Source organism: Mauremys mutica, chromosome 23, assembly GCF_020497125.1.
Source record: "Mauremys mutica isolate MM-2020 ecotype Southern chromosome 23, ASM2049712v1, whole genome shotgun sequence".
Taxonomy (NCBI): Eukaryota; Metazoa; Chordata; order Testudines; family Geoemydidae; genus Mauremys; species Mauremys mutica.
Genome location: NC_059094.1, coordinates 9,763,281 through 9,824,228, shown reverse-complemented (window position 1 = coordinate 9,824,228; position 60,948 = coordinate 9,763,281). Strand labels below are relative to the sequence as shown.

At 48.5% G+C, this 60,948-nt stretch overlaps 3 protein-coding genes, 1 long non-coding RNA gene and 3 other non-coding genes across 9 annotated transcripts; all 7 read right to left on the bottom strand.

Moving 5' to 3' along the window:
• Positions 1 to 435: 435 nt before the first annotated feature.
• On the bottom strand, positions 436 to 7,658 carry LOC123355485 (ras-related protein Rab-39B-like). The gene is made up of 3 exons (XM_044998010.1): positions 7,603 to 7,658; positions 5,248 to 5,742; positions 436 to 2,348 (listed from the first exon to the last, which is right to left on the bottom strand). Exons 2-3 carry the CDS (start codon positions 5,460 to 5,462, stop codon positions 1,916 to 1,918), a joined length of 648 nt encoding a protein of 215 aa, XP_044853945.1. The 5' UTR covers positions 5,463 to 5,742; positions 7,603 to 7,658; the 3' UTR covers positions 436 to 1,915.
• A 1,229-nt stretch (positions 7,659 to 8,887) lies between these two features.
• RAB42 (RAB42, member RAS oncogene family) lies at positions 8,888 to 15,247 on the bottom strand. Of its 2 annotated transcripts, XM_044997483.1 has the most exons (3): positions 15,171 to 15,247; positions 13,256 to 13,628; positions 8,888 to 10,783 (listed from the first exon to the last, which is right to left on the bottom strand). In XM_044997483.1, exons 2-3 carry the CDS (start codon positions 13,501 to 13,503, stop codon positions 10,360 to 10,362), a joined length of 672 nt encoding a protein of 223 aa, XP_044853418.1. In that variant the 5' UTR covers positions 13,504 to 13,628; positions 15,171 to 15,247; the 3' UTR covers positions 8,888 to 10,359. The 2 variants fall into 2 exon arrangements, with proteins under 2 accessions (XP_044853418.1, XP_044853417.1); XM_044997482.1 differs by lacking the exon at positions 15,171 to 15,247 and having other exon boundaries at positions 13,256 to 14,589.
• A 5,421-nt stretch (positions 15,248 to 20,668) lies between these two features.
• LOC123355222 lies at positions 20,669 to 25,349 on the bottom strand. The gene is made up of 6 exons (XR_006575018.1): positions 25,260 to 25,349; positions 24,003 to 24,100; positions 23,265 to 23,312; positions 22,499 to 22,594; positions 21,902 to 22,037; positions 20,669 to 21,042 (listed from the first exon to the last, which is right to left on the bottom strand). It is a non-coding gene; the product is annotated as an uncharacterized LOC123355222 (long non-coding RNA).
• On the bottom strand, positions 21,157 to 21,229 carry LOC123355614. The gene has a single exon (XR_006575162.1). It is a non-coding gene; the product is annotated as a small nucleolar RNA SNORD99 (small nucleolar RNA).
• On the bottom strand, positions 22,732 to 22,864 carry LOC123355608. The gene has a single exon (XR_006575156.1). It is a non-coding gene; the product is annotated as a small nucleolar RNA SNORA44 (small nucleolar RNA).
• Positions 23,718 to 23,861, bottom strand: LOC123355606. The gene has a single exon (XR_006575155.1). It is a non-coding gene; the product is annotated as a small nucleolar RNA SNORA16B/SNORA16A family (small nucleolar RNA).
• A 4,816-nt stretch (positions 25,350 to 30,165) lies between the features above and the next one.
• Positions 30,166 to 46,896, bottom strand: LOC123355561 (tRNA selenocysteine 1 associated protein 1). Of its 2 annotated transcripts, none has more exons than XM_044998172.1 (9): positions 46,741 to 46,896; positions 44,663 to 44,760; positions 43,458 to 43,557; positions 42,246 to 42,301; positions 40,504 to 40,635; positions 38,295 to 38,414; positions 36,097 to 36,259; positions 35,494 to 35,527; positions 30,166 to 31,036 (listed from the first exon to the last, which is right to left on the bottom strand). In XM_044998172.1, the coding sequence occupies exons 1-9, from the start codon at positions 46,765 to 46,767 to the stop codon at positions 30,900 to 30,902; spliced, it is 867 nt and encodes a 288-aa protein (XP_044854107.1). In that variant the 5' UTR covers positions 46,768 to 46,896; the 3' UTR covers positions 30,166 to 30,899. The 2 variants fall into 2 exon arrangements, with proteins under 2 accessions (XP_044854107.1, XP_044854108.1); XM_044998173.1 differs by having other exon boundaries at positions 30,237 to 31,036; positions 42,246 to 42,298.
• Between the last annotated feature and the right edge of the window lie 14,052 nt (positions 46,897 to 60,948).

The window sequence follows — 60,948 nt, the reverse complement described above, 5'->3', positions numbered from 1 at the left end:
TGAAAGCTGCCTCCAAAGGCTTTGAAATATATACATGGTCCTAAAATGAGCTTTCCAAACTAAAGGCCGCACCACAGATAAAATCCAGACTTCTTATCTGGTTGGCCCACTTGTTACCTGGGGTTCTTTGAACCCAAAGCTCTTGGTAACGTTTACTCTGTGCGAGGTGGTGTCAGGAAATAAATCAGCGGAGAGACAGCTGTCCGACCGATAGATGGCTGGCACAAACAGGACAACACGAGTGCTTTCACTTAAAGCTAAACTTTACTTAGTCTCAAGCACTTACACACGTCCCCAACAGGTTAGTAAAACACCCCCAACCCTCAATAATTACCGAAGTTGAGTGTGGCTTTCGAGTGGCACCGTGACAGGCTTCCGCTGGCCAAATTTCCGTCTGCCGGTGGGGACCCCAAGGTGCCTCCAGAGGATGCGTTCCTGAAGAGCCCCTTCTGAGAAGTCCAGCTACCTCAAACCTGTTCCCTTTATTTATACATTAATAATACAATGGCATATCCAGTAAAGAGGGGATTTTGCAAGAATGCTGCTGAGACTGGTTAACTTCATAAGTTCAGTGCTAGTGCCTGAACAATTACTGACAGCATAGGCAGTGTCCAGAGTGTCCTAAATTGCCATTCTGATACCTGATATGGTCCTTCCAAAATGGGGATTCACACTCGTAAGTGTGAATGTCGTCCATTCTCTGCGCCCAGCTAATACTTTCCGCTGAGACTGCCATTGTAGGGGCCAGTTGTAGAGACGGTTCTTTATGATGTGGTTTAAAACAGAGGATCCCAAACTTCATTGGTTCACGTGCCACTTTCTTAAAAAATTGCTGTGAAGTGAATGGATGGAACATCAAGTTTGGGTACCACAGTCTGGTCTGGAAACTGGTTGGAGACCTGCCCAATTCATTGCTTATAGTGGTCACCTAAAAAGCCAACAGATCCTAGTTTAAAAAAAAAATGCTATCAGCGTGGTCTAGATTCTAACCAGTAACCTGGAGGTGAAAGTTACCCTGTTCTGTCTTGAAGGCATTTCAGTATCCTGCGTAGTCACAAGAACACAGCCTGTGGAAATAGCCAGTCCTGTTGGCCTAGAACCAGATTGCTAAATCTAAGTGTTAGGCCTGAGAGGGAAGCTGCTTTGCCCAAATAGTGACTGTTTTCATATTAGAAACTTCCAGCCTTGTTCCTAGGCCGTATCCTTTCAAGCGAAGGGGAAGTCCAGTGACATAAGAGGGACGTGGTGGCAGGACAACCTGCAGCAAAACACCACTTACTGTTAACTTGAGGGTTTTAACACGAGGAGCCGCATTGATGAGAATGGGAGAAGGTGAGGGTGCTTCATAGGCTGTTGCTGGGTGGCTCTGCAGACTCCGAGCTGAACATCGGTGCTGGGAAGTGCTTCACACCAGGATGGCTGGAAGAATGTTTAGTCTGTAGAAAATGCAGCATCCATGGAGATTCTAAATCCTCCGAATCTGCAGGCACCCCCTGAGTCTAGTGTCGCTGTTTATGCCACTTGGGGGACACTTGCCATTTTCATTGGCATGTTTATTGTTCTAACCGTTTAATGCTAAAGGCAACCAGAAATATTAATAAAATGTATTTAACTTTGCATCCAAGTGTAAATTCCAGTCTTTTCCAGTGCCTAGACCACTGGATTCCTATTTGGAATCTCCTCCAAGCACAAAGGGTGCTGTGTAATCCTGCAGCCTTTGAACATGAGTGGATGGAAACATTACCGGTTCCAATTCCGTTTGTTGCCTTCGATGGGAGAGGTTAACGGGAACTACTAGCCTGTTAGAAGAGGCTATTGTGACTGTCCTTGCATATAGTACTGCCCGGCAGCCAAGTCTCATACGGGAAGGTGGGTGATGATAGCTCACTCTGGTTTCTTAGTCTACGATGTCTGGCTAGCACGAGCACTTCTTCTGCTTCTCTTGTTTTCCCAGGTTCTGTACTTTGGGCTCCTCTGTGGGTGGAAGTCTGCTTTTCACCCCATCCCAATCCTTGTTTGGGCTCAGCATCCCAGCCTTCACAGCTTCATAGATCTCCAAGGTCAGCAGCTGGAAGGCATCGTCCACGTTGCTGTTGCTTTTAGCAGATGTCTCTATGTACTTTGCCCCCAGTGAAGAAGCCAGCTTCTCGGCCTCCTTTCGCTCAACCTGGCGCTGCGGCACCAGGTCACTCTTGTGCCCAACCAGCACAAAGACCACGTGAAAAGGTTTCACTGTCTCTGTCACCTCCCGATGCCACTCCTTGATGCTCTCAAAGGATGCTTGGTTGGTCAGGTCAAACATCAGCACTGCCCCTGCGGAGTTGCGGTAGTAAGAGCGAGTCACTGACCTAAGACACGAGGAGGGAACGGCATGAGACTCTGCATTCTCTTATTGCTTTCCTAAGATCTTTATGGCACAGAGGCAGCACAGGCTGCCTTGTGGAACTGCTTGGAAAATGTTTTTCTGCAGAAAATTTCAGCTTTTTGGTGGAATATCGAAAACCAAAACTTCAATTCAGAATGGCACTGTACTGCCTCATGGGAGTTGTAGTTCAGGTGCCTTATTCTGACTAGACTACATCTCCCATGATGTACCACTTTTCTCTATGGTAGTGAGAAGTGATGCATCCCATAAGAATCCCTGGTCATGGTGCATCATGGGAGAGGTAGTCTGTGTAGAGAGCCCACCCAGAGAGGAGAATGGAAGTCCTGTGAGATGGCTGAGTGCCATTTTGAATGAAAATACTTTGAGTTTGGGACAATCTTTTTTTTTTTTACTAAAAGTTCTGAGGAAAGCTACTTCTCGTGTCAAAACAAACAAAAAAAACCCCAAACAAAACCCTGCCTTCCATGGAAAACTTTTTTGGTTTTTTGTCAAAATGGTTTTGATGGAATTTTTTTAACTAGCCCTAATGCCTAAATATATCATCTGTCTATGGTACATGTTCAACCAGATTCGTGTGACAGGTGTGACTCTTAGCTGAGCCAGTTGCTTGGTTGATGATCCTATCAGGTTATGCTCCCATATCAGTGCATGTTAGGAAAATCCAGGCAGCTATCCCTTTGGACTTTGGCAGAGGGCAGAATGTCCTGAGGACCTCCTGCCCAGTAGCAGATAGAGCAATGGATACTGGGATGCCCTGTCCGCCTGAGAGCTGGTTACTCCAAGCCAGTCTCCTACAGTCACTGTGCTAGCGTATGCTGCTGGTGGCAGAGAATTAACCATGTGGGGTGTGAACAAAGCATGTTTACAACCAGTCTGGGTTCTGCCTAGAACAGGTCTTTGGGAAACTCTCCCGCTGTTGCCCAGCCATCTGTGCGGCCTCACCTGCCGTGGCAACAGCGCAGGCATTTTCACCTTTGTGTTTGCCTGCCTGCTCTGAACACAGAGGTATTAAACAGCTGAGCCCTGTCTGTGCTAATGGTCCCACTCTTGGGAAATTCCTGGAAACCTGCTGCCCGTGTCACTAACTGGTTACAAACTGGCCAAACCTCCAGCGTAAATGAGACTTCCGAAGCCCCTTGTCTCCCACGTCTCAGGGCTGGCCCAGGTGCTTCAGGTGTGCCCAGCCAGTTCCTTTCAATGGGCGTGTGGCTGGTTAATAATTAGCCCCGTTAGCTTAGGAAGCAGAAAACTCTGTACCTGATCGCCTGGGGTGCCGGATTAAAGGGCTTTGGGTCTGGACTGGATAGCTGGTCTCAGTCCAGTCCCTAGGGACATGGGTCTCCTTTCGCTTACACTGGTGTAAATCAGAAGGATCAGTGGAGTTACACTGATGTCAAGCCAGAGCAAGAGCAAGGAGAATCAGGCTTTGGAGCCTGTATCCCCCCTGGCCTGGCAGTCTCAGCCACAGAGCTGGAATTCCCCTCTCACCCGGAGGTGGTTGCTAACCCCTTGCCTGCCTTCCTTCCTTCCTCAGAACCTGGGGTGCATCCTGCTCCCATTGAAGCCAATGGAGGGGGGAAGGGAAGGGCTCAAATAGTAACGTTCAGACCCCGCCCCAGCATGGATCCCACAGGTCCTGCCCTTGGGCACGGGGGGCTGAGTCGGTGCCCACCGTGGTGTTAGCTGGAAAGTTCTTTGCACCCAGTGTGTGACTCCCCCTGACAGTGCCCCAGCCCGGGCGCCAAGCCCCATTGTATAGCAGTGGTTCTCAGTACTATTCCTCTGATGATAATTAAAGGCTGGATCCCCGCTCCCTCCCACTCTGCACCTCTCTTCTGAGCAATGGAGCGGAGCCAGTGTTTGCTGGGAAACCCCACGAGTCTCCCCTGCCATACCCTAGCAGGACAATGATACATGCACCAAGAATTGGGGAGGAAGGGAGTCCCTAAAGTGAGGCCTTTAAACTCCCCCAAAATGTTCCAGAGAGCCCCACGCAGCAGTACCTGGGCATAGCTGCAGGCACTTTACATGCGGTGTTGGATCCAGCCCAGGGGAAATGAGCTTGGGGGTGGGGGCGGGGGTGGAGCTTTCTGTCCCTTTCCCAGGGGTTAGGATGCCCCATGGACTAAACCGCTCTCCTGCACGGCACCAGCTGTCCCCTTTGCTGCCTGTCTCAGCAGAGAGGCCATGGAGAGTCGGAGAGACTATCTAGGATCCCTCCAAGTTGCACTAGAGCAGTGGTCCCCAAACTTTTCAGGGTTGTGCCCCCTCTTGCCCCTGTCAGTGTGCCCCCCAGCAGGAGCCGGGCTGGGAACAGGGCTGCGGCTCCCTGGGTGGGGCGGGGATGGACATGGACAGGGATAAGGAGGCCGAGGCTGGGGCCACAGCTGGGAGCATGTCTGGGGCTGGGGCCAGGAATGGAGTTGCGGTCAGGGGCCGAGGCTGGGGGCAGGGCCTGAGCAGAGCTGGGGGCAGAGTGGGGGCGGGGTGGTGCTCCCTCCCCACCCCCCATGAGGGGCTGGCCCGGGCCCCACTGCACCCCCCTGAATGTTCCTCTGCACCCCTCCCAATTTGGGGACCACTGGGCTAGAGAGACAACAGCAAGGGGCAGCATGGGAGAAGTTAACCGAGCCATGGCCCATGCTTTTCCCCCTCCAAGGCCTTTGGTCTCCAGGCCTATTAACCAAGCCCCTTTCCTCAGCATTGTTGACGCAAGAAAACAGCCTGCGTTCGAGCCTGGAGTTTCCTGCACCTGTATTAATCCCCATGGCAGCTTTCAAGCTCCCTTCCTTGGCTCTGGCTCTGGCTCTGTCCTGTCCACACGCTTACACGTACGTCTAATCCTCCCCTGGCAAACCCACCTGAATCGCTCCTGTCCAGCCGTGTCCCAGAACTGCAGCTTGATCCGGAGCCCGGGCTCCAGCTCCACAAACTGGACGTAGAAATCCACCCCCACCGTCTGGTTGATGGAGTCGAGGAAGGCGCCCTCGGTGTAACGCTTCAGCAGGGACGACTTCCCCACCGTCGAGTCCCCCAGCATGATGATGCGGAACTGGTAGTGCCAGAGCGAATCCATCCGGAGTATCCCAGCGGGACAAGGCAGCCTGCGAGCCGCAAGGAGCCTGGAGCCGAGCGTCTGCGGACCGGAGAGTGAACTCCCACGGCGTTGCCGGTTGGGACTTGCTGGAAGTGGAGCGAGATGGTTCCAGCTGAGAGCTGCTCTAGCTCATGTCCAGGCAGGCAGCTGCCACCCCTCCCGCTGAGTGTGCAGTGTTTATAGAAGGGGAAGGCAGAGAGAATATATTGCTCCTACGTTTGGCCGTCAGGACTATCTCTCCGCTCAGTAACACTGGGTCCTGTGTGTCAGGGGAAAGGAACGAGCAAAACAGATGCAAAACGCTGTGATGAGGAAGCATCTCCTTGGCATTAGCTTAGATTAAGAAGATAAGATTATGTGTAGGGGCCTTGTAACTAGTGAGGTCTGGGCAGCAGGTGACTTTGGGTTCTACTCCAGGCCCTGGCACTTTCTGTCTCTGGGCAAGTCACTGCACCTTGGTTTTCCCTCCTGTGAAATACAGATGATGGTACTGACCTCACGGGGCAGTGGGAGGCTCAGAGCTTGTCTACCGTCCTGGGGAGCTATTCCAGAATAGCCGTTCCTGATTAACGCTGTGTGTGGACACGGCTGCCCAGAGAGGGGTGCAAAAGGGGCAGTTCGTCCCAGATCTCCCATCTGAGAGGGCCTCCAAGCCCATGGAGTACGAGTGGGCAGCACTGTGACCGGGTGCAACGGGGTGTCAGTGCCACTTCAGCTTGGCCCAGCCACTGGGGTGCTGAGTAACGCTGTGCCCCTGTGCCCCAGGTCCTACACTCCATGACGGAGTGGTGGCTGGGCCAAACCTGGGCAGTGCTGTGGTTCTGTGTGTCAGATCACAACACCCAGAAGAGGGAGCTGGGCCTTGCCCCATGGGACAGGCACTGTCTCTGTGGGGTGAGCGCAGGGCGGATTCGCTGGCTAATCACCACCACCCTGGCCCCCTGGGGAAAGGTGGGAGACCTCTGTGTCAGATATTGCCCTGGGCCCCCCAAAACCTACCCATGTCCCTGTGTGTAGACACACTTATTCCAGAATAACAGTGTCCACACACAGGATTAATCAGGAATAGTTAATCTGGTTTAAATCCACATCTTACTTTATTCCAGATTATAGACAAGCCCTTAGTCCAAATTTAAAGGTTTTGAGCTCTTTGGCTGGAAGGCCCTAGAGATGGACTATGATTTAGTATGCTATTATAGAGAAGATTTAAAAGACTTTCACATTCACTTAATAGGATTCACTTTTAAAGGCAGTTCCTTCCCCGCCCAGCTGCAGCCAACCTGGGCATGAGCCGAGCCCCTGGGGTAAGCAGAGATCTGTTGTCAGAGCCACTGGTTTCCCTTGGGAGAATGTTTAAGCAACAAGACAGGACAGGGCATGTATTGCGTTGGGTTCATTCATGCCTTGTGCACTCTGACGCCAAAGACCAAGCGTTGATACTGCAACTGGGCGTGAAGTAATGCAAGACATGCTTGGTGCCTGGGTGGCTGCTTGGGCCTGCATAATACTTGTATTTGAATCAATACAACCAGCTCCAGCTTCACTCGCCTCTGAGCCCGGGTTCACCCCAAAGCTTTGAAAACGTCAGTCCAGGCTGCAGTGACAGGCTCTTCCTTACTGCCTCACTGGTGTCAAGCAGATGTCACCCACACCTACGCCATGTGGTGGCGCTATTCCCTCTCCTGCCAGTGGTGTCTGGCCCACACATGTACAGGTTGATGCCAGTAGCAGCTCCTGGGTTAAGATGCAGCATCCATAGGTTCAATTCCTGCAGCTGCCAACCCACCAAGCAGCAGGATGTTCTACAAACCGAATCAAAGATGGTCTGTTGGTTAAACTCCCGTTACACCACGTCCTGCTGTTAGCTGACAGGGTGAGGAGGAAGCACCACTTTCCCCCATGTGGCGCCACAGAAGTCCCACCCCAAAGGGGGTGGGATTTGGGAAAGGGCCCCTCCCAGGCTTGTGAGGAGAGCACTGTGAGAACTTGAAGAGACGAGATCAGGTAAATCCTGCCCAGTTTGGCCTGGTCTACACTGGGGGGCGTGGTCGATGTAAGATACACAGCTTCAGCTATGGGAATAGCGTAGCTGAAGTTGACATATCTTATTCCGACTTACCTCCCGGCGCGGGATCAACGGCTGCGGCTCCCCCGTCGACTCCGCTACCGCCGCTCACGCCGGTGGAATTCCGGAGTCGACGGGAGTGCGTTCGGGGATCAATTTATCACGTCTAGACAAGACATGATATATCGATCCCTGATAAATCGATCGCTGCTCGCCAATCCAGCGTGTAGTCTGGACGTACCCTTTGATTCTAGAGTTTCGTAGCGTGTAAGGCCAGCAGGGGCCACTCTGACTATCCAGTCTGATCACCTGTATAACACAGACCCTAGGACTCCCCTGAATTAACAGTGTCTGACAGTCCCCACACAATTACCTCCCTATCTCCAGTGGCACATTAACCAGCCAAACTCATGTGATCACTGCAGAACTGAAACACCAATGGGCCCAGATACCGCAGTGGTGGCTTTATAAGAAATGTGATAGCTAGACTAGGTACAATAGAAAAAAAGAGCTGACAGATTAGCTCAGTGGTTCTCAACCAGGGGTCTGTGTATCCCTGGGCGTATACGGAGCTCTTGCAGGGGGTACATCAACTCCTCTAACTAGTTGCCTAGTTTTACAACATGCTAGTGAAGTCAGTACAAACTAAAATTTCATAGAATGACTTGTTTATACAACTCTATATACTATACACTGAAATGTAAGTACAATGTTTATATTCCAATTGATTTAGTTTATAATTATAATGGTAACGTGAGAAAGTCAGCAATTTTTCAGTAATAGTGAGGCTGTGACACTTTTGTATTTTTATGTTTGATTTTGTAAACAAGTCGTTTTTAAGTGAGGTGAAACTTGGGGGTACGCCGGACAAATCGGACTCCTGAAAGGGGTACAGCAGTCTAGACAAGCTGAGAGCCACTGGATTATTTTATCCCAGGAAAGAACTGTTAATTTAAACTGAAAGTTTAAAACTCTTTTAAGGGGGATAAAGTGCAGCCTAGTGAGTAGGGAAGGTGGCCTAGGCATCAGGACTCCTGGCTTTGCCACTCTTCTGAGCAAGTCACTTGACTTTATTGTGCCTCAGTTTGCCCACCTATAAAATGAACATAATATTTCCACCCTTCACAGGATGGGGTGAGGCCTCATTACTTAAAAACTGTTGACGGTTTTAAGATCCTCAGGTAAAATGGAGCCACAGAACATGCAGAGCATCAGCAGAAGGCCTTTTGCTGCATAAGCTGGCACAGTTTTCTCCCTTCCTAACCCCCAATCTTGAAGGAAGCACCAAATCATACAAAGGAAATGATTTATTTGTAATGAAGAATCCATACGAGCTGGAGACATGTGAGTACCAGGGTTGCACTAGTCCATATGTAGCACAGCTTCACACCCACAAACAATAACAGACACCTGCAAATACACTGGCCTTAAATCCTGGTGCTACATAGTCAGCGGAAGTATTCCCATGGGCCAGGATTTTAGGGAGTTTAATGCCAGCTTGATTTTCGACAGATGCAGTATGCCTGGCTAGAGAGGAACAGAACTGGGATTTTTCTAACTAGATGCAAGATGGTACCGTAATGTCACTCTTGTTTAGATCCAGGCTATGCCATTGAAATCTATGGCATTGTAGAGGGATACGGGAGGGGTGAATCTGTCCCTGGGAGTTTACCCTAGCAGTTTTTAAGTGTTCAAATGCAGTCAAGCCATAAGACTGAGCATAGGAGCATGATCACCAAGGGTGTGTGGCCAACTGGATAGGACACCTGTGGGACAATCAGGAGACATAGTTTCTATTCCCAGCTCTGCCTATGAGCTTGGACCAGTCACGTCCCTGCTCTGTGCCTCAGTTTCCCCTCTTACCCCTTTATCTATTTAAATTGCAAGCCCCTTTGGGCAGGGACCATCTCTTATTATATGTTGGTATAGCACATGGTAGAATGGGGCCCTGATCTTGGTGGAATACTAATAATGTACTTTTAAGGCCTCCTCAGTCTAAACCAAATAGCATAGGGTTATTCTAGAAACAGAGCAATTTATTCCACAATTAATGAATTAATTAAAAGACTGTCTAAGCATGAGACTGCCCCTTTACAAAGGGGTGACTCTCACCCCCCTGCACTGAGCACTCCAACTGAATTCCACCCTCTGGAAACATCTAATCGGCTTCCTCATATCCTGAGAATTCTTCCACTCACCACGTTCCTTAGGCACCCAAATTCAGGCCATGATGGTTTCTTTGTAAAGCTGAAGTCTCTGGGATGTTTCAATAAAGCAGGGAGTTTTGGATTCGATCCCTGATAATGCTGTACCACTCTGGGGACCCTACTAAGGATCAAGGCCCCATTGACTGGCTCAATTGTTCGATGTATTTGATGCATTCACATGTATGTTTTAAGAGCTGCACTCCTAGATACCTAAAGATTTTCTTAGTCCTAAAGTTCAGTTTAAAAAAAAATTAAAAAGTTTTAGAGCCAGTGCTGCAGTGTATTAAAAGGGATTTCCCCTGCTAAGAACCAAAGGAAAGCCTCTAGCAGCTAGTCAGTGTTGCATCACTGGTCCTGGATTCCCTGTTCTCCACCTAAAGGGGGCAGTAGTGCACTTTTTACTATTCCGATTAATTCATCTACTATGGGTGAAAGCAAGTCCCAGAGGTTTTTATTTTCCTAGAGACAAACTGAACTCCCGTCCCCCTGAACCTCCAACCGTACATCTCAGGCCCATCCCTAATTTATTTCTGAATCAGCTCATCCAGTCCCTCCCTCCACCAACTCGATCCCCTACGCCAGGTCCTAGTCCCTAACTTCTGGGTTAACACTGGCATTTTTCTTGCGGTTTTCGCCTCTTCTTCTGGGGGTTGCAGGTTCTCTTGTGAATCACCTTCACCCCATCCCAGCCTTCCTGCAGATCGATCTCCTTGTTCTTCAGAGCCTCATAGATGGTGTTGGTCAAGGTCTCGAAGGCCAAGTCTACATTGGTGTTGCTTTTGGCAGATGTTTCAATGAAACCGATGCCCAGGGAGGCTGCCAGCCCCTCTGCCTCTTCGGTGGAGACTTTGCAGTCTGATTTCAAGTCACTTTTGTGGCCAATCAGGAGGAAGATGACCTTCTCCATAATCTGGATGCTGGCCACTTCATGGTACCACTCAATGATGTGCTCGAAGGACCTACGGTTGGTCATGTCGAACACCAGCAGCACTCCCACGGCGTTCCGATAGAAAGACCTGGTGATGCATCTGGGAACACAAATGTAACAACTCAGTGAGCCCTTAACTTTGCTTCTCACCTGCAAATTCCATCCAGGAACTAGGGCTGGTCACTTTGGGCCTTGTGTCACCTTGAACCCCACACACAGCTGAGGCCCTGCCCTTCTTTGCTGACTGATGACATAAACATTAGGTTTGAGAGAGGTTCCCCAGCCCCACCCCATTTATCTTTTATATTAGAAATTCAGCTCTTGCCTCTTTTTTATTTTTCTGGAAGACTCTATGGACAACTAGAGACCAAACTGTGGCCCCAGGCCCGCATCTCAGAGATATTTGGGTACCTAATTCCCATTTATTTCAATAGGAGTTAGGCACCTAAATACCTTTAAGGATCTGGGCCCCAGAGATGGCAAAGAAATAAAACCTGATGAATTAATCAGGGAAGTGATTTTTAGTCAAATGTCTTGAAACTCTTTTTATTGTTAACATCTATTTGACTCAAATGCATTGCACACACTGAAGAGAAAAACACTTTTTGTTAAAGATTAAATGCCCTTGTCCCTTGAGTAAGGGCTGAGAAACCTCCCAATCCACCTTTCTGGTGCTCCACAGACCCCTTCAGCAGAACCAGGGAAGACAAACCGGGAGGGTCCTGACACTTCTAATGTAAAACACAAGCAGGAAAGAAATGTTTCAGGCTTTCTTCAGACATCATACAAAGGCAAATAAGGGCAGATCCCCACTATTTATCCATCTTTAAGGACCTATGTTAAGAGTTTTTTTCTGGGAGCAGCCTATCAAAGACTGGCCTTATGGCTTGGCTTCTCTCCTATGATACAGCAAAGCGGCCAAGAAGCCAACATCACTGGCTATGTGGGTGAGGAGTCTCCTTGCACAAGAGGAATCCCTGGGTTGTGCAAGACTGATGTAGTAGCTCTGTATCGCTGCCCCGCCCAGTCCTCAGCATGGCCAGGAAAAGGAAGCCATGGTTGCAGTGCCTGTGGTCCCTGGCTGGTGTAATTTAGAGCAGCCCCGAAACATCTCTAAATTGTGCCAAGAGCCGAATCACCCCCTGACTGGCTCCTGGATCAGGGAACTGCAGAGCTGGCATAAAACCACCTTTGCACCCCACACTTGGACCCAAGTCAAGCGCAGCTCATGTAGACCTGAGGCTGGGCTAGGGAGGAAGGCTCTAGATGTTAAAACCACACCCCTCACTGTGTTATGGGAGCGCTTGAATAGTGAGGGCCTCTGGCCCAGGGGAGTTAGGCACCTAAATAGGCCCCTATCCTAGGCCCTCCGCTAGTTGTTTTGTGCTGCATTGGTGTGCCCCATGGAGCGTGTGTGCCATGGGGTGGGGTGTGCCTGGAGTTCAGTGCTAGTTGCTCATTCACTCCTTAGAGCCAATGTCCCCCCATGACCAGAAACCGCAGCGCATAGTAAGTACCGTTATAACCGATATACACTGCAGCTGTAGCTCCCCAAAGGAGAGCTGATTTCAGTGGGACTGTTTGCAGCGGTAAGAGCTGTTCGCCTGCGTAGATCTGCCAGGCCCGGCCCATAACTAGTTATGCCACCTTCAGCCGCGCTGATCTCAAACGCCCCCCTCTCCCCCCCCCCCCGCAACAAACAAGCCTTTCAGCTGATTGGATCCTTTTTCACACACAGAGGAATTGTTTCTCCAGCATGCAGGAATCACTGAACAAAACCATCCACTCCCCCCACAGATCACAACAATAGCAAACCCTGCCTTCTAGACTCCAAGATTCCCCTGTGCTGTAAACTTCATCCACTCTCCTTCCCGCTGCTCTTTCTGCATAAGAAAGCCAGGTTCCCAGTAAAAAATGAGTGGGGGGTTACTGGCAGCCAAATAATTGCTGGAACTGACCCTAAGTATAAAAAAAACCCAAGTTCTCCTATTGCAATGCAAGCATCTCTCACCCGGGCCTCTCAGTGCAAACACACAAGCGTGACTGGGTGACTTCATCATGCGCATGATCATGCTACAGCATGACATTGACAAAGCTGTAAAGAAAAGAAAACTGGAAACAAAACCCTTTTTAAAAACAAAACCACCACCCTTGCTCAGGCCGTTGGGTGCAGGAAAGAGAAAGCACCAGATCAGGGATGATGTGTGTGTGTTGGGGGTGACGGAAACCGGTTCGGAGCTGGTGAGCTGGGTCCCCAGTTATGGGTACGTGTGTCCAGTCTGGGGGGCAGGCAGGCAGGGGAAGCGGAGGGTTCTCGGTGTGACTCTCACTCTCTGAAGGGATCTGGTCTCTGCGGACTGGATCTCTGTGGTAGATGGGTAGGGGCCATCTCAGGGATTTCTAAGGTTCTTATCTCAGGGCCAATGCCAAGACAATTATAACCCTGGGTGGGTGTGCGTGAGTGACTGGAGGGTGGGATGTGACTCTGGGTGGGAGTGTCTGAGCCCGCAGGGTAAGTGCACTGGGTGCGTGGTGTGAAATGGGGCGAGCTGGGTCTCTGGTCCCTCCTCACCTGAATCTCTCCTGGCCGGCCGTGTCCCAAAGCTGAAGCTTCACCTTGATGCCTGGAGGCAGCTCCATCATCTTGCTGTAGAATTCCACGCCCACGGTGGGGCAGGGAGCCGGGATGAAGGACCCTTCGGCATAGCGCCTCAGCAGGGAGGACTTGCCCACGGTGGAATCCCCCAGGAGGATGATCCGGAACTGGTAGTGCCAGTTGCCATTCAGGTGAGAGACCGGAGGAGGTGGCACCGGCTCCATTCCAAGGAGGGGCAGAGGGACTGGGGCTTGGGGGGACTGGAGCAGCCTTTGAATTAAGATACAGATTCCCCAGAGGAAGCCTTGGGTGAATTGGCCTGGAGGAGGTTACAAACCCAGATTCTGGCCTGGAATGACAGGAGAGAGAGAGAGACAAAGGAGAGAGAATTTAACCAGAGGTCTCCACCCTCATCCCATTTACCTCCTCCCACCCCACCCTAGTGGAGTCCCCTCTGGGAGCAAAGTTCTGCTATGGGGAGAGAGACACTCCCGCATTCCCTTTCCCAGCCTCAGTCCCTATCATCTACCCCCACCCCCAGCCAATAAACAGAAAACTCCTCTGTATCAGATTACCGGCAAGCTCCCAGGGGAGATGCAATTCTAGGAATGTAGCAGTTGCCAGACCAGATCAGACCTGGGGTCCATCTAACCCAGTGTCCTGTCTCTGACAGTGTCCAGCACCCAAAAGTAGGTGCAAGAAACTCCACAGTGGACAGTTATACCCACAGGAGAAGCTTCTTCCTGACCACAGACAGGTACTGGTTGGTTTGTGCCGTGAGACATGAGGGTTTATATCCCTCTGCAATGCTTTGTCCAGCCTAATCACAGAATCTCAGGGTTGGAAGGGATCTCAGGAGGTATCTAGTCCAACCCCCTGCTCAAAGCAGGACCAATCCCCTAATGTCGCCTTGGACACTCTAGATAGACGTGTGTTCTTACTGGGGTCTTTCTTTACTTCTTGGGCTAGTCGGTTCCACAGTGTCTCAATTATCCAAATGAACTGAAAGAACACTCCTTGATCTGCATTTGAATAGAGACCCATTCACTCTCATTCACAGGCACTGACAGTCCATGTGGCGACCACAGCAATTACTTATAGGGGAAAGTAATGTTAGGGAAGAGCTTGGTTTCCTGGTATTCAGTAATGGAAGAACCACGACCATGTGCCTCGCCAGCTCTCCACAGACGGCCAGCAAGGGCCCCCCCGGAGCCCCGTTTGAGAGCTCATTGTCCGGCAGGAAGCCCAGCAGTGGAATGTTAATGGTCAGGTGGGATTGGTAGTGAGGTTTGCATTACTCTGTACTGACTCCCGGCTGTGTCTTCACTAGGTTTCCCCCCCCCCCCGGCCCCCTGAACATTTCCCCGGTTGCTGTCACCAGTGCAACGCCACTGCTAGCAGCAATGGGGGAAACTGAAGTGTAGCCAGGGAGCTGCTCAGAGCTAGTCCACATGGGATGGTGATTAACATTCATAGATTCCAAGGCCAGAAGGGACCATTGGAATCACCTAGTCAGACAACGTGTCAGACACAGGCCAGCCGCCCCAAGCACAATCCCACCCGAGCACCGGGGTCTGTATTCGAGCCGCACCTGTGCTGCTGTTTTTAGGTGCTAGCTTGGGAAATCAAACCATAAATACTCTTCCTGGAAAGTTGCAATGTACCACTTATTGCAGAGACTCCAGAAATCTAACACACCTCAGCCAAATGCAGAGTGACACAGCAGGCTGCCCCCTAAGGCAGCCAGGCACAACTCACCCCACCTCGCTCCAGGCTGCTTTGGATGCAGATCCCATGCTACCCTCAGAGCCCCCTCACCTGCAAGCAGGAGCAGAAAGGCCCTTCGACTTTAAAGTGACAGCTTGTCATTTCAGCACAGTTCTCAACACACCACATGACATCCTGGATCCGTTCAAGTCAAAGGGACCTCGAGGCATCAACAGGTTCAGCCTCTGGCTTCATTCTCCATCGGGATTGAAATCAGTTTGGCCTCCAGTCCACGCAAGCAAGCTCGAGCCCTGGAGGATCTCCCCATTAATGTGACAGCTCGGCCCTGTCTATCCAGGCAGCTCCATTGTTTGCCCCCAGGACCAGAAGGGACAGAGAGACTCATTAAGAGGGAATTTTCCTAGTGCACGCAGGGTCCTTGACTTAATTAGGAAAGAGATTATCTGTGAAGAAAATCCAAACACATGGAGCAAAGCAAAGAATGAATCAAATGAACTGATTCAATTGTCTCCAGATAAAAGAGTTCTGAAGACTCTGCAAACAATAGCAGCTTGCTCATTGCCAGGGGCGGGGGGAAGGCATGGAGGCCTCCTTTGTTATCAGCAAACAATCTGTCCCCTCCACCCGATGGGTCTGGGTAATGAAACATCTTCCTGCGCTAAATGACTGGTTCAGAGTCAGGAAAGGAAAAAAGTGAGACAGTGGAGCAAGGATGTGAACTAATTGAAATGTACGCACTTTGCCTCTGCTCTCCACAGTGGCCGGGTTTTCAAAAGTGGGAGGTCAATGCTTAAATAACTTTGCAGATCTGAGCCGGCTCTCTTTTGAAAGACTGGCCTCTGACTGGGTGGGTGCTGAGCATTTTTGAATATCTAATCTAATCTTATCTATCTATCCCCATACACCCATCTATCTAATCTATCTATCTATCTATCTATCCCCATACACTCATCATCTAATCTATCTATCTAATTTTAGGGTTTTATCCTGCTGATCATCCCCCTAGAATCTGAGTCTTCCACATTAAAAAAAAATAGTAATAGTGCCGTTACTAGTCTCTTGCGCTGCACCCTGCTTGAGGCAAGGTTGGATTTTGGAGGGGCCCTGGCAGAAGGTGATGGGGGACAGCAAGGGGCTGGGAATAGAAGGGGTTGTTTTGGTGGAAAGGTTTTCTCAAAGAGGAAGGTTTTGCACCAGTTCCTAATGGTCAGATGCTGGGGGCGCCTGATACCCTCTGGAAGTTCGTTCCATAGCCGGAGCTGCTCACCTGAGAATTCCTTGTCCCCATCTCTCACATGTTTCATCATCTGGCCCCTTGTTTTGTTTGAAGGGAAGATGAGGAGAGGAGATATTTCACCAGCTGCAAAACTTAGGGCCGTTGAGGGCAGCCCAACCTGATACCAGTCATGTCGCTCTCTTGCATGTTGTTGGCTATGAAACTTCCAGCCTGACTCAGGGGCTTGGCTCAGGGGAGCTTTGACTTTGAGCTCGGAGGGGATCCACACATGCTAGACTCCAAGGTGACCAAACAAATTTAGTGAATTCCTAAGGCACTAGAAGAGTCATTGCTTCAAATCCCCCTCAGACCCATAGCAAGTAAGGCCACATCTGCACTTAAAACTGTTGCCGCTATAGCAATGCTGGTTGGGATGTGATTTTTTTTAATAACATTTTTATACCAGTAAAAGCCCCAGCGAGGACACAGTTATATTGACAAAATGGCCCTTTTGCTGGCATCAGAGAGTCACCGGGCGATGCTCTGATCTACTCCCTACGAAGCCAGGCAGGACTCTGGGGGAGCCTCCTCTCTGGGAGCAGATTGTCTCCTGGGCAAGAAGCTTACGCAGCTTCGACCTTCCTGGGTCTGACCTCGGAGCAGTCAGCCTCCCCTTCCACACCGTGCGCTTCCTGCAGCGAAGCCGCACAGGCGGGGCTCCTGGGGAAGCCAGAGGGTCCTGCACCCCAACTCCGCAGTCAGACGTGACTCTCAACCAGCCCGTGAAACAGAAGGTTTATTAGTTGACAGGAACACAGTGTAGAACAGAGCTTGCTATTACAGACATCAGTGACTTTCAGCCAAGTCCACCTTGGGAATCCTAGGCCAGATGCCCTGGATTCCCCCTCTTCCAGTCCCCACCACACAGACTGCCAGCCTCCAGCTACCTGACCTCTGACACCCCCCCTTCATGCTCCTCCTCCTTCTCAGCAAAAGGTGTCACCTGGTCGCATCCCCCGTCCTGGGACTCAGGTTACATAGGTGCAAACAGCTGGGCAGCCTCACTGGCCCTGAGGGCCTCAGCAAAATCACACCCCCAATTCCCACCACCTAAGTATTCGTGCAGTCCACAGGGAAACGAAAGTACACACAGTATTAGTACGGGACAGTAAGACTCACTTGCAACATAGCAAGATGAATAAACCCCACTTGGTCACAGCGGGTATAGCTTATTTTGTTCAGGGAACAGATATATAAGCTGTGCTGGCAAAAGCACTGCTTTGTGATACATGCTGCATCTCCCCTCTGTGGCAAACCATTTCTAGTGCAGACCAGGCCTAAGGCTGAAGTGGATGCATTTGCCACTGACGTTTGTAGGAGTGGCACCCAACTTACTCCAGGGCTGTCCTGGGTGCTAGAAGTTGCTTCTGTCTGGTGTGAGCTGTGGGATCTCCAGCACGTTCCTCTTGAACAAGTGTTCCAGGCTCACAAACATCTCCGATGCGGCTAACCAGCCGCCCCCGCAGGCAGTGGCAATGGAGAGGCAGCTATGTACTAAGTGAGCCATGGAGACTACGCTCCCCCTCTCACAGTGGGGGGAAATCTGCCCTGCCAGGGAGAGGAGGTTGGCCAATGAAGACTCCTGTGACTGTGGGGCTTGTTTCTGATCCTTAGCCCGTTCACGTCTCCGGGCGGAGTTCCTCTGGGCGGCGTCCACTGGCTCCCTTGACGCCTTCGAGGAGCAGTGGGCGCTGTCCGGGGTTCTCTGCTCGGTGTCCCCGTCAGGCTCCCGTCTTATGACCCTTTGACCGCACTCCTGTCCCTGTTCTTTTATTAGTTGTGCCCTGAAATTAGTGGGTTTCTGAGGTCCTGTAGATCCTCCCCTTAGGCTGGGGGGGATCCTTTAGCATTGGGCGGGCTTCTGTCCGCTCGGTTCCCAGAAACCCAATAGGTACTGCTGTAGCTTATCTGCAGCTAAGGGATTTCAGTCTACAGGGCTGGCACGCCCCCCCCCATCAGTCCAGCAAGTTAGATGGGGGGCATCCCCTTGGACTAGGGGGCTTTTTTTCCTAGTCCCTTGTCTGTTCACATACCCACCCTCTGAGCAGCATCCACTGACTCCAGGCTCCTACTCAGATCACTGGGCACTGTCTGGGGTTCTCTGCTCAGTGTCACCCTCTGGATCCTTTATGTGACCCTATGACCTGCACCCCCATCCCTATTGTTCATAATCAGTTTAGTTCTGGGCTCTTCTGTGGCCCCTCCCTCAGCTGAGTGGGTGGCCTTCTGTAGCCACCCCCCACCACCCCAACAGGCTGGCCCCAGCATGGACAGGAAGAAACTCATGTTAAATGCACTCAGTCCCCCAGGTTTAACTGCAGCAAGGGACAGGGTACAAAGGAGGGGAACAGACAGGGTTACTTTCCTGTATGTCGGTTTGCAGCTCTCCCGCTTCTGCGCCTTGGGAGCGAGGAAGGATGGAGCTGGGGAGGAGCACTTCATGAAGCATCTGTAATAGACGCTGTTCTGTCACCACACCTGCTTCCTGTCACCTGCTAGCATCAGGAGGTCTTTTATTACAAGGGTCTTTGCAACTAGGGAAGGCTGAGCAAAGGGCTGACAATGCTGGACACAGGCAGCTCCTTCAAGCACAGCATGGGGTGAGAGGTTTCCTGGGGCAGCAGTTCTCATGCAACAGATCATCCTTTCCTTTCCTCACACTCCAACTGAGGCTCTCAAAGCACTTTGCAGACATCAATAAGTCAACACACCTGCCTAGGAAATAAAGTTAATTCCTAAATAATAATGTTAAATCTTTATCCATTTTGTAGAGATGGGAGCAGGGGCCACCCAATGAGACATGGCAGAAATGGGAAGTGAATGCACGTCTCCTCTTGGAGGCCCATTCCCCCTCTTTAGCCACAACCCGATCTGTCCCCATTTGATATTTCTAGGCCGAGAAATTTTTGCAGCAAATAGGTGCCTGAATCTAGGCTTCCAAATCCATATTTAGGCATCTAAATGGCTTCACTCTGAGTACCAGTCAGCAAAGGGAGACAAACGTGGTCTCCATGGTGTGTTCAGGGGAGGGAGAACAGCAGCTCCCACACCCATGCTTATGGGGCTGAGGGGAATACAGCCCACCCCCATCCTCCTCACTTCCTTGGGTGGGAAATGCTGATTCCACCCACCCTTTTAGGGTGGAAACTGCCTCAGCAGTATTTTCAGGGAAGAAACAACCACAGCCCCAGGCTTCCTGCAAGGGGCATGTGGCCCCATCTCCAGAATTGTAACAAGGGGAGGGGAGGAAAGGAAAATGTGCCTCCTTATGCTTTAGGGGAAGTGTGTGAAATCCTTCCCACCCCCAGTTTAGGTGTTGAGGGGAAAATGCAGCCCACACCCTAACTAACAGGCTTGGGAAAGGTGGTAAGTGGCCCCCACCCATTTCAGGCTTTTACAGAGTACACAACTGGGGTGGGTTTGTAGCTGGGATGAAAATCTGTGGTGGTTGGGGGGGAGATTACCTGCTGATGGACAAAATTTCCCATCTCACTATCATCTTATCCTAGGGTTTTATTCTGCTGCCCATCACCAGGGCATCTGAGCATGTAAAATCAATAGCAAGAGCGAAGTCCCTATTAACCTGCAGCACCCTGTGTGACAACTGGTGGTTGCCTTCTTCCCCATTCTCATTTCAACGTACCTGCTACGGAAGGGTCACTAGTCTGCAATGACAAGTCATCACATAGGCCTTGTCTACACTACAGCTGCTACAATGGCCGTTACAGCGCTGCAGCTGTAACTGTCCTGTGCTTTCAGTTCTGCCACTGCTCTAAGTCTCCATCCCTGTCTTACATGGATTTTCAATTCATTTTCTCCAGTGACGTTTGGATGGAAACCCACTCACCAGTCACCACCACGGCCACCTACAAGGTCAGGAAAACCTTAACGCAGCTATTTTGACTGTCTACCGCTCAGAGTATTCTTGTTCATCTGGGAACATGTAGCTCTTACACAAGGCCTAGCTTACATAGAGCTTTTCTTCATTATATCTCAACATGCTTTAAAAAAAATAAATTGTAGCTTGGGAAACTGAGGCACAGAAGCACAGTGATTTTCCCAGCTCATGGTTTCTCAATCTGTGGGTCGGCACCCAAAATTGGGTCACTCAAATGTTTCATAGCTCAGTGGTTTGAGCATTGGCCTGCTAAATCCAGGGTTGTGAGTTCAATCCTTGAGGGGGCCACTTAGGGATCTGGGGCAAAAATCAGTACTTGGTCCTGCTAGTGAAGGAAGGAGGCTGGACTCAATGACCCTTTGGGGTCCCTTCCAGTTCTACGAGGTATCTCCATATATTATAGCAGCAGAGAACAGAAAAATCAGACCATAGGTGAGTCAATTTAATTACCAACTAAAAGTATGAACAGAAAAGTCTGAGGCAAAAGTTTCTTTGCTGCATTTATTATTTCCTGATGTTTTATTTCCAGATTCCCTACACAGGTGAGTTTTTACTAAGAACACAAGCTCTGGAAAGGACAGTCCTTGTGTTGTGTACTTATACAGATGCAGTTGAACCTGTAAACAATTTCCCATGATGTGAGAGTAGCGCTAGGCGATTTTCATACGCACGAGAAGGGATGGGCCCTGCCCTGCAGAGCTTGCAGCCTAAGGACAGACAGACGGAGGTAAGAAAACTCCTCTTCCCTATGCAGGACAATGTTCTCTGTAGGAAGCAGAAACACTGCTTTTAAGAGGGTCTGAAAGTTGAAGGGGACAGTCCAGTCCCAGCTCAAGTTTCTCAGCTCTGTTCCACTTGCATCTGGAAATAAAATAAAAACAAAAAGGGATGAAGCTTGTAGCCTGACTCCCTGCTAGACCCAACTCACCAGGTAGCAATTTTAAACAGAGCCCACCTGTTCTGTTAATGATGGGTGCCTGGCCTCAGCCCCATATCCGCAGGATTCATCCAACAGTCACCATTTAAAAAGGAGTCATCATTGACCAGGCAGAGTTAAGCAGAGGTCTGTCTGTGGCTGTACATTGAAAGGCTAACTGGAAGTGCTGGTGCAGTTTCTGCAGAAACCAAGCTAGTCACAGGGTGACATTTCTAGCTCTTATGGTTGCAGAGAAAAAACCCACCTCCCCCAGTGCCAGAGCCTTCTCTATACAATTTAAGTATATCTGGTAAAAAGGCTCTTCCGGATCATCGTAAAGCAGCCACCAGTGCTCTGAGTAGAGCAGTCCTACTCCCTGAGATATAGGGCCAGATCCTCAGCTGGTGGAAACTTAAGTTTTACCTGAATGTCAATAGTGCTAAGCTGATTTACATCAACTGAGGATTTGTCCTACGGCTCCCAGGACTACTACCTGGAATCTGTCTACAGATGCAGTTAATTTCAGAAGTCCTTGTACTGTTCAGATGGTGACCGTTAAGGCCATTTAAGATGCCACAAGCCCCAGGAACATCAGCCGCAGGAGGCAAGTTAACAATCCAGGTTTTTGAAGCTGTTGCCATTTCATATATGAGGTGTGCGCGTCATGTTTTAATACCAGTTCAGAGTCAAATCAGATGTAGAACAGATTCCATTGAGTTAGTCACTCTGGAGTGTTGGTCAGGGATGGCAAACGTGAGAATTACTAGCTCAGTGGCTCTTTAGCTCAGTTATTTGGAAGCTTACTTTGCCCATCCATGGGTCTTTCCCGAGTTCCAGCCCCTTGGGAGACACCATCATGTTCCGCTAGGTGGCAAAACTGACTGGCCAGTCCATTAGTTCCCCTTGGCAGCATCAGCCTCTTCCACTTAGCAAGAGATTCCTGCAAAAGGCAAAAATGGAACTGGAATTAGATCAGAAGTGCACAAGCCTTTATGTACAGAAGAATGCACCAAATCAGCACGAATGCAGCCAAAACACCAGCACCTCCGAAATTCAAAGAGGGGAGGGGAGAAGCATGATCTAATGATCCCTTCTGGCCTTAATTTATTAGTGCATTCCAAAAGAAAGTTGCATTGAGCAGTCTAAGATATTTACCTATAGCCCTCCCCCCCCACATAAATTATACAGATTTACATTTCACCCAGGGCGTTGCAGATACTTTGCTGTGTTCCAAGCCAGCCCCTCTCAGTGCAGGACTGTTCTGGCAGAGAGAATGAGACCAACTTGCATTTTACTTTGCCTCCTTTTTTGACCATGAGATCGGTGTTCAGATCTGATGGGAAAGGGATCTGGAGGTGAAGGAAGCTGCACTTCTGCACTGGATGGAGTTGTCAATCTCACCTTGCACAACAGCTGCTGTGTGCCCACTTCATTCCATCCAGCAGGCGAGAGATCTCAGCAACTGTCCGGGTTCTGAAGGGCGCCTGCAGACCGGCCCTAGGAAACAGATTTGCACCACCATCCTTACAGCCAGTGAAGAACAGGGCTGCATGCCACAGAACTAGGAACTCATGCAACTAATGGCCTCTAAACAGAAGCACTCCATCAAAGAAGCCAATGCCCCACAAGTGAAAGCTTATAGGAGAGGCGAGTGACAGCCATCGGCACACAGGGCTTAGCTGCCAAAGTCTCTCCTCCTTGTTCTTGCATGTAGTTGGAGATCCTGTGGCTATTTCACTGAGCCACAGCTCTTGGTTTTACATGCACTGCAAATGCTCAGCACTGATGAGGCTCATTACAGCTGCTGGAGGGTATGGGGAGATTAGAGGATAGGTAACGTGGGAAAGGCAGTGGACAAAGCACTAGACTGAGATTCAGAAGACTTGGGTTCTATTCCCACCACGGGCCAAGCTTGGGCAAGTTCCTGCCACTGTTTGTGACAGTTTCCATATCTGTAAAACGGGGATAACACCAACTTTTATCCTGAAGGTGAGAGACAGAGAAATGGTCACCAGAACATGAGCTAGTTGCAAACCACAGCAAGTGGTTTCCATCCCACTTAGCATTTTGCCTTCAATCCACCCCCAACCTGGCTGCTCTGCAACAGATGGTTGCTCCTACTCAGCCAATAACCAGCACCATAAGCAGAGCAACATCTTGCACTCACCTGCCGGACTCCGCCGCAGTCTCCAGGACAGAGGCACCAGCTCCTCACCTGAAGAGGGAGAAAAAAGCAAACAACCCATTAGCCCAGCACAATCTGTGTCTTATGGACACTAAGTGCGACTGGAACAGGAAATAGCCTCTTAAGAGGAAGCAAAGCAAAGCATGGTTATGGGATATCCCTCTCTGCTCCCCTTTCAGAAAGCACACCTGATAACCACATGGCATTCAACAGCCATTTCTCTTCCAGAGGATGGGGCCCAACCATTTCAGGCTGAATCTAGGAACAAGTTTTATGATTGCCACAGGCTTCTAGAACCGCCCCCTTCCCAACAACAGGGAAGCCTGAAAATAAACAGTCCTCAAGACAGTCCTACAAGTCTGTATGTAGACAGAGGCCCTTCTCCCATCCCTAGACACCTCCGGGTCTGGCAAAGCCTGTGCAGACACTCCTAGCACATGTATTTTCCTGAAATGTTGCTGGACAGTTACCATGGAACGAACTGAACAGCGACCGTCAAGGAAAACAAGTCACTTTTGGCTCCTTTTTGACCACGTCAGCTACACAAGAGAGACAGACGCAGCTTCGATAGGGCCGTGGGAATGTCCGAGGGCTTCCGGGGGGAGGGCAAACAGAGCCTGGCCAATTATTGTTGGCCTCCTTAACCACCCTGCTCAGCTTACCTGCTGACCCAAGAGACACACCCTCCCCCCCCAGCAGGGTGTACAGCAAGACACTTACCCTGTGGGGAAACCGAGTGAACAATGCCAGGCTCATGTCTGAATGGTTCCAGCATCTCAAGGCTCTGTCCCAGCCCAGGCACAGATACCAGGTGAGATCTGGAAGAAAGGAATGGCAGGATCAGCGAGGATAAAAACTGATCTCTAGTAAATAATCCATATAATCATTCACCATTTTCTAACATACAAAAAATGTAAATTAATGATAATTTAGTATTAAGCTACATAATTGCTTCAATACAGGTGTATAGTTACTCTCCTAGGTAGCAAAAAGATGTACCAAATCTAGTGTAAAGGCTCCATTTAGTTTTAGATCAACCCCATGAGCCTGTGCCTCTTTTTAGAAATGTTAACTGAAGTACAAATGGAAAAGATTATTAAAATCAGTGATTTAAATTGAGGCTTTAATGGGGGCAAGGGGAATCGCTTCTCCATTTTAATGGGCCCTCCTCTTCTCTCCCTCCCACTAGTCTTTCCTGAAAGGCTAAAATGCAGACCTGTCTCCATATAAGCCTGTCTAAACACGGATTTTAATCCACTTCCCTATGCCAGCTTCCCCCACTCTCTACACTTAAGTCCAGCATGGGGCCTTCATATCAGTAATGCAGCATTTAACTCCTCCTGGGTTTACCACCAAGCATCAGAGCATTAGCCAAAGCTGATTGGGCCGAATTCTGCGGACATCACATTAAAGCCAGTTGAATCACAGCAGTGTAAAGCCACCGAGTGCAGAAATTCGGCCCTGTATCATTGCTGTGCACAAAACTCACCCACCTAGTGAAACACCTTTACTCACTACCACCCCCTTTTCCACTCCGCCAAACACATTTATTGCTAAACAGCCCTTGCAGTTTTCCCAGCTGCAGAGCCCTGCAAACCCCCGGGGGTCTCCGCTTTCTATCCGCGGGCAGGTTGAGGAAATCGTGGCGCAGACCCTCCACCGCCCGTGTCCCTGCCCCCCAGGCCAGGGCAGGTGGAGGGGTCCAGGGGGGCGCCTCGGAACCGCAGCCTGGCCAAGGCGAGCAGAGCCCTGCAAACCCACAGGCCGTTTCTGCGCTTCCCGCCCCAGGCGGGGGGAATCCGGCCCGGAGCCGCCGGGAGCCCCATCCCGCGGGACCCTCTGTATTTCCAACCCCCAGAAAATATTACCGCCCAACCCGCCCCCCGGACAGCTGAGGCGCTCCAGGTCAGCGGGCAGGGGGCAGCGCCCCCGGGGGAGAGAGGATGGCGACGGATTGCAAACGCCCCCGGGCCTTACCCGAGCGAGCTGCCTCCAGCCCGTACTCAGCCGGGGACCGCCGAGGGAAAGAGCGAAACGCTTCCGAGACGCGGCTTTTAAGGGTCGGCCCTGCCAGCGGCGATGTTCTGATTGGCTCCTCCGCGGGGCCTCCCAAAGGCTTCTGGGAGCTGTAGTTCAACTCGCTCGCCCCTCCCCCCCCTCCCGTATCCATACAGTCTTTAGCCTGTAACTAGCCCAGGGACAAGGAGGTTGCAAAGTCAGGCGCTGAAAAGTTAGGCAGCTCTGGAGCGGAGGCTGCCTGTGTCATCTGAATTCCCACCCCCACCCCCCCTTGTGCATATGCAGTAGGATACAGACAGGGCTGACCCCAGAGGGAGGGGAAGCCAGTACAAATTACGGGGCCCGGCCATCTGGAAGGGGCCCCGGCATCGGGCTTCCCCGGCCCTGTTAGTCGGTCCGCCCATGCTGGGGGGCCTGAAAATTTTTTTTCACAGGGGCCCAAACCCGCTCTTGGCAGCCCTGGATACAGACTTTAATTATACCATCACCTGCGATTTCTTCCACAGGACTCCTGCCTCCTTCAGGTTTTACCGTGGGGTTCTGCGTCCTTGAAAAAGTCTGGGGGTGATGCAGTAGCCCACCGCCCTCTCCTCCAAAATGTGCGTGTATGGGGGAGGGGTGTGTGCCTCTCATCTGCCCACTAGACATTTTCCATAGATACCCCTCTTCCAAAAGCACAAGAAAGTGAGGTTTTCCCCAACCCCTGCCTTCTGAAACAACTGGGTGAGATTTCCAGTCTACCACCCTCTGGCAACTTTGGGGAGAAGCCTTCTCTCCCCCCACACAAAAAAAAAACATGGGAACTGAATTCCACCCCAAAAGTGTTCCACCCCTCCTTCCCCCAGGATACCTTGACTGTTGCCATTTCCCTGGATACAGGGACTGAACTGACACTCATAACTTGAACTCTGTCTGAAAAGTTGGTGAACAGAGTTGTTTTCAAAATGTTAAAGGGGAAAAAAGACCACGTTCCATGTTGTCCAAAAGAGAGAGATTGGTCCCGTCACAGCCTAAAGAGCACAGGTATTTGGAATTCCAAAGGGGGGCAAAGAAATCCCTCACAAATCATGCCATTTACATTGTGCCTGAATTGAAGGTCACTGTGGTTATTGAATTAGATCTCCTGATTGGAGTAAGAGCCTCTACTGATATTAATACCATCCTATGGTCAAGAAGTCAAGTGGTATGCTAGAAGAGCCTGCAATCCCACCAGTTTGCCAGCTGGTAACAGAGGCCTCAGCTGCATACTTCTAATGCCTGCAACTTCTCCATGTGTGTATGGGGTGCTGGGGGAGAGACATAACATGTTAACACCGGTGAAATAAACATTCAATATGATATTAGCTGTGTAAGCTGCAATTGGTTTAATCCTGGGTATAGTATGAGCCACTTGCTACGAGACAAGGAGTATGAGCTTGTCCTGCAAACAGAGAGAGTACCATGCAGAATGTTCTTAGATAAAACGACGCCATTTGCACCTTTCCCACAGAAGCATCTTGTCACTTCTGAAGAATGTAATGCTTTGCGGGCAGGCAGAAAAGATGAAAGCAGCACCCTGATTGGTTTTACAGAGCAATGTATAAACTACAGAATGCAGTGTGTTTTCACGTGAGCTGCCATTGATTTCTTGCTTTGAGTGAGATGAACAAAAATTAGAATTTAGTTTACTCCAGGCAGGCAGTCTGGTGTGTCTCGGGCTATACCGAATGCTAATAAATCTGGGCTTTTTCTGTAGACGTCTGAAAAAATTGTCCGTGTTATTAAGACAACATTTCATTTGGGTTCCAACTGACCAGTGGACACCAGGCCACTGGAAGTTTCGCAACACTGCATTAAAGGCCCCTCTGTGCTCCGATGCGGAGCTGGAGAAGACAGAAGAGAAAATAAACGAGGACTAAGAGAAAAGATGCTGCAGATGAAGGATGAATGACTCTCCAGAAGGCTGGGGTGGAAAATTCAACATCTCCGCCCACAAAAAAATGCTGGGGAAGATTGCCCTGAGACTACCACCACTGCCCCACTCCACTTCCAAAAAAAGTCTGTCTGGGGTTCAAGATTGCCCTCTCCCATCCCAAAAGGCAGGGGTGCAAGGATTGCCCACTTTTCCACCTCCCCCTGAGGCTATGGTGGGGAACCTCTCTCTGCTCCCTATTCCTTTACCAAGACCTGGGACACCCCCACCCCCAGGACATGGCAGAGAATAAACTTTTTTCTCTTTGCCCTTCCCCCTTCCCCGAGGCAGTGAATCTGTCCATTTGTCCAGTGCCCAGGGACAGTGGTTCTCAACCTTTCCAGGTTCTTGGACCCCTTTCAGGAGTCTGATTTCAGCCCTGCTGCCCGGGGCTGAAGCTGAAGCATGTAGCTTAGCTGTGTGGGGCCCCAGGCAACTGTCCTGCTTGCCACCCCCTAACGCCAACCCTGCACTTGCAGCCCCCTAAAACCTGTCCCATGACCCCTTTCAGGGCGGCAAACCCCTGGCTGAGAAACACTGATATAGTATGTAGAGCAGTATTAATAAGTCATTGTATGAAATTTTACTTTGTTCTGACTTCGCCAGTGCTTTTTACATAACCTGTTGTAAAACTAGGCAAATATCTAGATAAGTTGACATACCCCCTGGAAGACCTTTGGGTACCTCCGGTTGAGAACCACTGCCCAGGGACACCCGCACACCCACCCAAACGTTGCAGTGGGGAATTGCCTCTCCTTCCTCCCCATTAGGGTGTGATCAGCCACTTACACTGGAGGAGGGAAGCGAAGGGAGGGATTGCTATCACCCTCTCTTCTCTATCCTCATTTCAGAGAGTTCCCTACCAGTAAATAACCTCAGCACAGCCCCTAGGCTCACCGCAGTTCCTCTTCTAGAGCAAAGGGTGAGCTATATCAGGCTCTATACAAATCAACTAACAGGTTTCTCGAGGAATTCTTGCTGGTTTCTGTACCTACCACTTCCTCCAAAACATTTTCAGGCTTCCATACGTGTTCCCAGAATTGCTCCGCATCTAGATAGCTGTCCCCTCCCATCACTAGACATCTCAGGTAACCATGCAGCTGGCCAATGGAACAAACTAGACAGGGACAGTAAAGAAAAAATAAGTCATCTTGGCTTCTTTTCAGCTATGCCAGCTCTAGGAGTGCTGTGGATTTGATAGGGGCGTGGTCAGTTAAAAATGATTACAGTGGGTGAAAGATACTACACTGCACGCACCTGCCCTTCCTTCTCTACACAAAGGGTTTTTAAAGGGGTTCCCATGTCATTTCCCTTTATTCTCCATTCTCCAGCAAGCCCCCCGCCCTTGTGACAGGGTACAGTAGGAGGACAAGATATTAGATCTGGCTTAGCCATCCATTAGGAAATATTAGCTAGGATAGCAGCACTGATCAGCCTTATAACTGTCGCATGTATTGATGTTAGTAAAACAGGTACATTTCAGGCGCAGCCTCAGGTCACCTGCAGCAAACAGATTAAACCAGGAGGGCTAAACTATGAAATCATACCCTGGAACATTTTTTTTCCTTCGTGGTAGGGCAGGAGAGAATAAGGTATTCAGAACATTATTATTGCAGCTTGTTATATGAACACTCAGTCAAAAGCATTAAGCAACAGGCTAGTACAGATCTCTGTGTCACTGCTAAAATTCCATTCTACTGAAGTGAAACCTCAGAAACAAAGGGAGACAGTCTGCCATATAACACTGCTGGTCAGTTACATCAGCAGAAAAATGCACTCAGCTTCCTCTCACCTGTCCAACTGTACTAACCACAAAAAGGTGTCTTCACAGAACATTCAGATCCTTAAGCCCAATACAATCACAGCTCAAGACAATGTTAACATTCAACTGGGCAAGTAAAGATGGCGGTGGGAGATCTACGTATAGACATAGACATGCAAAGAATGTAGAGGTCCTACATTTCCCTTACTGTCACTCATTTAAAACGACACTGAACACATAAGTCGCAGTTGCCTCATGAAACATCACATCATGTTTACTATTTCCATTGCACTTGATAAAAAACAGACTGATCTGTATACTAATTACAGAAAGAGCCTTGTCACAGCAGCAGGTTCGTTGAGGTCAGACTAGATGATCATAATGGTCCCTTCTGACCTTAAGTCTATGAATCTATAAGTACACCTCTACCCCGATATAACAAGACCCGATATAACATGAATTCAGATATAACGTGGTAAAGCAGCACTCCGGGGGGGCAAGGCTGCGCACTCTGGTGGATCAATCAAGTTCGATATAACACGGTTTCACCTATAACGTGGCAAGATTTTTTGGCTCCCGAGGACAGCGTTATATCGGGGTAGCCGTGTACATAGCTTTTGCTGCAAATTTCTGCATCAGCAGGGATAGAAGGGTAATTAAATGCTTCTTAGTCACAATTTTAGTTACCAAATGCTTTCTTGGGAGATGTTTATTGCAGGTAGTTTGTCTGCTCCTATTTCGGGAAGACTATATGGCACTGAAGCCTGAAAAGGGCTTTTAATATACTAGTATGTACATAAGTGCCTTTTTTTCCTGTCACACCTAATACAACACAGCATTAGCTTAAGTACATTGCTACCCCATCCAGCATACACAACAGCAATTAGAAAACTGTCTTTCATGTGAGTTGCCCCTTGGAAGTTACACAATATATTTAGTTACATTGCTCTGACCCGTTTCTCATTCATTATTTTAAATTTTACTTTTAAAACATTCACCCAGACAGGACAGGAAAAGTAAAGTCTAGAATCTTAATGGTCCGTCAAGGCCTGTCCACATCAATGGACTTGTAGATAGAACCACGTTTAAATGGGATTGCTGTTAGCAACATTATAAATTGTTCCTCTGACCACGGGGGGAGAAATTCCTCATACATACATCAAGACCTAGGCAAGCAAAACTGTGCTAATGGCTAGGTAGAGAGCATGAGCCTACGATAGTTTCATACTACTACTCATCCTCTCCACCTCCCAAAAAACCCTCCCTGTCCAGAGTGCTCAAGGTCACCGTGCCAGAAGCCTGGTAGCGCTACATTGGTGTATAGAAAACGCATAGCAAAAGACTCTGTCGCCATGTTTTTCCCTGTGATCTACAGCCACCTTACCCATTCCATGTTGAGGCGTTGAGATGTTTGAGTGGTGATTGACGGTGATTTTTTAAAGAACATATTTACTGAAAGTAGTTTCGTGTGAGTTTAAGACAGTTAAATGAGTAGCAAAACAGAGAGAAGAGCAGGAACCAAAATGCAAAGGATAATTTTACTTAAAAGACCAATTTTTTTTTTATTGTACATTGGAGAAGAGTCTTTCCCCTGTGCCATCTTGTTTAAAGTTTATAAATTACAATTCTCCAAGAAGTATTAAGAGTTCATTTCGAGACCAAAGGAATAAAACTGTTGCAGTTCTAATTTTCACCATGAATAAAAGCTACCACGATGCTCCTCCAATACTCATTGTGTACAGGAAATGCCACAGTCCCCCTGTACTTTGAGTCAGAGACCTGGGTGGAAGAGGGGCCATCCCTTCACTACTGTAGGTTCCAGGTGCAGCGTAGGAGTCTGGTGCCCGCTGGCTTGTCGTGTAGAGACAATGCCTCTGCAATGAGGCTATAACATGGCTGGAATCTCTGAAGAGACAGTGTCCAAAGGCTGCCAGTGAGAGTCCATCAAGGCATCATAGAGTTCTTCACTCTGTTCCATAAACTGTTTGTTTGCTTCTGTCACGTCCATCTGAGGCATTGGATCTAAAAGAGGAAAGAAACAAGGCATCAATAGGTCACATACAAATTGTGCTTACAAATAACTAACATGAATTGTATTGAAACAAATGCAGAGGTTCACTATACATTCCTGGCACTTGCAAGAGAACTTTCAACCTGAGCATCTGAAAATGTTTCACAGTCATAGACTTTAATGACAGAAGGAACCATCATGATCATTTATTCTGACCTCCTGCACATCACAGACCACAGAACCTCACCCACCCACTCCTGTAATAGACCCGTAACTTCTGGCTGAGTTACTGAAGTCCTCAAATCTTGATTTAAAGATAAAATTACAGAGAATCCACCATTTACTCTACTGCAAACCAGAAAGTGACCCATGCCCCATGCTGCTGCTGAAGGCAAAAAAACCCCTAGGGTCTCTGTCAATCTGACCACGGGAAAATTCCTTCCTGACCCAAAATATGATGATCAGTTAGACCCTGAGCATGTGGGTGAGACCCACCAGCCAGAAACCTGCAAAAGAATTCTCTGAACCCTCCCATCTAGTGTCCCATCTCTGGCCACTGGAGGTATTTGCTAATAGCTGTTGTGGATGGACCATATTCCATTGCAGGTAACCTCATTATACCATCCCCTCCATAAACAGGTCTTGAAACAAGTCAGTTTTTTGTCCCCCACTACTTTCCTTTGAAGGCTGTTCCAGAACTTCACTCTTCTGATGGTTAGAAGCGTTAGTCTACTTTCAAGCCTACACTTGCTGATGGCCAGTTTATATCCATTTGTTCTTGTGCCAACACTGACCCTAAACTTGAATAACCTGTCTCCCTCCCTGCTGTTTATCTCGCTCATGTATTTAGAGAGAACAACCATATCTCCCCTCAGCCTTTGCTTTGTTAGGCTGAACAAGCCAAATCCTCAAATCTCCTCTTGTAAGGTAGGTTTATCCATTCCTCTGACCAGCCAAGTAGCCCTTCTCTGCACATGTTCCAGTATGAATTCATGAGACACCAGAATTGCACACAGCATTCCAGAAGAGGTCTCACAGGGGCCTTGTATAATGGTAATAACACTTCCCTGTCTCTACTGGAAATACCTCACCTGATGCATCCTAGGATTGCAGTAGCCTTTTTTCATGGCTGCATCACATTGGTGGCTCATAGTCACCCTGTGATCAGCTAATACACCTAAGTCTTTCTCTGAGGAACTCCACTAGTAACCTCCCTGCAGTCTGAAAGTTCACCTTTCAGCATGACGCATTGTAGTCTCCCCTTTAACCAGTTCCTTACTCATCACCTTTTGATTCTTGGATTAATCCCCATCTTCTCCAATTTAACTAATAATTTACCATGTGGAATTGTATCAAATTCTTTACTGAAATCCAGATAGAATAGATCTATTGCATTTCCTTTGTCTAGAAAACCAGTTATCCTCTCAAAGAAAGAGATCTGGCTGGTCTGGCACAATCTACCTTTTGTTAAACCATGTGGTATTTTTTCCATTTACCACATACCTCTATGTCCTCAACTACTCTCTCTTGCTAAATTTGTTCTAAGACCTTGCATAAAACTGCAGTCAAACTAATGGGCCTGTAGTTTCTGGATCACTTCCCCCCACCCCCTTTCTTAAATATAGATACCATATTTGCAACTCTCCAGTCACAGGGCATGACACCCAAGTTTAGAGTCATTAAAAATCCTTGCTATTGGGCCTGCAATTTAATGTGCCAGTTCCTTTTATGATTATTGGATGGAGATTATCCAGGTCCCCCAGTTTGGTCCCATTAAGCTGTTTGAATTTAGCTTCCACCTCAGATTTCTACTTCCATATCCTCATTCCCATTAGTCACCCTGCCACTGTTCCCAAGCTCCTCATTAATCTTATTAAAAACTGAGCCAAAGTATTCATTTAGGTGTTGGGCCAGACCTAGATTATCTTTAACCTCTCCCCCAGCTGCAGTGTTCCCACTTCTCTCCTTGTTTTCTTTTTTATTTATATGACTAACGGACCTTTTACTATTGGTTTTAATTTCCTTTGCAAGGTCCAGCTCCGACTGGCTTTTGGCAGTTCTCACTTTTTCCACTACACTGTCTGACCTCCAAGAGGTAGCGTTCCTTGCTGATCCATCCCCTTCTTCCATTCCTTGTAGGCTTTCTGCTTTCTCTTAATAACCTGCTTGAGATGCTTGTTCAGTCAGTTTAGTCAGCAACCCCTCCCTACAAATTTTTCCCCTTGCTTGGGATGCAGGCTCTAGATAGTTTCTGCAACTTTGACAAAGTAATTCCAAGCCTCTTCCACATTGAGATTCTTGGAGTTCTTCAGTCCAGTTCACTTCCCTAATTCATTCCTTTAAGTTTGTCCTTTTGAAATCAAGAACCCTAGTTGCAGACTTATTTTTGTTTATCCTTCCATTTAGATTAAACTGAATTGTTTCATGATAAAGGCTCCGATTTAATCATGGGTATTTTTAGTAAAAGTCATGGCCAAGTCACGGGAAAGAAACAAAAAACCACAGCCCGTGACCTGTCCATGATTTATACCATACATTCTCCTGATTGAATCTTGGGGGGGAGGGGAGGGACATTGCAGGAGGAGGGGAGCCTGTGGCACCAGCAGCCGGGGGCCCGGAAAGAGTGTGTGTGTCCTGGGCTTCCGCTGCCCCTGGGACTGCTGCTCAGGCGGCCCTTGGGACCAGCTGCCTCGGCCGCTGCTCAGGCGGTCCCCAGGGCCAGCTGCCTAGTGCTGCCAGAGCAGCGGCAGGTGTGGCTGGCCCTGGGGCCAGGGCTGCTCCAGCAGTGACTGGTACGGCTGGCTGCAGAACCGTTCCAGCAGTGGTTGGTGTGGCTGTCCCCAGGGCCAGCTGCTCAGCGGCTCTGGGGTCAGCCACACTGGCCACTGTAGAAGTCAGAGAGGTCTCAGGAAGTCATGGAATCTGTGACTTCTGCCACCTCCGTGACAAACACGGAACCCTGTTCATGATCACTCAAACTAATGTTGTCGTCTACAACCTGTTCTTCTATGAGGGCCTCACTGCTTACCAAAACTAAAGCTAAAATGGCATCACTTCTTGTTGGTTTGTGACTATTTAGTAAAGAAATCTGTCAGTTATCACATCCAGGAATATCTGGGCCCTGTGATTATTAGTAGTACTTGTCCTCCAATTTATAGCTGGGAAATTAAAGTCTCCTAAAAATCACACAATTCCCAGTAGTATTTATTTCATTAAATTCATCGTGAACCGAGCAAGTGGCACAATGCCCCTGTGAGGTAGGTCTGAACAGGATCCCTATTTTACATTTGGAGAAAATGTTTGTAAAGCACTTTGAAACTGAACAGCAAAGCGTGATGTGCTGACATTCTATTACTACAAAAAATGTAAACTTTGAAGAGACCTGTGAGGCTGAGTTAGCCGTGTACTTGGACTGGCAAAAAACAAATTAAAAAATCCCAGAAATATTTCCACTCTAAAAAACCCAACCAACTGGATTTAATATTCCCCTGTCACATATGCAACCCAAAGATTACATTATCAGGTTAGCACAAGCACCAGCAAAGTGCATGAGTCAGAGTATGAAGTGAAATTGACTGGTCCATTGAAATGGAAAAGAAGAAAAAAAACAGACCATAGAAGTGTAAAAATTCGATTGTAATAATGCTGCATTTTAATCAGATCAGACATGAATAGATCATGTGAGGAATATTTAAAATTATTATTAGATAATATATTTTTGGGTTTTGTATAAAATTCAACATCTAAATACAGGGCAAGTTTAGTCAGCAAGAAAAAAACCCTCAACAGAGGTACTCTAATTGGTGCTTTGCTGTATCAATATCAGAGGAGAGGAATTATCTGATATTATGAAATATTTTTAGAAACAAAGAGGGCTTTCCAGTTAAGTGATGTCATACTCATATAGACCCTTGTAAAGGATCTGGCTGCTTGACTTTTTTTTTTTTTAATGTATACATTTAAAAGAGTGAGACATCCTATAAGTTGCATACTCAGCTCATGACTATTAGAGTGAACAACACACAAAAATTGTTGCTGCTTCCTGATTAAATATAAAAGAACAGTGATACCCTGAACAAACAGAATACACAACTGTGATGGTTTTATAACAGAGAAGATTTATTAAAGGAAGGACAACATCTTTTGATCTGCACATGATTTAAGTTCATATTTTCAAGGGTGGAAGAGTATAAGCACTATTCCATACAATCCTCTCAGTGCTAGCGAAGACAATTAGTCTGTGCCCTGGCGAGGCTCAAGACTGGAACAGTAAGTTTGGAATAAGGGTGCAGAGAAAGGGACTTCTTAGGGAAGTCTGCACAGTACCTGTCCACACTACCAATCTGAAACTTTCATGAACCCCAAATTCATTCAAAAATACAGATGTGAAATGCCAATCCATGAAAACTCTGTATCAATATAATGAAAACAGCCAGTTGCAACGCAGATTTAAAATAAAGACACGTACCTTCCAATGCATCCTCACCAACTTCTTCATATGTCTGCAAGGGCAACAAAAATAGCTTCAGGGGAACAAATATATAACTGCGTCTGAAAACATCACCTGCTTATTACTGCTGCCACCACTAGGACGTTCACACAGGGGCTGATTAAAGCAGAATCCTTAGTACCCAAGCCCTGGGGTCCAACCCTAGCAGGCTCGGAGATTCTGTGTAGGTCTAAAAGATGCAGCCCTTCCTGGAATCCCTGCAGTCCTGCACACAGAGGCCTTGCTCCTGGCACACACCATACACCAGGGCTTGTGGTGGGATCCTTGAAAGGCAGCTTTATGGCTGTCATCCACAATGCCTATACCAGAGGTATCCTTCCCCCAGCCACAACTGGGGCTTCAAGTGTCCCTTTATACAGCTCTGACTCCTTTACCCAGTGTAAAGGTAAAGCAGCAGACCACAATACCAGTCAGCTGTTTGCTAGGTGGCTTTGCTTCCTTATGTGGCAAGAAGATCAAGGACCCAGGAAAACAGGTGTCCCTCTCCTGTTTGTAAAATGCTTTGGGATCTTTTGTGATGAGAGATTATTGAAATATAAAAAATTAGTGCCACGGCCCTACCTGCATGGTGCTCTGTGTGTATCCATACTGGGGATAGCTGTAGCTATAACTCCCTGTGTTCTGGTCATATCCCCACTGGGCATAGTAGTTCTGATATTGTTGGTAATACTGGTTATAATTATAGTTGTACATCTGATTGTACTCCACCGTCTTCACACGGTTACTTTAAAAAAATAAAAAGAAAGACATTACGAACAATGAAGATTTAAGGAAAAAAACAGACGAGTGACATAATTTGATCTACAACATCTTCCAATACTGTGGACCACAGGTGCACCTTTTGTTGGTGATGTTTTGTTTGTTTGTTTTTCCATCCTCAGACATTTGTAGGAGGGACTGGTTGGCTTTCCATCCCCACTCCTGCCCCCACTATTATTTTAATTATTAGAACACTTTGCTTTCTTACTACTGGATTCATGTAGCACAATTTTAGAGAGTAGGAGAGGGAATAGCTGAGGATTGTGAGCATCAGGTCTGGAATACCTAGTCACTGGAACCCAGGATTCAAATCCCCACAGGGAGGATTCATCCCTTCATCCAGCTGATGAAGTAGAGATACACTGAGTACTGTGTAGCGTACGGAAGGGTTTAGGGGGTGGTTCTGGGTTTTAAAAACAGGGGCTCCTTTTTCTGTATGTGGGTGCTGAAGACCCCTAAGAGTTTTGCAAAAGAATAGTAGCATACCCTGGTCTGTGACAAAACTTCCCCTCACTACTAATATGCAGCAGGCTGTGTGATGGTTGCCCCGTTCCTCTCAGAGGTGGGTGCAGTTCTGTGCTGTGATATGCATACTGTTTATGAAGTACTTTGGGTTGAGAAGGGCCATAGAAATGAAAAATTTTAGTTTTCAAATGGTCTGTGAATATGCCAAATTCTCTTTGCTTTCCATACAATGGCAATGCTTTCAGGGTACAGGTTCCTGATTAATATGGTTTGAAATAAACAAGGGGGGTAGAAAGGAGAGAGGACAAATATCCCTTAAAAATGAAAACATTATTTCACATATGAAAATATCCTTAATTAAGAAATTAAAGAGTGCTAGAATAAAGAGCAAACAAAATCTTAACATTACAGGACAACCCTGTTCCCACTCAAGAGTTTTGGGGACATTGAAAAATTGACTGGGGAGCAATTATTTATTATTTGTTTTACAATAATGCCAAGGAGCCTTAATCATGGACCAGGATTCCATTGTGCTAAGTGCTGTACAAAGATTGTCCCTACCCCAAAGAGTTTAATATCTATTGAACATTGCTATGGGATTACCAAAGAGACCACACTTTGGTTACCTACAAGTCAAATGAGCAAGGTTAGACCATGTCCTATTTTAATGTAAAGAGACATTGCCAGGTCAAAAGAATGTATTTAAAAAAGAAAGAAACCTGAATTTCTTACTGAAGTACATGATTAAAACAGAGTTTTGAAAATGTAACGTTTAGTCTTGGTTTAATTTTTGCACTTCACTCCAGGCTGGACAAAGAAATGAGGCTGGTCATTTTTTGATCAGATTAATCTTTATTTCCAATGTTTCTGGTGAATGTCATTTTTGGGGCGGGGGAGTCCATATGCTAGTATAATGTGGCTATCTGAGACAATTATGGGCATTCCCTTGTTTGTTTTGTGATTTTATGGTGTGGGATAGGCACTGAAAGCACTGGATGGGTGCCTAAATAGAAAATAATAAATTTTGGCTTGGTAGATCTGTAGGGGAATGTTTAAATCCAAACCACAAACTTTTCAAAGAGTAAAAATACTAGATCTCCCTATTCATATTAAGTTTAAGACATATTCTTCTGAAATGCAGACTATACATTTTACGCCTAAACTTCCTGACAGTGTCCTCCTATGTGTAGATATGCAGCAAAAATCAAACAGGTATGAAAAGCTCAGTTCTCTTTATTGTATACGATTTTCACCACTATAAGACATAGCAATAAAAAAGTCAAACAGTCCAAATCAATGTTTAATGAACTTCAATACAGTAACTCCAGGTTCAACATTCACATAATTCATTTTAACTGAAATTGATCTTTACATTTGATTTTAAAAACAGATTTTGAAAATTATTTACAAAATCAGAAAGTCTTATGCAATTTAAACTACAGAGATTTTGCTCTGTTATCAGCTGCTAAATATGAATATGAACTGTGAACAGGAAAGATAATTATTACAAAACACTCATCTGCTCCCATACTTACGCTTTTGGTATGGCCACACTCAAGCGTACAGGTTTAGAGCCCAATCCCACAGCCCCTTGGCACTCTGTCAGGGCTCTTTTCTGTTCCAGCTCGTCCGTGAATTTCACAAACCCATAACCTCTGCAGAAAGACATGGAATGGTTAGTATCACACTAAAGCAAAAGACTTTCCATTTTCAGATGTTTAAGACAAACCGACATGGGTTTAGGAATACTGTAGAACTAATAAAACATGGACTTGGGAGAATACTTTGCTAGTGAAATGTCAACACAAAAGTGAAAGCCTTTCCATGGTTTTTTTTAGTAGGGATTAAATGATTCCCTATTCCAGTGACTTTCTATTATTTGCAGTGTTTTCAAAGGCATCAGAACAATAATATACATCTTGTACCAGTGAATTTTTGGGGACCTTTGTGCAACTGGCATGAGATGTGTTGGAGCTAAAAGCGTGGATGGGGTGTGGTGCAAGTGAGAAGATGAAAGGTAGGCACCACTCAAAGTTCTTAGGCACCTGTATAGACACTGGAAGAAGAACCAGGCTTTTGATTTGTGTGACCTCAAGCTATGGAGATGAAGGGAAGAGGGAGAAGAAAGAATCAGACCAGAAGTTTCTTCCCCATCTGGCAGCAGTACAGGAAAGGGGGAATCAAAGCCAGGCTGTACAGCTTTTCAGTCAGTGCAGAGCTAATAAGCAGCCAGAGGCATCACTTGTGTCTAAAGCTGGCCCCAGTGTGATGCAAAGAGTTTGCTTGTCTACAGGGTGGATTAAGACAGACTTCGCAGTCAAAGCTCATCTACACTCAGGAACATTTCTACGAAGTTTCTTGTTGTTGCTAACACCTGCGCTGCTCTGCCAGCATTAGCCGCACTGGACATATTAATTATATGTGCTCTGGGCAGCTTCACTTGAACAACAATGGCATGCAGCCAGCTGTCCTTCAACACAAGGCCTTCCAATGTCACTAACACCAGTAAAGCTGAACCAGAATTGGCAACAGCAGAAAACGTTTAGAACATTTTCCTAGCATAGAAAAGGCTTTTGAGTGGGATCTAGAGGCTGTCGTGAGTAAGAGGTAATTCAGCAGCACACGACTGAGTAGTACCAGCTTGCAGGGGTGGGCTGCGCTGCCTCTCTGGACATGGCAGAAAGATCAAGGCCTTAGGAGTGAGAGGAAAAGAGAGTCTATCCAGGCGGAGAGAGGATGTTGGAAGGGAAAGAAAGCCTGGGCTAGTTAATTAAGCCAGAGCAAACACCTCTGCAGACACAGTTATAACCCGTTTTCAACAGGTATCAGTTTAGTTTGCTCCCGCAATGGTACAGGGGCAAACTAAACCAATGTAAGTCACGTTTAAAATTGATGTAAGTGTACGCACAAAAAGCTGCACTGATCAACTAAATCAGTTAAAAAAAAAAATCACATCTTTAATATAAAACCACTGCAATTCTGGGTGTTGTTCAGGCCTTCTTGGAGAAGGACGGGGAGGGGGCTTACAGCTTAAAAGAATCTGACCAGAGCACTCTTCCCCAGACATAAAAACAGGACACTCACCTTGCCCCAATGACATGTTCTGTTTTTAAATTTGACTGCTGAGCAAAGAGCCCTTTTATTGAGAAGATACAACAGAAAGGAAAATGGTGCATTTAGGATGCCTATTTAATCATATCAAGAGGGCAGACTTCAGATTTCTAGTTTTGATTGGGTCATTTCCAGAATCCGAAAATGAGGGTTAAGCTACAGCATATTTAAACTGTGAATCACAGTTTTGTTTGGTATCTGGCTTCTATAGCATCTAAAACATCCAAAACCATCAGAATCAGGGCAGATTTTCAAAAGTATCTACAGAATTTAGGAGCCCAATTCACACCGAAAGTCAAAGGGGACTGGTGTTCATATATCACTTAGTGCTTTTGAAAATCTCCTAACAGGCAATAAAACATTTTTAATAAAAATACACAGAGATCTAATACAGAGTAGCAAAAGTATGGTATTGTGAATAGCAGAAAACAGACATACTGAATGTTTAATAAAATATAGACAATTCAGTCTTGTGATCTGGTTTGTTAAGTCCTAAGCAAAACTAATACAACTACTCCTTTTCCCTCACTGCCTTTGGAAAGAGGCAAAGTCTACGAGGTTACAGATGGCCTATTTTCTCCAAAAGATCTCACAACATATGAAGCAAGAGAGACAGGTATAAGGAAAACTTACTTGGAAACTCCAGTCTGGTCCAAAACAACTTTGCCACCTCTACATGACGGATAAACTTTAACAAAAAACTCATATAACATGCCATCATCCACATCGGGGGTCAGATCTCCCACAAAGAGTGAGTATTCTGGACTAAAGGAGTCAATAAAGAGTACATTTTATGAATAGCGATAAAACAAATAGTGTGATATGAACAAGAACAGAAAGCTATCCAACACATCTGATTGTTAAGTGGCATGAGTTAAAGGTACTATGGAGATACCAATATTATTTTTAAAAGCCTTTATCTATGTTACTGGTAATTTACATAATAAACATTAAAACAAATTTCCACTGCTTATGCTGCTTGTATTTTCCTTCTCAGTTGAAGCAGCAAAACCAAATGGCTCCTCCATTTCACTTTTTCCGCATACCCTAGTTCATGGCAGTGTCTTTGTGTTTCCAACACTGCAAGAGACCATTTATACCCTCAAAGAAATAAAAAGAAAATTCAGTGAATATAGGTTTAATTTCTCTTCATATTCGGTATTATAAAACCATTTTTTGAAAACAGATTTGTGGTTTAATTCCTTCAAAATAACATTTGGCACATGTATTGCTTTAGATTTTCAAACCACCATTACCCACTTTTGGGTAATAGCTCATTTGTAGATTTGCTAGTTTCCAATGTACTGACCTTTAATTGTAATCTATCAATTATAGGCGCTGATGCTGCAAACGTTTAAGCACACGTGTAGTGCAACTGAAGTCAGTAAGACTACTTGTGTTTAAAGTTAAGTACATATATCCGTGCTTGGAGGACGGGGGCCATGTTTTGACTCTTGGAATTCTTAAACAATATGGCACAACATAAATTCCTGGAGATAAAAGACACCTTTTCTTTCCCTCCCATCCTTCCACATGGATGGATGTACGGTTTGGAAAAAGTACAATTTAAAAATTCTTTACAAGTTAGAAAGCTTACAAGTGCTTAAAGCATAGGACAGAGTGAAGAGAGCAAGTTCTTCCGACTGCCACAGACTTATTGCATGTCCTTGGGCAAGTCACTTAATCTCTTTGTAATTCAGGCTACCCATCTGTAACATAAGGCTAATACCTAACACATGGGGGCAACTGCAAGAATTAATCACACAATTGTTGTTATATGGCTGGAACCTCCACTCTGACCCCATCTGCCAGCTTTGACCCTCACCTCTGAGTCCCTCCTCAAAATGTACTTCTTCAAAGAGGCTTATGAATCAGTCTAAAAATAAAAATGTAACCCCTAAGATACAAATATCACTCACCTAAGCAACCATATTGTTGTCAACCTTGTACATATGTACCTCAAACCCTCCCTGTGCTGTTCTCAACTTCAGTTGTGTGAACTCTTCTGGGCAGGCATTCTGTCTTTATTTTACAAAGTGCCAGGCACATTTATGACATTATATAAACAATACATACATATTTTTATTATGTGAAGCACCTTGAGATGCATGGACGTTTCTAAGGCAATGCACTGTATTTAATTACACTTTAAAGCAGTCTAGTTTATTAGTTATTGGCTTGTTGCCTGGCATTGTCCACCCCAAATGGCAATTAAGATTTAAATTGTATGCTTCTAGTTAAAATTCCCCTACTTTATATTGCTAGGAGCTGATCCGGTCCAGCAATATTGAATGTATGGATCGCACTCTCTGAATACTCTTTTGCAAGGGAGCTCACAAACAAACAAGGACAACGTTTGAATACTAAACACTCACCTGTTATCAGGCTGTTTTCCATACGTTGCGTAGTTCAGTTTAAATCGCTTTGACTGCAACAAGGATAAACAGAAACTGACAATATGTAAAACCATGTGGGTTCACTTTAGAACATTTTTATAATCATAATTAGAAAAAATAAAAGTGAGTTATAATAGGCTAATTTTAAACCATTTTCTTAATAATGGCAAGTGTTAAATGCTTAACACTGGCAGGTCTGCAGGCTAACGCATTAGAGGGCAAGTCCTTAGACAGTGTAAACTGACTTCAATGGAGCTGTGACAATTTACACCAGCTGAGGATCTACCCCCAGGTCTTGCCTGCCCACCTCACGAGATTCTGGCTGCCTTTACTACAAAAGTATTCTAAAAGGCTAGCAGAAGACTGGGAGACACACCAGGGTCTTCCATTTTCACATCTCCAGAGAGAAGAGAAAACAAAAGTACCAACAATCACCATTGAATGAGACCTTCCACGTTTTGGTGTTTTCAAATAAAACACAGAATACAAATTTAGAGAATTGTAACTTACAGGAATGCTAACCAAGTAGAATCTGACACTCTGGAAACCAAATCCTCAATCATAACAACATTTCTAGATACTTTACATTACTGATACTTTACTCTGTATTTTAGATTGCTTGTGTAGTTTTGATGTGCATTTCCTGTGTAGCTGGACTTGAGTAACTTTTGTTGCTAAAGATCAAGAATGATGTGAGGCTTGAACTTCATGCTTCTCTTGGCAAACCAAAGTTACTCAAAACTCAGTGAAATCTCAGCTCCATTTCAACCCACATAGATATAATCTGTGCAAAGTAATCAGCTAGTATTTAGCTGGTAACAGGTTACATAGGGTAGCATGGCGGGTAGGAATATGTAGCCTGCTTTTTCTTTCCTGTTGCCTGGTTTTTCATCTGTCAGCCTTGACAACATTGCAAAGGATCAGAAATTCACAAATGCAAATATCTGCTGCTACCCAAGTTTTATCCATCCATTCACCCTGAAAAAGGTATATGTCTTAAAAATTAATGAAACCCTTCCAGAGACTTTGCTATAAAGAATGTTAGTAATTTCATACTGATAAGATTCTAAAGAAAACAAGAACTCACAATTTGCTGTTTATTCTGCTTATCTCAATTCCTAATTATTGTGGGATCCTTTTTCTCCATCCCTCCCATTCCCGCTCCTCTACTAATTAATTTGGTTTACTTACTGGTGTGGCACCAGGAAGTGGTTTTCCATTGATTTTGTGTAAACACTTCTCTGCAGTAGCCAGATCTGCAAATTCTACAAAGCAGTAGCCTGCTGGAATTCTGAATACAGGGGGAAGGGAGAGAGAGAGTTAGTTTTAAGATTACAAAATTTAGAATTCATCTGGGCAAAAGTGCAATACTTATGATTCTCTGAAGGATGCAGAGAGGGTGAGGAATTTCCTATAATCACCATTTTAAAATGAGAACATTTTCAAAATGTCAACTTCAGCTTGCATAGAGGAGCGACTAAGCAGCAAATGATCTCCAATGAAGTGACAGCCCAGAAGGCCATGTCAGCTGTATACTCCAGTTACAGAGCCAGCAAGGTGGAGGGGGAAGGGAGAAATAATAAATTTAGTACAAACCCCACAAAAATCAATCATAATTATTTTTCTCCCCATGTTTGTACTTATTCATTTAATAAAACACCAATTTCCTGATGCTCACTTTGTAATATGCTAACACCCTGTTAAACAGAAAGATCTGAGACTATATTCCTGTCTCTTTAAACAAAAGCCAATGACTGTTTTGTTTCTGAAAGAGACATGGCAAGGATTTGTGAACTTGTTAAAACTTCCTAAACAAACAGAAAAAAAAACAAATACAAACTTCCCTACTAGAGTCTAACAGTTTTAAATGTTGGATTTAAATTACTTGCAAGCAAAGCTATGTAAGACCGAGACTTTATTTTAATCTGCATCCACTAGTCTCATTCTAATCTTTATAAGGGAGATCAAAAGAGCCAAGCAAGACTGTGGCTAAACTATAAGTATTTTCTTTATATTTCCCACCTTTGCTAACACTGGCACAGCTGATCACTAGCATTTTAACCACCCTATCCCATTAGGCCTTCATCCTTTACTGTGTAGTATGCCGGTGGGCTGGATTGCGGTGCCTGCCTGGCACCCACTATCTTCGGCGGTGCTCTATTTGGGCACAGATAGGGCAAATGCAATACAGGACTGGTGCCTAACCCTATTCAAATACCAGCCTCTTCCACGGTTCTCACCAGCGTAGCTGCATTGTTGGTAGCAATGGTGGGAAATGTAAAGGAGAACAATGCTAGCATAAACAAGGCCACGATGAGGCCTGTGGTTTGTAAAGGGATAATCTCAATGCAAGAATATATTATTAAAATGAACTGATAGTAAACATAAATGATTACCCTGTCAATCTATTTCGGATGATTTTTACACTCAGAACAAGTTCTCCCATGGTGGCAAAGGCTCTTGAAACGAAGTTCTCATCCATGTATGGCTCCAGCTATAAAGAGAAGGTTGAAGTTAGTTTGGGGAGTTGGGGGGATTACACACACATCAGCGTCACCCGTACCAGTTAAACCTCCTGGAGAAGCACTTTCCCTATACACTTAAAAAAGGCAGTAAGACCTGTTTAGAAGGGTCAGCATCACCGACAGCATGGGCCAAAACCCCACACCCATAAACCAGCAAGTGTGCACAGAGCCAGTCTCAACAAGCTGGTCTGCAAAACGGAACCATTGGGGAACTGAGGGATGAAGGATTTAGGGACACAGAGGCCTTTCAGAGAAGGAACAACCACGGGGAAGAGGTATTTAGGCATAAACCTTGCACAGGATGAAGCGCTGAATGGGGGGGTTAGAGGGATGACAGCATATTCAAGGAGGGTAAGAAGTGACACTATCTGTAGATGTAATGGGGTAGAGAGTAGCACTATCTGTGGGGGTGGCACTGTATTTGTGTGGAAGGTAGGGGTGAGACTATCTGTAGCGTTAAGGGGCACATATTGGGGAGACCATGGGTGGCACTGTATCTGTCGGGGTCGGAGATGTAGAGGTTGTACTGTATGTGGGGGATGTATAGGCTGCAGGATGAGGTTGGGGTGGCACTGAGCCTGTGGCGGCTACAGGGGTGGCAGCATAGGGGTGTACTGGGCAGGGCTGGCATTCTGTCTGGGGTGGGGATATAGAGGTAGGGGTGGCACTGCAGGTGTGGGGTGATACATGGTAGCAGCATGAGGGTGTAACAAGCAGGGCTGGCACTGTGTCTGTGGGGGCAATGGGGCAGGGCTGGCACCGTGTCTGTGGGGGCAATGGGGCAGGGCTGGCACCGTGTCTGTGGGGCAATGGGGCAGGGCTGGCACCGTGTCTGTGGGGGGCTACATGGGCGACAGCATGAGGATGTAATGGGCAGGGCTGGAGCTGTGTCTGTAGGGGATATAGAGGTAGGAGCTGGCGCTGTGTCAGCAATGGGGCAGGGCTGACGCTGTGTCTGTAATTAAATATAGAGGTGGGGGTGGCCCTGTGTCTGGCGCAATGGAGCAGGGCTGGCGCTGTATCTGTGGGGGCTACTTGGGTGGCAGCATGAGGGTGTAACAGGCAGGACTGTCACTGGGTCTGTGGCAGCAATGGGGCAGGATGCCGCTCGTAGGGGAGGGGAGGCTGGCACTGTCTGTGAGCTAGCAGGGTAGGGATGGCATGGCACATGTGGGGGATATAGAGATAGGGGGTGGCACTGCAGGTGTGGGGGGTTTAAGGGCTGGCACTGTGTCTGTGGGGCAATGGGACAGGGCTGGTGCTGTGTCCGTGGGGCAATGGGACAGGGCCGGACCCGTGTCTGTGGGGGACACAGAGGTGGGGGTTGGCGCTGCGGCAATGGGGCAGGACTGGACCCGTGTCTGTGGGGGACACAGAGGTGGGGGTTGGCGCTGCGGCAATGGGGCAGGACTGGACCCGTGTCTGTGGGGCACACAGAGGTCGGGGGTGGCGCTGCGGCAATGGGGCAGGGCTGGACCCGTGTCTGTGGGGGACACAGAGGTGGGGGTGGCACTGGGCAATGGGGCAGGGCTGGACCCATGTCTGTGGGGCACACAGAGGTCGGGGGTGGCGCTGCGGCAATGGGGCAGGGCTGGACCCGTGTCTGTGGGGGACACAGAGGTGGGGGTGGCGCTGCGGCAATGGGGCAAGGCTGGACTCGTGTCTGTGGGGCAATGGGGCAGGGCTGGACCCGTGTCTGTGGGGCACACAGAGGTGGGGGTGGGCAGGGTCCGCACGCAGGGGAGGGGAGGGGAGCTCGCAGGGTGGGGGTGGCACGGCGCGCGGGGACCCGGGGCTGGCAGGGCAGCGCGCGGGGTGATGGACACGGCGCGAGTGGCCGTGGCGCGGCCCGCGCGTGGGGCCCGAACCCCCTCCCGGTCCCACCCCCGGCCCCACCCGAGCCCCGCCCCCGGCGGCCCCGCGCCGCAGCCCGGCCGCCCCGCACTCACGTCCCCCATCCACAGGCTGGCGGCCATGCTGCTCCCGCAGGCCCCGGGCGGGCTCGGCGGGCCGCGGCTCCGGCTGCCCGCTCGGCCCCGCCGCCGCTTCCGCCGGCGCCGCCTCACGGTGTCTCCGGAGCCCGCTCCGGCCGCCGCGCTTCCCCGCCGCCTCCTCCTGCGGGGCCCGGCCGGGCAGAGAGCGGAGCCGCCGGCGGGCAGGGCCCCGAGCCGCCCACAGCGGGCCCTGCCGGCGGGAGGAGCAACGGCAGCGCGGGGGGGCCGGGGCAGGTGCGGGGGGAGCTTGGGGGAGCTGGCGCGGGGGGCAGGGACAGGAGGAGCTGGGGTAGGGTGGGGCGGGGGGAGCTGGCGGTGTGGGTAGGGTGGGGCCGGGGCAGGGACAGGAGGAGTTGGGGTAGGGGGGAGCTGGCGGTGTGGGTAGGGTGGGGCGGGGTAGGGACAGGAGGAGCTGGGGTAGGATGAGGCAGGAGGAGCTGGCGGTGTGGGTAGGGTGGGGCAGGGGGAGCTGGCAGTGTGAGTAGGGTGGGGCGGGGACAGGGACAGGAGGAGTTGGGGTAGGGTGGGGCAGGAGGAGCTGGCGGTGTGGGTAGGGACAGGAGGAGTTGGGGTAGGGTGGGGCGGGGGGAGCTGGCGGTGTGGGTGGGATGGGGCGGGGGTAGGGGCAGGAGGAGCTGGGGTAGGGTGGGGCAGGGGGAGCTGGCGGTGTGGGTAGGGTGGGGCGGGGGCAGGGACAGGAGGAGTTGGGGTAGGGGGGAGCTGGCGGTGTGGGTAGGGTGGGGCAGGGGCAGGGGCAGGGACAGGAGGAGTTGGGGTAGGGCGGAGCAGGCGGTGTGGGTAGGGTGGGGCGAGGGTAGGGACCGGAGGAGCTGGGGTAGGATGAGGCAGGAGGAGCTGGCGGTGTGGGTAGGGTGGGGCAGGAGGAGCTGGTAGGGTGGGGCGGGGGCAGGGACAGGAGGAGCTGGGGTAGGGTGGTGAAGGAGGAGCTGGCAGTGTGGGTAGGATGGGGTGGGGGTAGGGACAGGAGGAGCTGGGGTAGGGTGGGGCAGGGGGAGCTGGCAGTGTGGGTAGGGTGGGGCAGGGGCAGGGACAGGAGGAGTTGGGGTAGGGGGGAGCTGGCGGTGTGGGTAGGGTGGGGCGGGGGCAGGGGGAGCTGGGGTAGCTTGGGGGATGGGGCAGGAGGAGCTGGCGGTGTGGGTAGGATGGGGCGGGGGCAGGGACAGGAGGAGCTGGGGTAGCTTGGGGGATGGGGCAGGAGGAGCTGGCGGTGTGGGTGGGGTGGGGTGGGATGGGGTGGGGGGAGCTGGCGGTGTGGGTAGGGGCAGGAGGAGCTGGGGTAGGGTGGGGCAGGGGGAGCTGGCAGTGTGGGTGGGGTGGGGTGGGGGCAGGGACAGGAGGAGCTGGGGTAGGGTGGGGCAGGGGGAGCTGGCGGTGTGGGTAGGGTGGGGCGGGGGTAGGGACAGGAGGAGCTGGGGTAGGATGAGGCAGGAGGAGCTGGCGGTGTGGGTAGGGTGGGGCAGGGGGAGCTGCCAGTGTGAGTAGGGTGGGGCGGGGGAAGGGACAGGAGGAGCTGGGGTAGGGTGGGGCAGGGGGAGCTGGCAGTGTGGGTAGGGTGGGGCAGGGGCAGGGACAGGAGGAGTTGGGGGAGGCGCTAGTGGTGGGACTAGGATGGGGTGTAGGAGCTGGGATAAGACGGGCAGGTGCAGGAGGTAGGATGGGGTGGAGCCAGAAGGAGCTGGGGTAGGGGAAGCTTGGGGGATGGGGCAGAGGGTGGGACGGGGACAGGAGGAGCTGGGATAGGATGTGGGGGTAGGAGGGGCTGGGAGAGTAGATGGGGTGGGACGGGGGGGCCCCGGGGCAGAGTGTGGGATAGTGGGGCCAGGGGAGCAGTGGCTGTGTGGCAGGGATTAACACTAGAAATCAGGCTAGGCCAGCCAGGAGCATGGGGCAGATAGAGCAGAGAGGTGAGAGGATGTCAAGAGCGAGAGTAAAAATGAGGGCAGAGTGAGCAGAGGCACTAGGACTTCGCTGGGGAAGGAGCAGAACTAGCTGAGGCAGAGAGAATAGGGAGCGGGGGGGAATAGCAGGGAGTGTGACAGGAGGGGTTGAGGTTTATTTTTTAAAGTTAATTAAATAATAAGCTGGCAGGCGGCCTGCCTGGCCTGGGAAAGGAATATGCAACCTGTGGCTTCTAGGCACTACTTTGAATCCAGACCAGAGTGATATTCACATTGTTGCCAACTCCTCTCACTGTATCTGGTGTTTTTCTTAAAGCCCCAGCTCCTGGATTCACAAGGTTACTGCGAATCTCCACTTTCATTTAAAAAAGAAAAAGTTTCTAGCCCTCATGAAGATTGTGCAGAAAAGCTTGAACAAGACATGACCAAGTGCAGCCTAAAGGCTCCGAAACCAGAAGGCAAATAAAATGAATGTATTTAATATTTTTTAAAAATTCTCATGAATTTTGAACGCTTTCAAGCATTCAACACTCATGGGACAGGCCCTCCAAAATAATGAGATATAAAACAATGAATTGTTTTATTTATTTATTTATTTCTCTTGGGGTAATGCATAGGAGCCTCTGTCACGGACCAATATTCACAATGCTAGGTGTGGCGTAAACATAACAAAGACAGTGCACACCCCAAAGGGCTTGCAAGCTAATGATACTTTCACAGGTGATTTTTTTTCCTTCTTTTTTTTGAGCCTTTAGACTTTGCCCGGCTCACATTTACAAGCTTTTCTTGCAAAAGCTGGCAATACTCCAGGACAGTGGGAGTTACTGAAATTGGCCAAGTTTGAAGGCTTTTGAGAGGCCTGTTTGGCAATGTTCCCTCTAATTTTTTACATCCATGTGTGGAATGAATGTTGTTATGTGCACCAATATGGAAGTGATGTGTGGCGGAGTCGGGCCGAGGGGTTTGGAGTGTGGGAGGGGGCTCAGAGCTGGGGCAGAGAGTTGAGGTGCAGGGGGTGAGGGCTCTGGAGTGGGGCCAGAGATCGGGGGTTTGGGGTGCGGGAGGGGGGGTGAGGGCTCTGGGGTGAGGCCAGGGATGAGGATTTTGCGGTGCAGGCTGCCCCGGGACTGTGGCGGGGAGAAAGGACTCCCCCCAGCCCTCTCTCGCTGCAGCAGCCTGGGGCCGGGGGAGAGGTACCTCTCCCTGGTGACACGGCTGCACAGCTTAGAGGGAATTTAGCTGTTTGTTTGGAGTGAGTTTCTGGGTCTCAGACCAGTTCCTACTGGGGCCAGCATCTGCTTTACAAAATCACCGTCATGCTAGGCACAAATTAACCCACCCCTTGTTGGTATGCCCAGCAGAAAGGTCAAAGGTTGAATGGGCAACAGAGGCTGAATTCTCTAGGGGTGGGTCCTACTAAGTCAAAGATGAGGCACATTGGTGGGATTATGTGTGTGTGTGCACTCCAGTTTCTGCTGCCTGTGCTGTATGTGTTCTGTGGCTGCCGAAGCAATTCAGTCGCCAAGACCCTCAGTTCGTCACCTCTTACCAGTGCTGGATTGGTGACAGCATGGTCTCTGCCTCTTCTCCAGTTTGTACCTCCACAGGTCAGGTTCTTGCCAGCAAATGTCTTCACCACATTGATTTCCTGAGGGATATGAGACAGCTGGCCATTATGGTCTCAGGTATAGACAATAGCAGCACTGAGATAGCTTTAATGACAAAATTCCCAGAGGATTTTGGGTGGTTGTAATCTTGTTGTTGTTTTGTTTTGTGGTAGCACCGAACAGCCCTAGTCATAGACCAGGATCTCCTTGTGCCAGGTGCTGTACAAATAGAGAACAAAAGGACTCTCCTTCCCTTGAAGATCTTACAGTGTAAAGTCCTGGCTCCCTCTAGTAGCTGTCTGAATATAGTACATGCAACATGCTCACAGTTAAAGGAATTCTTTTTTAATGGAGGCCTGTGTTTTTGGGGCTGAAGGATCAGTGTTTGGTCTCTTTTGTCTGTATGAGGCCAAGGTGTGTGAGTTTTTTTTAATGGTTTTCCTTCTGCATGTGTGGTTGTGTGTGTGTCTGTAGATAAGAAACGTAGGTGTATTTAAAAAATTTCAGTGTGCAGTTGTGCACCTCTGGGTGTTGTGAACTACAGTGCTGATGAAGGAGTCAGACTGGCAACCCTGGAGACTCAAGTCCCATCTTTATGCACAAAACAGACACAGTATGGGCAACATGAATGCCAGCTTTGTCCATGCTGTCCCCCAGGGCTCTGCTCTGGAGGGGCCCTCTCTACGAGTGAGAGGGGAGTTCACTCCTTAGGCTCATCACTGAGATTGCTAACAAGGGGGCCATTTGGTGCCAGCAATGTGGGTTGTTTTGTGATGTGGGACCCAATTCAGCCCAGATGAAACCAGATGCATTGGAGTCAATGGGAGATAAGCCTGCTTACACCAGAACCATATGAGGCCCCTCATCTCTCTGTATGCTTTGTAAATTCCTTATCTACAATGGACAGACAGGTACGCAGTATTAGCTGTAATAGATCAAACCTCTGAACCCTCTTTCTGTGTAATACAAGCCACAGACTGATAGCAGGAGAGAGGAAGAGGTTCCAGTTCTGTTTCCAGAGAGTAAGTGTTGCTAGATCTCTCCCATTCAGAATAAAGCAGAACTACATGGACATCAATAATCCTAGCTGAGGGTTTGTTGCCAGCTCTGCTCCTGCCAGAACAAGAGAGGGCAGCACAAGCTTGTGTAACTAACAAATGAGGTTGGATGTCTTCATAACCTAATGTGAACAAACCTCGGGAAACGTTTTTGTGAGTGAATTTTTTTAAAAGGTGCTGAAAAGCGATGGGTTTAAACATTTACTTAACCGTTTCTCTGGAGCATCGGCAATCTAGACAACAGCATGGTGGTGGTGCATGAAACCTGCTAGGGACAGAAAGTAACTGTCCGGTCTGGTTTCCCTTGCAAGTTAAAACTTAATAAATTTCCAGCCCCACTTGAGTTAGCAGGATTTTGCAGTGGGCTAAAGAAATTCCATAAGCTCTGAGTTAGGCAAGACCTGGCCCTATAACATCAGACTGCAGTATTGCCATCCCCAAGTGTTCAAAAATCATGAGTCAGCCCTCTAAAAATTACTATTTTGTCTTAAAAAAGAAATTAAAAAATTCATTCTGCGTTCTTCTCATTTGCTTTCTGGTTTTTGAATTTTTTATGGTGCATATGGATCACGTTTTCCAGCTTTTCTCCTCAACCATGAGGACCAGAAACTTTTGTTGTTTTTAAATGAAAGCTGAGATTCTCATGTATTCACAAGACTCCAGGAACTGGGACTTTAATAAAAGCTGCATATAGTGGAAGATGATAAAATCATGATTGTTTGCAAGACTGGTACTGTCGAGAATATGGCCTCCTATTTAGTAATTTTTTTAAATTTCATGGTGTAAATTTAGTGCTTAAGAATGGTGCTGTTTTGATAGCCGTGGGGTCTGATGTCCTCTAAGAACATAAGAACGGCCATACTGGGTTAGACCAAAGGTACATATAGCCCAGTGTCCTGCCTTCTGACAGTGGCCAATGCCACGTGCTTCAGAGGGAATGAGCAGAACAGATAATCATCGAGTGGTCCGTCCCCTGTTGTCCACTCCCAGCTGCTGGCAACAGAACAGATACAGCATGGAGAGCAAAAGGCAAGCTTCCCCCACACTCTTCTCCTTGATTATCTCAGCTGGAGAAACCACCATCCCTGGAAGTAAAAAGGAAGTTAATCTTAATAATAATATTTAGTTATAATCTAGTGCTTTTCATCCATAAATCTCCAAGGTCGTTACAGTGCTCACTTTACAGATGGAGAACCCTAGCCCAGAGAGGTAATGTAATTTGCCCAGCATCATCAATCAGTGAGTCAGGGGCAGAACTGGGAACAGATGTTCTGATTCCTGGTGTTATGATCTGCTGAACCACACTGCCTCCTCAAGACCTGCTCAAATTGGTGGCTCTGCTGAGACTGCTAGTCAAGGAGTTGTGGGGGTGATACCTGCAGACGGGCAGCGCACGGAGACACCCTTCCCCCCAGAAGGCACTGCCAAACATGCCGGCTGCTTCCGGGAGCGGTGTGGGGCCAGGGCAGGCAGGGAGCCTGCCTTAGCCCCACTGCGTCACTGCCTGAGGTAAGCGGCACCCAACTGGAGCCTGTACCCCAACCCCCCAGCCCTGAGCCCCCTCCCACACCCCAACCCCCTCATGCGTCCCAATCTCCTGTCCCAGGCTCAGCCTGGAGCCTGCCACCCTGCACCCCAACCTGCTGCCCAAGCCCTGAGCCCCCTCCTGGAACCAGCACCCTGCACCCCCTCCTGCATTCAAACTCCCTCCCAGAGCCCGCACTCTGAACCCCCTCCTGCACCCCAACCCCCCGGCCCCAGCCCTGAGCCCCCTCCCACACCCCAACCCCCTCATGCACCCCAATCTCCTGCCCCAGCCCTAAGCCCCCTCCTGCACCCAAACGCCCTCTCAGAGCCTGCACCCTGAACCCCCTCCTGCACCCCAACCCCCTGCCCCAGGCTTAGCCTGGAGCCCGCACCCCAACCTGCTGCCCAAGCCCTGAGCCCCCTCCTGGAACCTGCACCCGCTCCTGCATTCAAACTCCCTCCCAGAGCCCGCACTCTGAACCCCCTCCTGCACCCCAACCCCCTGCCCCAGGCTCAGCCTGGAACCCCTCCCATACTCCGAACAGCCTCGGCCACAGCCTGCAGCACCCCAACCCTCTGTCCCAGCCCGGTGAAAGTGAGCGAGGGTAGGGGAGAGCGAGCAACAGTGGGAGAGGGGGATGGAGTGAGCATAGGCGGCAGGTTTGTATAATTTTTGGTGGGGCCCAAAATGGTGGTGCCCCCCCGCTCCCGCCCTGTAAGCCGATATAAAATGAAGCTACAACGCGTCAGTGCCACAAGATTACAAGGGTCAATTAAAAGTGGAAAGTCAGAAGCAGCACTTGCCTACTTCAATATACAGTATTATATTTTGTTGCATCTGTTGTGATGAAGTGGGAATGTCCTTAATATTTTCTCTGAATACTGTGTGGGTGCCTCAGTTTCCCCTGCAAGATGCCAACTGAAGGTGTTGGGGACAAAGAGATCAGGTGGCCTCCTTGTCCAGAAGAGAGACAGAGGCCAGAGGAGGGAGTGTCAGTTTGGAGCTGGCTGGGGAAATTGGGAGAGACCCAGAACTTGGTTCTGGGCTCCCCACCCCCCAAGATGGACCTGACAGAGGGGTTCTGTTTTCTGTACCAACAAGCTCTGTTTAAACTGTGTTCCCGTCATCTAATAAACCTTCTGTTTTACTGTCTGGCTGAGAGTCACATCTGACTGCAGAGTTGGGGTGCAGCGACCTCTGGTTGCCCCAGGACCAGCCTGGGCAGACTCACTTTGGAAAGTGCATGACGTGGAAGGGCATGCTGAATGCTCCGAGGTCAGACCCAGGAAGGTGTAAGCTTCTTGCCCTGGAGACAGTATGCTCCGAGAGAGGAGGCTCCCCCAGAGTCCTGACTGGCTTTGTATGGAGATGTTCCAAAGCATCACAGCATTCCCTTCCACACCGTGCACTTCCCAGAAGTCCGCACAGGCACTGACACTCCCTCCTCCGGCCTTTGTCTCTTTTCCAGGCATTAGGAGGCCACCTGATCTCTCTGTTCTCCAACACCTTCAGTTGGCACCTTGCAGGGGAAACTGATTTGGGAGAAATGAAGTAAAAGCTGCCCAAACCGAGCTTGAGCACTCCTGAATTTTGAGGTGTTCAAATCTGGAAGGCAGGTGCTGGGGGTGGGAGAGGGCTGTGGGCTCCATGGGGGAGCATGGCAGCAACTGTCTGGAGCTGCATGGAGCCAGATACGCTGGTCTGAGTGGCACAGTAAGCGGTTTGGGGGTTGGAGAAGAGGTAGGGAGTTCCGGGGGGCAGTCAAAGGACAAGGAGCAGGGGGAGTTGGATGGGGCAGAGGTTCGAAGGGGCAGTCAGGGGACAGGCAGCAATTGGATAGGCATGGGAGTCTAAGAGGTTTATCAGGGGACAGGTAGGGGGTGCGGTCCTGGGGGGGGAAGTTGGGTGGGGTCTCAGGAGGGGGCAGTTGGGGACAAGGAGAAGGGAGGCTTAGATAGGGGCTGAGGTCCCAAGGGGCAGTTAGGGGCAGGGGTCTCGGGAGGGGGTAATCGGGGAACAAGGACCAGTGGGGCTTAGATAGGGGGTGGAGGTTCTGGGGGGCAGTTGGGGCAGGGGTCTGGGGAGGGGGCAATCAGCGGACAGAGGCTGGGATTCAAAGGGCTCTGGGCTGCTGGCAGCCGCGGGGATCCCAGAGCCCTTTAAATCCCAGCCCCGGCTGGGAGTCAGAGGACTCTGGGCTGCCTGCAACCGCGGGGAGCCCAGAGCCTTTTAAATCCCAGCCGCGGCCGGGAATCAGAGGGCTCTGGGCTGTCTGCTGCGGCGGGCAGCCCAGAGCCTTTTAAATCCCAGCCGCGGCCGGGAATCAGAGGGCTCTGGGCTGCCTGCAACCGCGGGGAGCCCAGATCCTTTTAAATCCCAGCCGCGGCTGGGAATCAGAGGGCTCTGGGCTCCCCGCCGCGGCGGTCAGCCCAGAGCCTTTTAAATCCCAGCCGCGTCTGGGAATCAGAGGGCTCTGGGCTGTCTGCCGCGGCGGGCAGCCCAGAGCCTTTTAACTCTCAGCCGCGGCTGGGATTTAAAGGGCTCTGGGCTGCCTGCAACCGCGGGGAGCCCAGAGCCTTTTAAATCCCAGCCGCAGCCGGGAATCAGAGGGCTCTGGGCTTCCCGCTGCGGCGGGGAGCCCAGAGCCCTTTAAATCCCAGCCGCGGCCGGGAATCAGAGGGCTCTGGGCTGTCTGCTGCGGCGGGCAGCCCAGAGCCTTTTAAATCTCAGCCGCGGCCGGGAATCAGAGGGCTCTGGGCTGTCTGCTGCGGCGGGCAGCCCAGAGCCTTTTAAATCTCAGCCGCGGCTGGGATTTAAAGGGCTCTGGGCTGCCTGCAACCGCGGGGAGCCCAGAGCCTTTTACATCCCCGCCGCAGCCGGGAATCAGAGGGCTCTGGGCTGCCCGCTGCGGCGGGGAGCCCAGAGCCCTTAAAAACTCAGCCGCGGCAGGGATTTAAAGGGCTCTGGGCTGCCTGCAACCGCGGGGAGCGCAGAGCCTTTTAAATCCCAGCCGCAGCCGGGAATCAGAGGGCTCTGGGCTTCCCGCTGCGGCGGGGAGCCCAGAGCCTTTTAAATCCCAGCCGTGGCCGGGAATCAGAGGGCTCTGGGCTCCCCGCCGCGGCGGGCAGCCCAGAGCCCTCTGATTCTCTGCCCCGGCTGGGATTTAAAAGGCTCTGGGCTGCTGGCAGCGCACAGCAGGGGAGAAACCTAGCTCCAAATATTGCTGGAGCAGAGCCCCTGTCTGTGAATATTCCTGGGGCGAAAGCCCCAGGAGCCCATATAAGTCGGCGCCCATGGGAGTGAGTGGGGTGGGGCCTCAGAGAAGGGGTGGGACAGGGGTGAGACAAGGGTGTTTGGGTTTGTGTGATTACTGTTATTTTTACATTTTCTTTGAGGTACATCCTGGGTTGCACTTATATTAAAAAAGTGATCTTGTGCTTAAAAAGGTTGGAGACGACTGGTTTTGATGATACAGTAGTTTTTGTAACCTGGACACTTTTCCACTGGTAACTGGTCTGAAATCCATCAAAGTCAATTTACACAGCCCACCAAATTACTGATTGTTATTACATCAGCTCACTGATTGTTATTACAGTATGACCTTCTGCAAACACTTTAAAAATGTCAGTGATTTACTCTTTGTTGTAATTAGATAAAGTGGTTCCGGTATCTTTAAGATTCTTTTGCGTTTTTCCTTCCCAATTGGATAAAACAGAGCATGCCTCCTCCTGAGATAAGCCACAAAGAGTAGACTGGAAGCAGTGACCGCACAAACAGAAGCCCAGATCCCGTGATCACATTGACCAGGCAGGAGGTAAGAGTTTTACTGGCCATTCTTCTTCTGATGTGACTGCTGTGCATAGAATGAAACTTTGCAATGGAATGAAACCAGTTGTGCCAGAAGAACGTTGTTTCCTCAAGAAGCAATTTGTTTCCCCTTTGCTAAAGATGTGTGGCTTGACAAGGAAGCAGCAGCTCATAATAGAAACAAGTGGGGAATCCTCTATTATTAGACTATTGTGTGTTGGGATTTGGAGTGGGAGCTAGTCAACAACTGGAACATCTGCATAACGAGTCAGTGTTTTTTTTTTGTTTGTTTGTTTTTAGGAAGAGAAATAACTGCAAACTTTTAATACAGATAGTAAAAAAATAAAATTCAAGCTATAAAAATTACTTAATAGTGTTATGTTAAACATCTTAAAATACTGCAGGTGGTCAGTGCAGACAATAAACATGTTTGATTTTAACAAAAGTCAAGTGCAAAAATTGCAGATTCGAAACCACAGGTTCAGTCAGCAGCTGCCTTGGTAGACAAGGAGCACAGATTAGCTTTCTTTACTATAAGACATACACACATCACTTCACTGAGGGGGTTTTCCTCATCTGTTAGCTCACTGAGACCATGAAGCCCTGATGAAGACTTGGTATTCATGTTCCGCTTCATTTGTGGAAACAAATTGGAATTTAAATTATTGATGAGAATCACTTTCTTGATTATGTCCTAAAATAAATCCAGTACAGTAAAGATGGTATTTTCCTTTCTTCATTTTAAAAGTGGCAAATATTCACTATTTTCTACAAAGTGTGGGCCAGATCTTCAGCTGGTGTAAATCAGCACAGCTCCACTGGCATCAGAGAAGCTACACTGAGTTAAGCTAGTTTAGGATGTGGCCCCGTTGCTTTATATGAATAAATGTTTAACAGGAATACAAGGCAATTTGCTACTTATGTAAGCAACAGCAATTAAGAGACCTTTGATAAGAGGTGGCACCGGGAGGAGGGAGGCAGAACTTGGGGCTTGGTCTATGCTACAGGGTTAGATCAACTCAAGCTGCGAGTCAGTGTTGGTGGGACACTGGGGACCTCTTACTAATCTTTAAGGGCCTGATCCTGCAAACTGCTGAGATCTTTCAGTGGTCTTTGAGGGAACCCATCGAAAGCATCTCACAGGATTCAGGGTTCCCTAGTAGACATCCAATCATTTCCCGTTCTTCTTGTTAAACAGTTGTACTTTCAAGACGCTTGACTGGATGAAAGATCTATGGCATGATCCTGTGAGCTGCTGAGCAACTTGACTCCCGTTTACTTCAGTAGGAGTGGAGGGGTTATTGGCCCCTCCCCTGAGGGGGTCCTGAGGGATCTCTGCTTTTAAAATTAATGGGTTTGTGTGCGAGAATCTGGCCTGGGGATGGTTAATTTTAATTTACTAGTTTTAGCTCAGCATTTGAAACTGACCCAGATAGTTTTCTCATCTGTGATATTGGCAGTTCTTGACTAAGAGCCTTTCCTATTATTGATCGCTCAGAGGGGCCTTCACTTAAACTGGCGGAGTTAGATTAGGGATGGATTTGGACAGGGATGCTTTAAAAAATGTTTGCAGATGCATGGAGCAAAAGCCGGAGGCTTCTGATATAACTGAAAGTAATTTATAAATTCAACGAGGAAACTGATGAAAATCGGTTCTCTATTATAACATAAAATGATGTCTTAAATTTTGATTGAAAACACTCTTTTTATGATGAAGATAATGTACCTTGATGGGACTAATAAATCTGAGAATTCTTTCCCCACGTGATGTTTTCAAATTAATATAGAAGCTTGGCTTTTTTTGTGGGGGGTTAACAACTTTAATTCCTATCTCAGCTTCACAGCAGGTGAAAAATTTTCCTGCTTGACTTTCAGCCCCCAGCTCCTCATGGCATATTTGAAAGAAGTTGTGGCAAAACTGCATTACAGATACAGATGTATTGGCCGGTTTTATTATCCACACCCCATTTATTGGGATTCAGTTTTTTGCAATGGTGGAGACATGATAATTTCTCAGACACAGATCTGCCCCTTTGGTAAACGGTATGTATTGTTGCAGACTGCATCTATAATATATGTGTGTGTGTGTGTGTGTGTGTGTGTGTGTGTGTGTGCGCGCACGCAGATAGTAGGGGTTTGTGCTGCAATCCAATATGTTCACATTTCTCCAACCCTGTGGGTTTGTAAGATTCCTTAAAAGATTAAGGTTTGAATGGGCTACAGAGACTGTACTCCTCCCTTCCCCATCAAGGGGTCCTTCCAGATGAGGGTTGAGGCCCATTGGCAGGGTACTTAGGGGGTCGTTATGCACCTCCACTGCCCCTTGCTGTACCTGATCTCTAGATAAAAGGATTTCAGTTCCCAAAGCTGTCAAGCTATCACCATCCACCAGCACTCGCCTTTCCTGTTTTTGCATTCTTTGTCCCATGTCATTACTTGACCCCTGTTCTTTTGTAGCATTTGTCTTCCTTATTTTTTTGTTTGGGGTGGGGTGTATTTCTGTTCCTTTTGGATGGAACTCCTTTGGGATCTCAACCCATCCCTACAGGGATCAAATAAGCCATCTCCTTTCACCAGCCCTGAATTTACAAAATTCAAACTTATATTTACTACCAAGAAAACAGAAAGTTCGACATCTTGTCTCCACTCGCCCAGTTGAAATGTTACACTCCCTCAAATATCTTATAAAAATAAAATGAGAGAGAATTTCAGGAGTTGTTAATAATTCTCCAGCTGGCGTTATGTCTCATATGTTTACATCCTACACTAACGTCCCGTGGAACAGACTCAAACCCAGTGGCTAGATTTCGTTCGAAGCAGATGTTGGGGCTCTAACCAAGGTGTTTGTATCTTACATGCTGTATGTTGTGGGACTCATGGAAACAATCCACTGGGCGACTGTGCAAGTGGATATCTTCTTTAGGTTTAAAAAAAATAGGCTCCAGATGGCATAAACCATTTAAACTATCTTGATATGTGTAACTTGAAAGGGGATTAAGTTAATTTTTTTGGTCTTCCAAATGCTTCAGATTTGGCTGGAAACAGAAGCCACGGTTTGATGTCGATCGTGACTGAACTGGATGATTCAGTTTGAAAGGAAATCGAATTCACCTTTTACCATGTGTGGTGTTAAGTGGATGTAGCACTGGTGAAAGGTGGTGGCTTGACAGTGCTGTATCTTTTTAATCTCTAGCATGGGAATAGCACAGGCCACAGTGGTACAGGCTTCCCCATCGCTGCCACATTAGAGAGGTTGATTCTCTGCTGCATTGTGCTCTATGAATGTAGCTGCATCTGGCAGAATCAGGGGCCTGATTCTCCAAGATGTGCTCCTGTGTGGTTATTTACACCTGGGCAAAATGGGTGTAAAATATGTCAGACCAGACTTCTCCATTCTCTTACCCCAATAGTAATATTTTTCACCCACTTTGCACAAGGATAAATGACTTCAGAGGGTGCCAGGCAATGGATATTTGGGTTCTGTGGGCTTGATCCTACAATCTTTCCTTTGAGTGCTGCATGCTCAGACAGGTAATCTCATTAATGAGACTGCTTGCGTAGTGCTACTTAGCATGAGTAAGAGCTGTAGAATCAGCCCCAGGAGCATATTTGACCACGTTACAGTGCTCCATCTTAGCTATGGACACAGGAACCTATTTTGCTGAGTGAAGGAATATTTGCCAGGATGCTAGGGTGTTTGATAGATGCCCAGGGCACTATTAAATTCCATCTGCAGCAGCCCCTAGAGATGGCCAGAAAGGACCTTGCTATAACAGCTCGATCTTAGGATGGCATCTGTAAGGGCTGGTCTGTACTGTGAAATGTTACCATGTTTGAACATGGCTGCGGATAGCTGAGTTAGCTGACAAAATGCTCACCACGCCTTTGTGATTAGTGTACATGGAACAAACCATGTTCAGCAGCTAACTTAATTCTTCACAGCACTAAAATAATTGAATGTAGTCAGTGCAGTGTTGTTCCAGGTACATTACTGCAATGTCTGCATTGGGCTGGAGTCATGCCCAGAGTAATTCTTAGAGAGGAGAAATTGTTTAGTGATTAGGACATTAGCCTAGTACTTGGGAGGGGGGGTTCGAGTTCCTGCTTCATCATGCACTTCCCGGGTGACCCTAGGTAAGGTGCTTAGGTTCTCTGTGCCTCAGCTCCCAATCTGTAAAATGGGGATCATAGCAGTTTCCTACCTCAAAGGGGTGTTATGAGGAGAAATACATCAAAGACAGCGT

Bases quoted from the DNA above. Each gene is read 5' to 3' on its own strand.
- LOC123355485 (XM_044998010.1), bottom strand. From the start codon at position 5,462: ATGGATTCGCTCTGGCACTACCAGTTCCGCATCATCATGCTGGGGGAC. The intron at 2,349-5,247 runs GTGGGTTTGCCA...CTCGTGTCTTAG, and splicing joins GCTGGACAGGAGCGATTCAG to GTCAGTGACTCGCTCTTACT.
- RAB42 (XM_044997483.1), bottom strand. From the start codon at position 13,503: ATGGAGCCGGTGCCACCTCCTCCGGTCTCTCACCTGAATGGCAACTGG. The intron at 10,784-13,255 runs GTGAGGAGGGAC...TTGTGTTCCCAG, and splicing joins GCCGGCCAGGAGAGATTCAG to ATGCATCACCAGGTCTTTCT.
- LOC123355561 (XM_044998172.1), bottom strand. From the start codon at position 46,767: ATGGCCGCCAGCCTGTGGATGGGGGAC. The intron at 44,761-46,740 runs GTGAGTGCGGGG...TTCTCTTTATAG, and splicing joins CCAGCCTGTGGATGGGGGAC to CTGGAGCCATACATGGATGA. The intron at 36,260-38,294 runs GTAAGTATGGGA...ATTTTTTTAAAG, and splicing joins AGTGTGGCCATACCAAAAGC to TAACCGTGTGAAGACGGTGG.